The sequence below is a fragment of the Camelus ferus genome, chromosome 11 (assembly GCF_009834535.1).
Source record: "Camelus ferus isolate YT-003-E chromosome 11, BCGSAC_Cfer_1.0, whole genome shotgun sequence".
NCBI lineage: Eukaryota > Metazoa > Chordata > Mammalia > Artiodactyla > Camelidae > Camelus > Camelus ferus.
Genome location: NC_045706.1, coordinates 41072755 through 41133702, shown reverse-complemented (window position 1 = coordinate 41133702; position 60948 = coordinate 41072755). Strand labels below are relative to the sequence as shown.

At 35.3% G+C, this 60948-nt stretch overlaps 2 protein-coding genes across 5 annotated transcripts; one reads left to right on the top strand and one right to left on the bottom strand.

Moving 5' to 3' along the window:
• Positions 1-1466: 1466 nt before the first annotated feature.
• On the bottom strand, positions 1467-18108 carry CISD1 (CDGSH iron sulfur domain 1). 2 transcript variants are annotated; one of them, XM_006190997.3, is made up of 3 exons: positions 17937-18108; positions 11003-11208; positions 1467-4475 (listed from the first exon to the last, which is right to left on the bottom strand). In XM_006190997.3, exons 1-3 carry the CDS (start codon positions 17959-17961, stop codon positions 4386-4388), a joined length of 321 nt encoding a protein of 106 aa, XP_006191059.1. In that variant the 5' UTR covers positions 17962-18108; the 3' UTR covers positions 1467-4385. The 2 variants fall into 2 exon arrangements, with proteins under 2 accessions (XP_006191059.1, XP_032347326.1); XM_032491435.1 differs by lacking the exon at positions 17937-18108 and adding an exon at positions 11683-11706.
• Positions 18109-18740: 632 nt separating this feature from the next.
• Positions 18741-56260, top strand: IPMK (inositol polyphosphate multikinase). Of its 3 annotated transcripts, none has more exons than XM_032491434.1 (6): positions 18741-19765; positions 31583-31677; positions 35987-36083; positions 40886-41004; positions 49251-49332; positions 50985-56260. In XM_032491434.1, the coding sequence occupies exons 1-6, from the start codon at positions 19576-19578 to the stop codon at positions 51605-51607; spliced, it is 1206 nt and encodes a 401-aa protein (XP_032347325.1). In that variant the 5' UTR covers positions 18741-19575; the 3' UTR covers positions 51608-56260. The 3 variants fall into 3 exon arrangements, with proteins under 3 accessions (XP_032347325.1, XP_032347323.1, XP_032347324.1); XM_032491432.1 differs by having other exon boundaries at positions 18747-19765; positions 40886-41058; XM_032491433.1 differs by having other exon boundaries at positions 18752-19765; positions 31583-31668; positions 40886-41058.
• The last annotated feature ends 4688 nt before the right edge of the window (positions 56261-60948 follow it).

Below are 60948 nucleotides of genomic sequence, written 5' to 3'. Positions count from 1 at the left end.
TAAATTAAGAGACGCAATTTATGATTTAATATTTTCATTACCGGAGACTCTACACTAGGTGGCGTAGCACTAGAAGCAGTAACCAGCAGTGGAAAGCCAATGTTGCAACTTCTGTGCTAAAAGCAGTTTCCCAGTGGATCCTAAGAGAAATAGTATTAATTGAGAAAGGGATGAGGTTCTTTTAAGTGATCGTTAGAATGCTCCTTGCTGGAAGGGCTGTGGAGGTGGAGAGATAAAAATGTTCATGTGATGGCTGCAGGGCAGACTGCGAGTTGGAAAGATGAAGGCTGATCAATTCTACACGTACAAAATCATCATGGTATTAAGGTGATACACAGCCTTACTGTGTAGGAGGGGCAGAGCCTGGATCAAGAAAGTTTAGGATTGTTGTGCAGACATGAAGTACATAAATGGAACTCTAGCTTTCATCGTTGGGAGATTTTGAAATTAATTTAACAGATTTAGTTAAGTTTAATGGTTGACAGAGCCATAAGCAACACCACCTCTCATGTCTATCCTGTATACGGAGTGAGACGAGCCACTGCCTAACCTAAAAACGAAAATGGTGGCAGGCAGATATTAGCAGCAGAAAAACAATTTATCTTACACTAATGAGCATGTGCCTGATGGGCAATGTTCAAAATTATTTTAAGTGCAAAATAGAGCTGGGAATCTATAAAACTCTGTATACTTACAGATGAAGACAACTTTTGAAATAGCACTTGAAAGAACCAGGTCTTGACTTCTGCTGGTCTGTAAGGGACAGCCTGGAAGAACTAGAAACAGACTCAGGGGCAAGGTGTTACCGCAAGTGAAGAACAGCCAGTGTACACAATGCCTCACTGACAACATTCTCAGCTTGGCACGCTTCTGTTCCAGGTTTGAGGTTGAACTTTTGTTGTTCAGAGACCTTTGGGCTAATACTGTACTAATACCCCTGATTTATAATCTGAAAGATATTCATTCATTTACTGATTAAAATTTTATTTAGTCTTTCCCCTTGGGCATGATTCCTGGCAACTTCAGCTCATACATGCAATTCTTTTGTTTATCAAATACTTCTTAAGTCCATAAAAAAAAAAAAGACTTTTCTCAGGAAGGCAGATGTGCAGTTAACAATCATCCTCTGCAAATCTCAATGTTGTGTATTTTATTTTATTCTCCTTTAAAGTCATAGGTTGTGAAGGGGTTGGAATGGATTGGCATTATTCTTAGTTTGGATTCATGATGATAAATTGAATGGAAGTGAAAACAACTTTTTACATTAATAACTGCTTGAAACCTCAATGCATTGTGCTAAAAGTCATATATGAAAAATTTCAAATATATAAACAAAATCAATAAACCTATATTATCTTAATACCTTTATAAAATTGTCTCAGAACTTTGGATAAAAACCTTCGCTTAATTGTTCCCAGATTTTTAGATTTCATGAAGCAGTTAAAAAAAAAAAGTAGGGGCCGATACAGGGCTGCCAACTTTTTATTCTGTCAGGTAAGAATATTTAAAGCAACTAACACCACTATCGACATTTCACAAAAGGATACTTCAATATCACAGAAGTTGGAATAACCATGTAATAAAAATTAAATTCGATTTGATGATCTTCTATCAACCCTTTTTTTTCCCCATGTGGATGCAGACATTTTTTTAATCTTGGTCTAGAATCTGCAAACAAATGCTTAAAATGCCATTGGTCGAACCATTTCAATTAAAAGGCTAAAAGGCGAGTGGCTCTGCCTGAAATCAGTGTTAAAATCAGGGAGGAAAAGCAGTTTCTGACAACTAGTAGAGTAAAACACCCTCATAGATCCCCAAGCACTAAACATTTTGCTAATTAGGAATCTTGATCCATGTTTATCTTAAAACAAAATCCTTCATAACTAATATAAAATCAAATAAATCCAGCTACTTTGAAGAAAGACTGGTATACATGACTGTATCTGTTATAATCTGTCAAGGAAAATAACCCCAAATCATAGATTATCATAATTATATAACCTGTCATAAATGATATAATCTAAACTGCAAGCTTTTAATACTCCAAAATCTTTTGTGTTCAATTATATGGTCTATAATAAACACTTTAAGAATTGTCTGCAGGAATAGGTGAATGTCGCTATAAATTACTGCAAAACAAGTTTCTTCCTAATGTTAGATTTCTCAGCCTGGCACAAAGTCTTATTGCAATCACTGAAACATAAATGATAGAAAAAAAAGTGGTGATAGTGTAGGGGAGCCCACTTGCCTGATCTCTCAATTAAATGAAAAAGCAATTAGAAGCTTTAGGGTGCTTACATGAGAACAGTAATTGTACACAAAGATTTTTGTGTAAAAATACCTCCCATTAGCTTAACTACACCTACTTTACTTTTTAGGTTAAGTAAATAGCATGAAAAAGTTTTAACTATCCTAAAGGAATTCTAGTTCAAAAAGCATGCAATAGAATTTTAACATGATCTTGGGATGACTTTTATCTATCATATTGGATTATCAAAATGCTACAGTAGATGTGCATTTCACAGTTAGGTGATCACTTCCAATTTCACTATAAACATACCCACCTACACCACTGAAAAACAGTTTTGAGCACTTGTGTTGGTTTCTTTTTATACTTCCACTAGCTATAAAAATGCATGACTCGTACTATTTCAAATTCAAAATTAAGAATACAGCTTAGTCTGTTCAAAGGATATCCTTTCATTGGTAACTTTGGGAGTTCACAGATATATTTTTCTTTTAAACAATACCCTTTAAAAGCAAGATGCTCTCTTTTGTTGACCCAATCATACTTACTTAAAAAGGAGGGGAAGAGGCTTGGGAAAAGCTCAATCAAGTATTTTGTAGGTAGAATCAAGGTTTGTAGTACTTTAGATTTTGTGCTGAAGATGTGCCTTCAAGGTAAGTTCAACTAAATCATGTACTTAAAAACCAGTACACAGAATTTTGGGATCAACTTTACCTAACCATAATACACAAAACCATACATTTAAAAAACATCAGGGATCACACGAAATGCAGGAATGCTAATGTTTGGTTTCACTGATTCCTGTGACTTCCAAGGTAATTCTGGATTCTATAAAGTAGAAAATTGTAATTGACTACTACTGAGAATTCAAGTGTATGCAAAAAAATGGTAAGAATATTTACCTGTTAACCTGTGTTAATTTCAAACTACGTTTGCCTACATTACATATATATTTTGCCATGTTTTTTCCTTCTCACTCTTAAAACCCAAAACCTAATTAATACATATTAACTACTCCTGTCTTAATTCTTCTATTGCTCTTAATTATTCTCTGTTTTCATATTCTCTTTTTTCTGACTTAGCAATGAAATGCCATGTTTCTGGTCTAAGTCTTTGAAGAACATTACATAAACAAACACTTGTCTTCAAAATTTTGCTTTTAAAAAAAAGATTATACAATTTGAGAGAGGATGTAATTTTTCCCCCCGAAATAGTTCCTTTACTAGAATCAGTTGTGTGCCTGATGATCAAGAATGAGGAAATAAAAATCTTCCCATGCCTTTAATCTGGCCTCACGACCACTGTTTCTTTTACGGATGTGTCTTTGCAGTCAAGAGACCTGACATCATGTGCTCCAATTCCTTCGGTGTCCCTAGTTCAAGTGCTTGCCACTTCTTGGCTAGAATTCTGGAACATTACATTTTAAGACATCCCTTCATAACTACTTTAAATCTAAAATCACTTTGATCTAAATTTCCACTATTCATTTCTTTAATGGACCAATTAAATATCCATGGAGATGAATACAGAGAAGTTCCTGCCCCTTTATTATTGACCTGGCTCACTTAGAATTAAGCAGAATTAACATTCAAAGTTCATTTTGATTAAAAACACAGAGGCCGTATTTTCTGTGTCATTACCACTGTCAAGAAGAAAGCCAAGGTCGTAACAGATTTTTCCCAGACTGTTATTAAGAGATTAATGTAGCCTAACCACACCCGATTTACTTTCTAGTTTCCTAAGTAATATTAAAGTGTTAATTTTTCTTTGAAAGTTACAAGTATGATCTGCACATACATGATTTTGAGAATAATTTAATATGTTAACTTCAACATCCAACATCTTATATGCTAATGTCATTATTTTTAAATGTAAAGAAATGGATCCTTACAAAACCAAAATAACCCACAGGCCATGAGGTTGGTTTTTCCTTTTTCTTTTTTTTTGGTTTAAACAAATGTGCACCACGATGGTTCAACAAGTAAGGCAAGTGCCGTGAATATGAAAGCTGTAGTTTGCAATATACCACATCTAGAACCCAGGGGAGGTGAAGTAGACAGAAGTGGTAGTCATTCTAAATTAAACAGTCGGGTGATAACATCACGACAAGTTGGTTTGCAGCATCAAAAGTGTCTGTTTAAGTGTCTTTTTTCTTAATGATCAGGGGTCCCACGTTGTCACCAGTTTCTTCATTGTGTTTTGTGTGAGCTCCATCACAGAATGGGAACTAGGAAGAGAGAGATTGTGAAATGTCTAACTGCAAAATCAGTATCATGTGCTTATCTTCTATTTCCAGGTATAAATTCTATCTTGGGGCAGCAATATAAATGTACACAAAATTTACATTACTTCTATCAAAAGATGTGGTACAGAATATTCATATTAAAAACAAGTCCTTGCAGCGAAAACATGAACCCAAGCTTTCAGTGTTTTATTGGCATGGATGAGGAAAAGAGGTTATTAAAAAAAAAACAAAAAAAAAAACTAAAATGTATCCCACAGCAAAGAACAGCATTTCAAAGTGACATATGTTTAATAAACAAACAGATGATTTTACAGTGAGAATAAAAGTTTACATTGTAAAAAGCTCAATTTGTATAAACAGCACACACAAAACATGTCACTGTAGGGTTTTATGCACATAGGTTATAAAACGAATTCTGAAAAGTGAAATATTTGTGAAAAGTCTCAAATAACTTACTGAAATAGCATGTTTAAATTTTATTTCTTTTTAAATCTCACATTGATAATACTAGAAAACTAATACATTTTCTCAAATTACTTTTCTCCATATATCGAATAAAGAACAGAGAGAAATCTAAGGAGAAATATACAAAAGATAAAAGCCGTACATCTAAAATAGGAATAATAATCTGGTTCTGCCTAAAAATTGAAATTCACATGTTTCATCATGATCTTAAAATAAGTAAAGAAATAAATATTTCTTTAAAAAAATAGTAAGTAGATCCTGGCTATTTGTTAATAAACTTTCATGCTTCTTTAAAGTATATAAAGTTTTGTATGCCTTTAAATGTAAACTTAGTATTCAAAATCACTTTGTTTAGGGGCACAGATATCTTTTAATAGTACTTTCTATATCACTTAACCCCAGGAATTAGTGACTTAAGTCAGAATCATCTCTCAAACTTCATGTGAAGATTAGGCATTCTTATGTTTACTCATTAGAGATTTCTCATTTTAAGTTAATAAAAAGATTAAACATTTTTTTTCCAACCAAGAGCCAAAATGAGTTATTTCAACACAGAATTAGCAATTTCTTAAGAAAACATTGTATATGTTAATGGAATATATTTATTGAAGTCAATTCATAATTCTTAATATAGTATAAATGTATGAATGGCAGTTACTTGGCATTAAAATTCAAATGGTAAATTACATAAAAATATTTTGTGTTTTTTCCAGAAAGTATCTTGTTTTATTTTTGACCTTTCTATGCAGGACAAAGAAAACACGTTTGTGGATATATACTTTCAAACGTAATCTAGGAAGTATAGCAGTTTTTGTATTAAATAATAATGTGATGAAAACATGTGAATTTTAATAATCCTCTTTCATTTAAAATTCTGAAATGTGTTAAAAATGTCAAGCGAAGAGCTTAAATTACAAAAAGCACAAAGGGTATATTTAATTCAATTTGTGTAATATCAGTACTTAAAATTAAAAATATAAAGGTCAGAAAACTGATGAGGAAAAAAGTATAGCTCACAGATGCTTCTAACATTTGTTCTAAGATGTGAGCATTTCCTTACTAACAAATCCTGGAGAAAAGTTTGTGAATTAAACTGGCTGAATGTCCTATATGTCCAGAAAATACCCTATTCATATTTGTTAACCCAATTACAAAACTACAAATCTCAAATATCTTTAAAACTAAGAGAAAAGAAGGTAGCAGAAGAGGTTGGAATAAATGTTTAGGAGAAAAAAAAAACCCATTGGAGATCCTTGCTCTCCACTTGGAAAGCTAGCTACGTTATCAGGGTCTTCATAAAAAAATACAAGATTTCTTTCTTTTTAACAAGTCTCACATCTCAAGTTACGATGTTTCTATTTTTAGGGTGATTCAAGATGGAACTAAATATATATTTTTCCTTAACTTAACTCTTCTACTTGCAAAAACAAAAATTTAAAAAAAATCTTTCTCCAACCTTTGTATTTTTAGAGTTTGATTTACATTTTCCAAAGGAGTTGTCTGGGGCCATTTGGCTCATTACCATAAATTGCTCAGAGAAACAAGCTTGCTTTGGTTGAGAAAGAAAACAAAAGCAATGAGATCTTTGAGACTACCTGAGAGAATATGACATTTTATAGCATTTTTCCGTACTTACTTTAGTAAGATGTAAGATAGTAGATATAATAGGAAAATGTGTAAGAAAAATTAAGATTTTATAAGGCTGTCCTTATGTGGACTGGGCAAGCAATGTAAGCAATTTTCAGAATATTGCTTCTATGAAGAAATAAAGTTAGTGCAACTCACTTACAAACCATTAATAGGATGCAAATGATCTCTTTCACACAGACACAAAGACACACAGACACACACAGGACAAAACCAAAAAAAACCTACTACTAACCAAAAAACCCAACTCAAATCCTGAAGTTGTTAAGGAAAGAAAATGATTCTACAGTTACATTTCATTTTCATTTCAGCTGCATTCCTGATGTGAACTGGCTCACCTATCTTCTCTTTCTTGATGATTTCTTAGTCTGCATTCTTCTTCTGTCCTTGTTCAAACTCTCCCCTGCCTCCGAAACGGCCCTCACACAACTCAGCAGATGAGGTAACCTACCTGAGGTGAGTGGGGTGTGGGAATCTAGTCAGACTCCGCTGCATGCTCTTCCCTCTTACAACACCGTTCCCTCACCTTGTTTTGAAACTAAGACTATTTTCCTTTTTAAGGCTGAGTTTCCAGTCTGTGTGTGCACTTTCATCTCCTTCCACCCTCTTTCAACATACCGCTGTCTCAAACAGAGTCTTTCCCTGCAGTCGCTTTAATCATTTCCATTCTATTGGCTCCTTTCCCTCCCATTTCACTTGTGGGTAGCCTTTTTGTGAAATACTATGAAACAGGCTGGCTTCTGAAACAGCAGAGGACATGCCAATTCGGGGGAAGAGGAGAGGAGTGAGGTGTTAATAAGAGGTAATTTCTGCATATGACTAAGAGATCTGATTCATTAGGTCTGAGAAAACTGCTCAAAATGTTAGACACACACAATAGGTTACCAGTGATGATACCCTAAGAATGAATTAGAAGCGGGGGAAAAAAATGGACAAATTAAGAGAATGAGGTTAACAGATACAAACTACTACACATAACATAGATAAGCAACAAATATTTACTGTACAACACAGAGAATTAGATCCAATATATTGTAATAACCTATAGTGGAATATAATCTGCACAAAACATGGTACACCTGAAGCTAGTGCAATACTGTCAATTAACTATAATTTAAGCAAAGAATGAATTAGAACTGAATTAGTCTATATCACATGTAACTTTTTTTAGATAGGAGTTTAAATTTTGTTTTATTTCAAACACAATTGGTTATATGAAGGGGGAAAAAAAACCACCGAATATCGCCATCTAATCAAAGGTATTAGTTACAAGTTTTCTGTGCAGACATGTAAGTTTGTGACTTGGCACCTGTGTGATAACCTTAGGAACTTCAGGAATGTGAGGGAGTTTCCAAAGATGTCTGGAGAATAAGAACATCCATTAACTTGAATAACATTCAAAGTGAACTCTTAATTGATTCATGTGGGAATAAAAAGTACCCAAGATTCAGTGAAAATTCAGAATTGACAAATCATAGATGCAAAAAGGATTAATAATAGCATAAAAGGTAAGCTTAAAAAGAAAGACAACACAGAAAATAGAAAATAAATGACTGGGCTGGCATTCCTTTCCTTGAAGTCTACCTATGGGAAACGGCCATCTCCAGTTTAATCATCTGGAAAATCTAAATTGTATGATGAAAGAATAATCCTGGAATGTTTTGTTGACTTATAAAGTCAAGAATAAACATTTAAACCACTAGCTTGTGTCCATTTGTGATTCTTCCTGAAACACTTGAGATCTTATTCTATAAAAGTCCGTATTTGCTTTATTGACCCTTTACCCTCTGGAAACACCCAACCAAAGCAAGCACCCTTTACTTGACAGCAGAGCTAAGCCTCAGAATTCACTCAAGCAGTCCTTGTATTTCTTTTTCTTTCCATTCACTGTCACATTTACCAAAATTTTGACATATATTCAGCCTTTTAGCATTTCTTTAGTAGTAATTCATCCTGTAACCCATTTGAACATAACTATTCTAATTATTCTGTTGAAATTACACCAAAAGGTCAATTGCCTAATTGTTTAATCCAACTGTGATAGTTTATTCACCTCGTGGGCTTCTGCACTGGCTGATGTTCACAACTGAACCTTCTTTGAAACGTCTCCTTTTTCCACTGTGAGGCCACAATAGTCTTAGTTTTCTTGTAACTCTGGCCTAATTCATCTCCTTTTTTGGCTCTTGTTCATCTTTACAAAATGCAGAAAATTCTCCAAGATCTCATACTCAGCCCTTGATTTTTATCTCTATCAAGGATCTGCTGCATTCCTGCGCTTGACTCATCCGTTCTGCTGATCTCTATCTCCAACCTTGATGTCTCAACTTTAGTCCCACATTTCAGTCTGTCTGCTGGACATTGCCATTCAAATGTCATGTCAAAGTCACTCTTTGAAACTGAACTCCTCTTCACCGTCCTGGAAAATTGGCTTTTCACCCTGAATTTCTTATTGCTGTTGATGGCACTACCTCTTCCAATCCTACAGGCTTCCACGAGCTTTAGTTTTCCTTCCCCAATCTTCCATGCAAATCAGTCATTGCACTTGGCTGATCCTTCCCTCCAAATGTTTCATGTATCTGTTCATTTTTCTCCATTCCCATATATATTATATATATATATAATATAATGTAAGTATAATTTTAGGTCTGAAACCCCTGACAAGGAGCTCCCCCATGTCAGGAGGCACAAACTCCTCACACTGGTACTCAAGACACTCCTCAGATTGGACTTATTCCTTGGGGGACGGAGGTGCAAGGACCAGACTAGATTCCTCGTTGATCCATCTTTGTTCACATGAGTCTTTTCTAGCAGATTCTGAGAAAGAGTCCCCAATAATTGCTAGTGTATTCCAATGCCACAGGTCTTTCCAGGGGCAGTTTAACTTCCATGTCTATCACTACTCCTTCCCAGAAGATTCTAGCCCAGAGTGTAAGCTCTTCCTTTTATTTAAAGCACTCGTACTCCATCTACTATACACATCTACAATACTTGCTGTTTTACTATTCAACTGTTCTCATGCATGTAAGCATAACAGATGCTAAATGAACGATTTAAGATCACTGACTAAAGAACTATTACAACTCTGACTTAGAGATTCCGTGATTTCTAAAGGTATTTTTTATATTTTGGTGAGCAACAACAGAATGAAACCTATTACAGGTGTTAATTTTTTAAAAACACACCAGATCTAGTCTATAGAATATTACTGAGGATTATTTTCTAGCAACACACTAGTGCTTACAAACAATCACATTCCAAATGAATAGTGCTCTTCTTAAGGTATAATTTGTTGTAATGGGACTATTAACTTTTGGTTCATATTCTACATGTTCATCAAGTAGTTTTCAGACATGATAACATGATCTAAGCACTGTATCACCAATGGATTATACAAGATCAGTTGTATCTGGAGAAGCAGGTTAGTGGAATATGCTTTCTAGTACTATTGTGTGACTTCTTTGTTATTCGTGATATGTGATTTGTGATAATGGCTTTCCACTGTGGGAAGAGGTCCCTGACATAACATGCTTTCAGAAATAGATATATCACTCTTATTGTCCATTTTCTTAGGACTTACAGTGTCATCTTTAGTGAAATCCAATCTATTTAAATGCTAATAGTGGCAGTACACATAGTATTTCACCAGATTTCTCAAAATATACCAGAAATTTTGAAGTCATTCAATGTCTGAAGTGTTCGCTTCGTGACCTTAGGAAAGCATTTTACCATCTTTAGATCACTAGCTATCATCACTGTCTAAAAGCTGCACATATCACAGATGACATTTCTAGATGGAACTTGATAAAATGCAATTCTCACAAAAGGAAATTTTCAAGATAGAAAAAAAATCCTGTGTTAGATATTTACATTTAGGAGGTGCAGCTTATAGAAAGCTTAGGATACAGGGTCAATATATTTACCAGGTAAGAAATTTCAGGGGTGATTTTCCACAAGTTTCTCCTGACATTTCTAAAACTTGTCCTAGAATTCAGGAGCTTGAAACCTCAAGGAAAAAAAAAAATCACCTCTTCTATTTCTTCATTTTTAGGCTGTACACTTCTTTTCCTGAGATTGGGGAGGCTAAGAGCCACCTGGGGAGAAAATTCTAAGAGTAAATAAAAGGGATTTTTTTTTCTCTTCTTTGGTCAAGAATATGGTTACATTCACCTGAACTCAATGAGGGTACGATGTAATTTTACTGCATGGAGGTTATACATTTTAGTGAATATATTCCTGAAGAGTACATGGAAAACAGAGAAAACCAGAATCTATTAAAGAAAGGAAGAAAAGAAAAAGGCATATCTTAACAATATCCGATGACACCAGTTTGACGGAATAGTTCAAAAGGAAATGTTATATTAAAGGTGGCACTGACATAGAGGACTTATTTCTCTTACCTTTTTGGACCTCCAACAACGGCAGTACACAGCTTTATCTCCCAAATCCTCCATGTCAAATGCATGTACTACCTTGGGGTTGTCTTTTTGGATGTGAGGATTTACCATGGACTTGTTGCGATGATCTTTAACATAAAATCTTTTGTAAGCTAGATAGCCAATGGCAGCTGTCCCAGCAGCAATGGTAACTGCGGCGATCCATTCAACTAGAGCAGGGAAGGAAAACAGGTTTGAGCAAAGCCAAAACAGACACTAATAACCTAACATGAACATTTAGGGAATCCCGTTTGGGGATATTAAGCATCCCAATAGTCAAAGGGTCTTAATGTTAACGAAATGATCAGAACACACTGGTGTAACAGTCCTTGGTTAAGATTTTCCTCAGCCCTTACTGAGGCAATTGTGTATTTTCTATTGAGTGATGTTAGTTAAATTAAGATAGAAGAGGGAAACTTAAAAATTATTTTATAGATGGAGAAGGAAAAACAAAGCTTAATAATTGTTAAGTGCTCATAAATAGATTTAAAATAACATGAGAGCTTGCAGATATCTTTAGCTTAAAAAAATTAACATGAAAAAATTCAGATTAGAAATAAGGCCATAAAAATTCAGATTACAAATAAGACCCTCTCACCTCCCCCCAAAAATCAGGAGGTGATAATGTTAACAAAATGACTCACCAGAATTCATTTATATAGTAGGTCCTTTAGTCATTTAAAAATGCATAACCACAAACAGAATTGGTATCCAAAGAAAAAATAAGAAAGGATAATTAAAACAAAACCAACCCTTAATATTAAACACTCAAGGGAATATATCCAGCAGGATTCTGGGCTTCAAAGTCATTCAAAAGTTGTTGTTTTTTTTTTTAATTTCAAAGTAACTTATCAAAATAAAAATTGGAATGTACTAATTTCATAGAAAATATAATTACAGTTAGATTCTCATTTAATAAATTCTAAAATTTTACTCTTCACCAGTGGATGATCTGAATTCCCTACACACTTCATTTTAAATTTCATGACATTTTTCTGCTCAACTACTTGCTTGACCAATAAGCCATCTATGGATTCTTTTCACACAGATTTTCAAAGACCCCTTAGAAACCCAAGCACTTAACAGCTACCCCAGTTCCAGAGAATTTTGGAGAGAAGAGAGTTCTGCATAGTCTGGTTAGCCTCAGCCTCAGAGGAGAGTGGTCTATTCCCAGCATGGAGTGGACTGCAGGAAGAAGTTGAACAGGGGTCAGGACAAACACACTGGACTGCGTCCCAGCACTTCCTGAGTCAGATCTTCACAGTATTTGAAATAAGTTCCCAGACTATCAAATAAAGCCCTAGAGAGATAAGTACAAAAAACACATTCCAAGGCCAAACAAAAACATATAATGAATAATTAACTGTAAGAATTATTTGCACTATTGAGTCAAATTTCTAATTGTACTAATGTGATTAATTACTCAACCTAATAGTACTTTCCATAAAATTGGAGCTCATTCTTGCAAAACTCTAACGGAAAGGAACAACCACTCTCACACTTAGTCCCTTTTATCTTGGTAGCTTATTTAATAATTTAGTTTTAATCAAATGTTTCTAATTAGCATGTTCCTTCGATTCTATTTGCAACCACAGTATTTTTCTCTACAAAGAAATTTCGTTTGTTTCCCTGCCCATACATTTCTATTCCTCCCTGCCAAAATCCCCTAAAATAAACATTAATTTTATGTCCTTCCCAAGTGCTACTTGACTGAGAAAAGTTAACAAGTCATATGACAGCTTCAAACTTTTGAGAAGAGATATTTTTAACTACACACCCTGTGTCAATTTCCCAAATTTTAGTGCTGCTTCATGGTATCACTCTGTGGCAACTTTAAGCAGAGCTGAAACTTCACTCTGATTTCTAGCTTGATTCATGATCTTTTCATTTGCCATGGAACTCCCTTAAGAAAATGTCAGCAGCTATGGCAATCCACACTTAGCTAATGGAAAGCCACTCTGAATAGCTAATGTACCCATCACAAAATGGGCTAAAACACTGCCTTGTATAGTATGTGCTCAATAATGTTTGGTAAATGTTAAATCTTCAGTATAAATTTACAAAGGGGTAAATATCCCAAAGGACTAAAATAACACAATTCCCTAAATGGCTGTTGATCTTAGTTATACTTCACTTTCGAGGTGAATTTTGAAGTAATCTCTAACAGATTTGTTTTAATGATGCCTGTATTATTATATAAAGGCTGAGATCCAAAGAATAACTACAATTTGCTAGGATTAATCTGTTTCATGATATAAAAAGAGAATCCTACAGGAATTTCTACCCAACACTCACGATAGGTCAAAAGAATCTTTCTTAGCTATGAAAACATTCTTCTATTTGCTTTTCTTATATTACCAACTGAATCCACTGGGTGGCTTTTTTTCTTTTTTTTTAAAATCTTTACCTCCTCTGGAGTTTTTGATGGTGAAAGAAATGACAGAATAACTGACGAGGGAACTGACTGTAGGTATCACCCAAGAGTGGCTGTCCCATGGGGAATCAAAACATGCACTCTGTGATCCCACTCCCTAAGAAGGGTCACTCAGGACCCTATACAAATGTCACAAAGCCATATATGTGCTAGGAAAATGGCTTTGTATTTGTTCCAATAAATTTTTTAGAACCACAGGGTTAGATAAGGTCTTAAAAAAAGTACTTCCATCCTTCTCCCCTTTCCAAATTCTAACTCTCTAATCTCATTAGAGACAACTGTAAAAGTTTCCAGAATAAGAAAAATGCTGCTGTTTTATTGTTTCATTACTGCAGCCTGAATCAGTCTTTTCTGGCAAAAAGCTATGGATGCCACTGGCAACTCTAGGGAAAAGAAGGAAAAGGAAACTATACAGAGACAGACAAGAATGAGGATAGATTCAAAAGTCAACAATTAGAGAAACAATTGAAAACCCAGGACAGTAAACAAATAAAAACAAAACCCAAGTAACATTTAGGTCTTGATAGCGTACATGTCTATTAAGAATAGACACCATCTCTGATTGAACAAGGTACTTCACCAAGACCCAGTTTCTAAAGATGTTTCAGATGGCACCTTTCAGACATTCTTTCAGAACTGGAGTCCAGAAAAAAATCCTGAGCATTATCTCTACCTCTTCTAGTTTATCCTTACTTTTCTTCTCTGTAGACCCCTAGCAAGGTACAGTATTCCTATAGTCAGATCAAACCCCACCTTACCCAAACTTGCTTAACAGTGCTTTCTACCTATACAAATACCATGAATAGAAAGAACAAAATACAAAAAATACATTTCTAAATAATCCCTCCCTTTCCTACTCTTCCCTTGGCCTCCTATTGTATAATCTTTGGTTTTCTCTCTGAATTATTCAGAGATAGAAAAAACATCAACTTATTTCCAAATCTCACACCCATGTTTACAACCTATTTCTTGGCTTTTCTCTACCAAGAGAATCATTTTGCTTGAACCTAAGACAGAAGTCTCACCCTGTTTCTTTTCCTTTAGACCCTTTTCTGTCCCAAACTGTCCTCTCCTGCCCAGCATCAACTGCCATAGAATCAGAATGCTCCTTTCATCTCAGGAAAGGGGGAGGGGAGCTGTGTTTAAATCTTTGCCTGCTTGAGGGCTCCCCCAGATTAGTAGGCTGTGCCTGGTAATGTTTTTCTCCCAAGGCCTGCTGTACAGGTGGTCTTCAATGTTAGTTAAGTAAAAAGAAGTAACAGATAACTAATTTGAACTTGTGGCTCCCTCTGTCCGTCCTACTATCACATTGCTCTTACACCAAATGACTTCTCTTAGACCTCATCTTAATCTATTGTATCAAAGCGTGGAATTTAAATACTTCCTGAGATTAAAAATAAAACTGTATTATGGAACATTTCAGACACACACAGGAAGTACTATAATGAACTCCCAGTTACCCTCACTCAGCTCCAATAAGGCTTAACTCACCACCCATCTTGTTTCATCTATAGCTCAAATCACTCCATTATTTATTGTTTACAACCTATAGGTGCTCTCTCCTTTATCTGCAGTATGGTCTGCACATTCCTTCTCAGATAAAAAAAAAAGCCCTTGAAGAGTTACCTTAAATGACTTGATGAATTTATTGGATTCAAACAGTATTTTTGTGTGGTTAAATGTATTGGAAAATTATGAATTAGTTTCAGCAAAAGAAATAATAATGTAACAGCCAGAGAATAAGAATTTATGAAATTCAGTTTTGGTTACATGCATTGTAGTGTTTGGGGTTTGGGACATATAATAAGTGCAAGGCAGATAGACTAATGCCTATCTTGTAACTTGAGGGTAAAGCAAAATATGAAAACAAAAGTGATTTGAGGGGACAGCAGAAGTAAGGAAGGCCTTTAAAAATATTTGGATTACTCAGCTCTTTTTTTTTAAGATAAGGGTGAATTATGACTGACTATGGGTTGAAGATAAGAAAATCCCTGTGGGAGGACTGAAGAATTAAGAGCAATAGGTATTATTACTGAGGCAAGAGCTTACGGGAGCAGGAGAAAATGGCATCTGGAGGATATGGAGAGAACAGCCTCAGATAATCTCTTCTTTGCAAATAGAAGGGAAGGGATTAAGGATGAGAGCAGATTTAATGAGTTTTTGAGGCAATAAGGAGCATGAAGTTTAGCAAACTTCCCAAAAGTCATCTATTGGTTGTCGTTATAGACCTGTGACGCAACAGCAGTGAAAGCCACTTAATGTTTCTGATCATTTTTGAACAATAATAAATATCTGGTATCAAGTGAAAAATAAGTTTGGTATCATCAACCAAACAGGTTTCAAGAGCCATCTCACTGACTCGGATCTTTGGATTTCAAATTCCAATCACTTATCCTCATTGCCTCTCCCAGATTGTGTCCTGACTTGATCTCCATTAATTTTATTTCTCATTCAACCACCCACCCTTTTTTTTCTTCTTAATATAAACAAGTATTCTGCACGCATACACACACCCTTTTTAAATTTAACATATACAATGCTTACCACTGCCAAATACCACTCTAAGTCTTTTATGATTATTCACTTATTTAACTGAGAAGAGACATGGTCCTTTCTTCCCCCAAATCAAAAGATCTAAATTGATTTTCAATCTATAGGAATTAACAGGTTTGGCTGAAAAACTGAGAGTAGAACAAGTTGAGATCTAAACTTTACAGAATGGATATTCTGTCCCTACCTTGCTCCACCACTATATTTGAGGAAGAAGGTACCAGTAGAAGTGATTTACAAAGGCTTTGGGCCTCTCTACCCACGGTCCTCACAACAATCTTTATGCTTTTAGGTGTGATAAAAAGTAGTTACTTCTCATAAAAAAAGTTGAGTACTTAAAAATTTAGGCTAATGACCCACTTCACCAAGCAATTTCCTATCCCTTAGAAAATGGCAAATGGGAAAATTACCTTTGGAATCCCCTAGAGGATTCCCCTAAATTAAGAAAACAACAAACTTGTCTTGATTGCAAGAAAGATTAGCTTGCAGATAGTCTTAAGAAGTCCTAGGGTTCACCTACTTCACATTTAATATTATGCTACCTAAACTTTAGTGCCCATCTACAGAAAATGACTCCACATTTAAAAAATACATTTTGGAACCTTTTGGCCCATATCACAGAAGTGTAAACTGTCTTCCTATAAACTTATCAGTAGCTCAAGTCATATGAATATCTTATTTTACACAATAGTCTTATTCCTGAAAAAAAATTTTTTTTTTACAACAAAACAGAAACAAAAATCACTCCCTATTTTAAATGCACCAAGATGCCTCTATTTAAAGGAGCCTAAAGATGAGTATCCTTTGAAATATTTTTTGCAAATAACCACCTCCTAAACACTGCCATTAGTACCTTAAAAATGTCATGGGTTTTCACCCTCACCCTGCCAGGTAACTTTTGGCAACAAGTGGAATTCTCCAGTTCATAGAATCTATTACAAGATTAGGGCTCAACTCAGTAGAGATCTTTCACATAACCTTGCACTCCAGGGGCTCAATATTTACCAAATGAATCAAGGAGGCTATTTTTATTTAACTTCTGGACAATCTCTTTACCTTTACTTAACTACTGTTACATGTAACTAAACCTTGAGGTATGGCGTTTTATACCTGGGCAAAGATCACATGTATCACGTAGCTGGCACACAGTATTTTATTAACAATTAACACCCCACCAAGAATTGTTATTAAGTGAAGCTCCACATTAACTGACTTCTAGAAAGTCTCTTACTTTTAACGGGACTTTCTGCGAAGTAATGTTTCCAAACGCTGGGTACCAGTATAAGGGAAGCAAGGCTGAGAAACATGAAGCCCCAGGAGCTCGATTTTCAATCCTCTCTTTTGGACTACTGCCACCGAGCGCCAGATGCCAGAGGCATAATAAAAAACTGGGAAACTGAAGACCTCGGATTGGGTTTCTTCTCTTTTAAAAAATGTGCAAAACTAAGATGTTATTAGTCATGCATCGCTTGAGGGTTGCAGGAAACCGACATTCTCACTCCGTAGTGATTTAAACACGAGAAGGAGTAGCGGTTTTTCTTTCTTTCTGTTTTCACCTTTCCTTTTATCCAGGCCCATTGACGTAACACAGAGGGGTCCCAGGGGAGAACAAGAAAAGCTAGCAGCGCAGCGGGATCATTACGATATACGGTCTGGCTAGTGAGGAGAAACGTGGTCTAGACCTGGATAGATGCCTGCATGGCCCCCACGCCCGGGGATCATACCCGGATCTCTCCCCTTTCCCCCCGTGCGGCCTAGGGAGCCCGCAGGCCGGCAGAGCGCTTGCCCTTCTGCATCTCAAGGTTACAGGACAGGCGGGCGCGCAGGGCAGTGGGAACAACCCAGAGAGGCGCTGACGAAGCTGCAACCGGTGCGCAGGCCTCCAGCCTCACCCGCTCCCAGGCCCCACTTCACCTCGTACGCTGGAAGTCATACTCATGGCGCCGTCGCTTGCAAGGGTGTGCACAGGGAACTGAGCACAAACCGGCTCGCGCGGGCAGCTGGAGTCAAGGTGTGACAGGCGTCCGTCCTAAGGGCACCGGCTCCAGGTTGCTACCGCGCAGGCGCAGTGACGGGGCCGTAAGCACGTGTGTACTATTCAACCCGGCTGATGCTGAGCATGCGCAGAGCTGCCTAAGGAAGTCTCGAGCCTGGATTTTGACAGCCGCAGGAGGGGGAGGAGGAAGAGACCTGGAGAGGTAGTAACTGAGTTTGCGCAATCACGAGGGGCCGGGCCTTTGGAATCGGGAGTCCGGGCCAGGTTTTTCGTCTCTTCCAGGTGTGCGGATTTCTCGGGGCAGAGGGCATGTGCTGATACAATACCATAATCAGATTATCTGAGCTTTTACCCCAAATTTTCTTGCTTAGTCTGGTATCTTCAGGTCCAGTTTTCATATGAAATTGCCAGTGGCAGACACAGGGAACCAACTGTGTGTCCCATTCCAGAATCTTCCCTCGCTCTCAGTGTGCACCCCTTTCTTCTGCCTTCGACCCAATTCTCCGTCTGTTGAGGATTTTGGAACCTGCACTAAGGGTCGAGGGGGAGAGAGGAAGAAAACGTGGCTCATTTCTCTTTAAGAATGTGCACACTTAAAAAAGAACTAAGATTATTCTGTTACTGTCTGAAATCAGTGTCGGCTTCAATTTTTTTAAATAAAAGCTGTTTAGGGGCACCAATTTGGGGAAGATTAGGATTACTCCAAGGGTGTCTTAAAGGCTCGTCTTCTAAGCTGCCTGTTATTACTCCTACTGTATCTGTGCGGGGAAGGAGAGGGAGGTGAATGCAGATAAAGGGTGATCTCTCAAGGCACCGTTGGCATAGCTACTGCCTCCCAAGCCTCCTAACGCGTGACTGACCGCTCCACACAGCTGGAGCCCCTGGCGTCTTTGAGGTGGACCTCAGAAAGCGCTGAAACGCCCACTGAATGACTGAAGGCGCAAGAGCCCTGGCGGCACTGTAATGCCAGTTGAAGTGGGGATGAGAAAGGCCAAGCATGTTCGTGGCATCCAGGTCGCCTTTCGCTCGTCCGGGCAGCACCCAGCGCGCGCCCCGCCGCGGGGGTCCCGTCGGGCGGCCTCTGGGCATGCTCAGTAGCGGCGGCAGCCGCGGGTCGCGCAGTCGGAAGCTCTCGGCGGCGGCGGCTGGGCAGGCGGCGCTGACGCGCGCGCGGCAGTAAAAGGGACTGGAGGACGGCGGGAGGGGGAGGGGCAGGGGCGCGGGAGGTGGGGCCGCCGTCGCCGTCAAGGCCCCAGGGAGCGCGGGGCGCCGCCGCCGGCGCTCATCGGCTGGGATCCGTCTCCGAGGCTGCTGCGGGGCCGGCGGCCGCCGCGGCACAGCAGCAGGAGCCGCGGTCCGCGGAGAGTTGGGCAGGGGAGCGCCCGCGCCTCCGCGGCGTCATGGGCCCCCTCGCCGGCCCACAGCGGGCACCAGCCGCAGGAACCCCCAGGCCTCCTCGCGGCCGAGCCTGAGTGACCCCCGGGTTCTCCGGCGCCCCCTCCCTCCGCCCTATTTTTTTCCCTGCTCTCGCCGCCGCAGCCGCTTCAGCTCTCCGTTATGGCAACGGAGCCGCCATCCCCCCTCCGGCTCGAGGCGCCCGGCCCCCCAGAAATGCGGACTTCACCGGCGAGCGAGGCCGCCCCCGAGGGCAGCCCGAAGTCGGCGGGCGGCAGGCTCCGCTTCCTCAACGGCTGCGTGCCCCTCTCGCATCAGGTGGCCGGGCACATGTACGGGAAGGACAAAGTAGGTAAGTGGGGGTGGCGCGGGGCTCGCCGCACCCCTTCCGCCTTCGCGAGCCCCCGACCGGCCGAGGCAGCCTGGCGCTCACCGCCGGGCTGGACGCCCCTCCGGGTCTTCACGCCGCACCCCGGGTCTCTTTCGCTTTCCTCCAGAGCCTCGCGACCCGTGCAGCAGGGGCTCGAAAAGTGGGTGATTTCTGGGGTGTGGGGCGTCAAGCCGGCAGCAGGAGGTGGCGGGGAGAGGAGTGTCTGGTCTCCCCAGGGAGGGTGGGTATTGATTGGAGACGGCGTTCGTTGTTAGTGAAAATAAGGAACTTCATTTTTTTTTTTGCTGGACGGGGAAGTGAATTCTCCCCTGAGCACAAGGTCTGTTTATTATAGGCGGGTGACTAGTATTGCAAAAGAAAAGGAATGAAATGCAGATGATGCTGATCTAGTGCTTCTCTTCTGGGTGCAGCTGCATAGCTGGAGGGGAAGGAAAAAACAGGGTTTTGTTTGTTTGGGGTTTTTTTATTTTTTTTATTTTTGGAAAGCTTGTCTCGGCTTATCCGGGATATCTCTACCCACCCCCTTAAAAGGTTTTTCTGGTATTTTTGGATTTCTTCGGGAGGCGTGGTTCCAGTAATGGTGAAACTCGGATTCATGGTAGGAAATACACCCTGCTGTTGTACTAGAGTGGTACACAGATGATACATTCAGATACTCGTGATCGTCTTTATAAGACTATCATGACCTGTGTGATAGATTTTTTTCGAGCTCACTGCGTTTAAAGCACAGTGCCTATCTCGGTTAATTCTCTTGATGATGTAAAAGTTCAGTTTAGGAACTGTAATTCACCTAGTTTACTCACACTGGTTCCCTAGGCCATGATGGATTACTTGGGGAATCTGATGGATGACTATGTGAGTAATGCGGACCTTGGACCTGGAAGCCACTAGGGACAATTTGGTTTGTGCTGGTAAGATGATTCAGGTTTAGACTGGTAAGATAATACTGACATTTTTAGGCGAGATAACTGAGGCCAAGGCTGGTTAAGTGACAAGCCTAAAGTCGCACAGCTACCGTGTAGAATCAGGAAACCAAGGGTTCTGCCTCAGAGCATTTTTTTTCCACCGTGTATTGTGCTTGCAGATAACTCAAACAAGGATTTTTGAAAATGGATGAATTTGGATATATGTATGTTATTTCTTAAAGAACAACGTTTTCTACTACCTTTATCCTTACCTACTTCTTTTCTCCTTTAAAAATATAGACGTTAGTGATGTGTAGATGTGTGTGTCTTTCTCCCCATTAAATTGTTAGTTCTTTGAGGTTAGAGACCAAATCTGTTTATCTCCATGCCATGGACTTGTGCACAAATTGGGGCTCAGACTCCGAAAATGTTGAGTGAAAATTGACAGTGTTTTTGGTACACACAGGTAAGGAAACAAACATGTAATGTTCTCAAGGTCCTTAGCATAGAGACATTCTGGTGTGTGTAACTTCTGGTAGTGAAAGTTTGCAAGTATTTATGGAATACCGTTAATAGATTTATATGGCATCCTATTGATTTATATTAATCAATTGTAAGAATAATATTCCTAATATTATTGAGTATTCATTCAGTCTAGAGGCCTGAAGAAATAATTGTTTCCCTAAGGGTCCCTAAAAACAACTTATGTACAAAAGGGGAAAAAACAAAATATCCCAACATAAACACAAGCAGTTGAGTGTAACCATTGGTTATCAAAACATGTAATAGTGATCCTGTTCAGAGAGTTATCTCTGACTAATACAAATGTACCCCGAATGTGACTTCAAACTACTTTGCAAACAGTGGCTGAAAGAGTTAATTTGTCACCCAAATTAAAGGAGTAACTTAGATTCTAGAGTCTGGAGTCCTTTATTTTATTTTTTATTATATTTAATTTAAAGTAAACATATTTCTTTCAGTTTTGTAAAGTTCTCTTGACTAGGAACTGTCTTTGTATCACCAGTGCACAATACCTCAAACATTTTGCTAGCAACCTAATAAATATTTGTTGAACTTAATTATCAATTATTTACACAGTCTTGCATATATTGTTAGTGAAAGGACACCTGAATGATGATAATCTTCCTTATTTATAAAATGAGTAACAAATGGTCAGTAAATTCAAAGTTCAGGAATTTATTGTATCTTTCCTGTCATAAATCACTTGTAAAGTACATTGTGTAGATCATACTTTGCTTTGGCTGTCAGCTGAAATTCTCAGAATAAGCTATCTTAAAGACATTGTGGATGTTTGTTTTTGTTTTGCTTTGTTTTTAATTTTTATTACTTTAGTTAACCAGGGTTTTCAATTTAGGATTGATATTTTGCCTGTTTCCAAAAAGGAGTTGTTGGCTTTATTAGATTAAAAATTAAAAACATGGAACCAATAGCACAAAGGTACTTGAACAGAAAAATAGATCTTATTATATCATTATAGCTAAGTAATAAAAAAGAGTATGTGATAGCCCTGATATCACAGTTGTATTTCATGTTCTTCAATGAAATCATTTCATCAAAGTATATTTGAATCTTACCTTTAAGAATACAAAGTAATTTGCTTTTTAAAACTATAAAAGCAGTACATGATCTTTTAGGGAAAAAATTCAAAGAATATAGTAGAACCTTTTCCCCTGTTCTTCTCCCAGGGCAATCTCTAACACTGCTAACTTTCAGACCATTGTTTCTGGACATGTACATTACGCATTAATGCAATTCTGATTTTTTTGTACAAATGTGCATGTATATCAATCAGCAACTTTTTGCTTTCATTCTGTATCATGTGGCATATGTGGTATGTGCTTGTGATATCTACTTTGTTCCTTTAAAAAACTTGCATTCTACAGTGGATGTATCAATTTAACTATTCCTCTGGTAATAGAATTTTAGATTTTCACCATTTTTTTGCTATTATAAATAACATTAAACTTTCTTGTACATTATAGTATACTTTGCACCTTATACAACTTTTTCTATAGAAATGTTTCACAAAAAGTGTAATTGCTTTCAATTTAAATTCCCAAAGTTCACCAAAGCATAAAATCCTTTTTCTGTTTTAATATTTAACATGTACCATTAATTTCTTTCAAAAGTTCTTGAAGTGTTAAACAAATGGTTGAAATCTGGTATTTGTTTCCTGGTCCAACTTAGAATATAGAAATGAGATAGTCTACAGGGAAAAGAAGAATTTTAATGGACAATGTTTTGGGGAGAAACCGACAACTATTTTGGCTTACTCTAGTCTATTATATATCCTCTGAAATTGCCTTAAAATAAGTTAAACTTAACAGAAAAGTTGCAATGAACAATACAAAGAATTTGACATTTTGCCAAACTTATCTCTATATATGTATTATGTATTTCTTCTGAACTATTTGAAAGCAGGGTTACATATATCATGCCCCTTTTACACAGTAATACTTTAGTGTGTATTTCCTAAGAATATACTTTAGTGTATATTTCTGTAACCACAGCATGTTTATTAAGTACGGAAAATTTAACAGTGATTTAGTGCTTTAATCTGTTCTCCATATCCTAATTTTGTCAACTGTTCTAGTAATGCCTTTTATCGTATTTATTTTTTGGCATAGGATCTAGTCCAGTGTCATTTATTGCATTTAATTGTCATGTCTCTCAAAATTCTTTAATTTGTAACTGTTTCTCAGCCTTTTTTTATATATATATAATATCATTGTTAAGAGTACAGGCTAGTTATTTTATAAAATATTGTTTAATTTGGATTTCTGATGGATTTTTATAATGAGATGCAGGTGATACATTTCTGGCTTGAACATTTACAGTTATGTTCTTAAGGTATCACATCTGGAGGTCCACAATATCTGTCTGTCCACTGTTAGTGCTATTAATTTGATCATCTGGTCCAAGTGTGGTCTGGATTCTCCAGTAAATAGTTAGTATTTTCCACCTTGCAACTAATGAGCCGTCTGTGGAGAGATACTTTAAAACCATCCAGATATCAGGGTACTAATCATACTTCACTCCTAGATTTGGCATCTTTTCATGTTTCTTGCCTGAAGCGGTCTTTACTCTGATAGTTGAAAAATTGTGATTTTTCCAATTCTACCACTTCCTCTATAACTTTGCATGGAGTATAATACAAATATAATAAAGTAATAATAAAAGTATTGAATTACTCTGTTGTATACCTAAAACTAATATTTTAATATTGTGAGTCAACTATACATCAGTAAAAAGGAAAAAAAGAAATAGTCCTCTTACTACTTCCTATGTATGTATGTTCTTTTTATGATCAGATTGGAGTCATGGATTCTTATTTTATAAAGTGTCATAACCCATTATAGAACTTGTTTACTTTGCTATTCAAATTGTCCCAGATTTGGCCAGTGGGAGTACTTCCTTCCTTTCTGTCACAAGTTGTTTTTGACTTATCTCATGCCTTCCCTTCCTAGCTCTAGAACCAGCCATTTCTCCAAGGAGCCCTGGTTCATTTTTAGAAGAAATGGTATTTAGAAACCAAGATCTGGGTTCAGGTTTGTTCATTGCCACTGGGGTGTCATTGCTTCAAGGCCTTTACAGTGGACATAACTAAAACGTATATGTAAATAGTTTGGAAATCATAATTGCATACTGATACTTCCAATTTTATTTCAGCTTCACAGAGTTCTTTTCCTTTCCTGATTCTAAATTTGTGTTTCCCATCTACCTCAGTGAGAACCTGGCTCCCAGTAATATTTTTTTTTTCTTAATCCTATGATTTTCAGAGTTTCTATACCCATACTACTGTAGAAAACAAACCTAGGATAAAGAATTCAAGATGAGATTCCCTTATACTGAGGGCGTGTGTGGTTGGAAACTCTTCAGAAGTTATTTGGATTAGGTTTTTGGTTTGGTTTGGTTTGGTTTGGTTATTTTTACTCCCCTTTTGTCGATGGTAGTATTATTCATTTGAACTGCAGATGGATTTATTTGTTTTGGGTTTAAATTAGGTTCCCTTCTTTCAATGATATACTTTTGAATGCCTATAAAATTAAAATACATCCAAAAGTCAAAACTTTCAGAAAGGTACATTATCACTGCCTCATTCCTCAGCATCCCTTGTAGGTAAACCAATTTTGTTGTTTTCAGATTTATCCTTTCTGAGTTTCTTGTTGCAGAAATAAGCAGATCTAAGTAAGTTTTTCTTAATTCCCTTTCTTTTGACTCAGAAAGTATTATGCTGTATATATACTGTTTTGCACTTTGCTTTTTAAATTTAAGAGTATATCCTAGAAGTAGTATTGTCAGTTCGTAGAGAGCCTCCACATTCTTTTCTACATCTCATTTGTACTTTGTTGTGCATATATTTCCCAGTTCTTTCAATCAATTTCCTGAATTTGCTTTTGGACTCTTATTTTCACTGATTTATTTGTTTATCCTAGCAATAATACCTTACTATCTTAATCTAAGCTGCTTTGTAAGTCTTGTACTGTAGACCAAGCATCCCACGTTCTTTTCCAAGATTGTTTTTGACTATTTCTGACTCTTTGCATTTCCATCTAGATTTTAAATCAGCTTGTCATTTTTCCCAAGGAACCTGATAAGATTTTGTGTCTGCTTTAAATGTGTAGATAGCTTTGGTGACATTTGATTTCTTCATAATCCTGAGTCTTCCAGTATTTGAACATGGTGTATCTTTCCATTTATTTAGGCCTTTGATAGTTTTCAGTGTAGAGGTCTTAGACTAGATTTTCCCTAAGTATTTGATGCTACTGTAAATGGTACTGCCCTTTTTAAAGAATTTTTGTGTGTGTGGAAAAATTTCAAACTCAGAGAAAAGTTGCACATATAATACAATGAACATTACCATTCATTTGGATTTACCTATTATTAATATTTTGCCACACTTACTTTATCATTCTCTGTGTATGGTAGCTATTTTGCAGAACCATTTAAGATAAAATTGCAGACATTGTGACTCCTTTCCTCTAAATAATTGTGTATCCCTTAAAAATAAAAACATTTTCTTACCAAACCGTGGTACAATTAGCAAATCCAGAATATTTAATGTTTGGCTTTTGCCATTATTTCTGTAATATCCTTTATAGCAAATTTTCCCCATCTAAGACTACACATTTCATTTTTAGATGACCCTTTAGTTGCCTGTCATTTAGAGCCATTTTTTACTTTTTCTTTATCTTTCATAACTGAAATATTTGAAGAGTAAGGCATATGGCTTTTCAGAATATCCTTTAAGTTTGTCTGGTTATTTCCTCATGATTAGATTCAGATGAATGCATTTTTTCATAAGAATACTAGTTGAATTATGTTTTATTGAAGCATCATATCATAAAGTGCAGGATCTCAGGTGCATTATTGATGATATAACTTTGATCACCTGGTTAAATGAAGTCTGCCTGATTTTTCCACCGTAAAGTTTTCATTTTTACTATTGTAAGTAAATAATTTGAGAGGAATATTTTGAGACATCAAAGTTTTCACCAAATGTTACAAGCATCCATTTACAATATTTGAACAACTCACTTATTACTATATTGGAAAATGCTAATATTCTACTCTCTGATTCCTGTTACACTTGTTAGTTGGCATTCTTCTTTAAGGAATATAGGTTTTGCTTCTCACTTTCTTTCTTTAATTGGTAGGATGGACTAATAGATTTTTTCAAACTTCAGTGGATGGATCTTACTCCTTTTTGTTGCTGCTTATTTTGATGCTCGAATTGCCCCAGATTTGGGAAGTGGGAGGTTTGATAATTCTAATATCAGTGTCATCTCTAAAATTGTTGTGTGTTGTATTATCTCTTGATAGTGATTTTCCCCTTGCTTTTTCGTATGACTTCTAATTTTTTATTAAAATCTGGACATTATATGTAGGCCTGAAGCAACTGAGGCAAACAGTATTTATGCCTGAAATGAATATGCTTCTTCTGCTAGGCTGTTAATGTTGGGGATTGAACCAGTCTAGTCAGGAGTGGAGCCAAGTTTGAATTTTGTTGTTGTTGCAGTTACCTTCTGTTATGAACTGAATGTTGTGTCCTCCAAAATACTATACATTGAAACACCAACCCACAATATGATTGTATTTGGAAATAGGGCCTTTATGGAGGTAATTAAGATTAATGAGACCATAAGGGTATGGCCTGGTCCAATAGGATTATTGTCTTTACAGAAATAGACCTGAGAGAGCATGCTTTATCTCTCTCCCTGATGCAGGAAAACAGATGTGGGGCGTGAGGAGGGCCAGATGTGGGGCGTGAGGAGGGCCGTGTCCCAGGTCTCGATTGAGCCCCTGGAACTTGCCCCGCCAAGTGTGGGTCCTTGGCTTTGTGCAGGAAAGAACTCAAGTGTGAGCCACCATTGAGTAAAGGTAGATTTATTTAGAGAGATGCATACTGCATAGAGTGTAAGGCAAGAGAAAGGCAAAGAAAGAGGTGTGGGAATTGGGTGCTCAGGTTAAAGTAGAAGTAGGTACATGCTCCATAGACAGAGTGTGAGCCGACTCCAAAGAGGAGGGAGCGAAAAGGGCTGCTAGGCGTGGTATTGCTACTTTTTCTGGGCTCAGTAGCTTCACGAGCCTACAGGTAAGAACATTCCAACTGCCCTGCGGAAGGGGCTGAGATCCCCAGGAATTGGGCCACTGCCCATTCTTTGGCCTTTTGTGGTTAGCCTTGGGGCTGTCATGGCGCCTGCGGGCATGTTATTTGATCTTGCTGTTACAGTGAGCATATAATGAAGCTCAAGGTCTACTAGGAGTTAAACCTCTTAATCCTTAAGGCCAACTAGGAGGTGAATGTTCCACCATTTTGGTGTTAAATTGCTGTCATTACTTGAGTGGTTGTGCCCTGTCCCCTTCCCTCCTGTCTCATCTCCACTGTTGGAGGACAAAGTGAAAAGGTGGCTGTCTACAAGTCAGGAAGACAGCTCTCACCGAGGTGGCTGGTGCCTTAATCTGGGACTTTTATTTCTAGGACTGTGAGAAAATAGGTTTTTGTTGTTTTGAGCCATCTAGTCTATGGTATTTTATTTCAAAAGTCTGAGCAGACCAATATACCTTCAGCATACCATGGGCTTGAAATTCCTCTTTTGTAATCTTATGTTTAGAGTAGGGCTGATTTGCCAGAGGATTTTTCTCAATATTCCTGTCTAACCTTCTGTTTTAGGCCTTCTTATGTACCCATGCCTCAGAGATGGTTTTTCTCCATGTCCATGCCCCTCCTCCAAGTGTAGACTGCTGTGCTTATTATTTGGTGATTAGTAGGCTGATGCTAGGTATAGTGGTATTGTCTGTTGTTCTGGTCCAGCTTCAACATTAGGTAGACCCTCTGACCCTGAGTCATGGCATGTGACTTTTTCAGTGATCCTGCCCCTTTTTAATGTGGTTATCAAACTCTTTAGCAAGTACTTTACATAAATTTCTTTTCCCCTCCTCCAGTAATAGGAGACCTGTGATTTTCTGTTCTCTTCTTGTCCCCACCCAGCATTAGAGGATATTTTTTTTAACCATTTCCTCATCTACAGTGGATTACCTGTGCCTTGGGGGGCAACATGATTTACAGTCCTTACCCCAGAAATTTAAGAATTTTGTTCACAGAGGAAAAGGTTCTGGGAGGATCTTTTTTTCCTGTAGTAATGGTACCTGAAAAACTGGGCTTGCCTCTTGGTGGGTGTCAATCCAAAAGATACAGCCAAGCCAAAGATCCGGAGAAGGATGGGTTTATTACTTGCAGCGGGTAGGGAGAACACCAGGGGTCTTTCCCAAAGCAGTGTCTCCCAGGACAGCAAAACTGGAAAAGTTTTAAGCTAAGCTACATGCATGTTCATGAAGAGGCTTGGGCAGAAGAGAATTCGGTATAGAATTGGGTAAAGACCCAGAGACCAAGCTTTGATGATTGATTGAAGTCACAAGGGTCAGCAAAGGTCAACATCATCTTTCCATCCTTCATGGGGGCTTCAGTTCCTGAAGAATTCAAAGATGAGTGTCAGATTGTTATGTATATTCCTTGAGGAGGAACTAGGACTCTTTTTTTTTATAATTTATTGCTGAACTATTGTTTCTTGACTACTTTTCCTTTGTTCCTACATTCCCTCCCTTTCCTTAAGATCTTTAATTGTTCAAGGACAAGGATTGTGGCCAGGCTTACATCTCAAAACGACTTAGGCCAAAAATAACTTATGTCAAGAAAGGCGTGGGTTCTCTTCCTCTGGTGACCCCCTATGCTACTGCTTACAGTAGTGATCTCTGCAGCTTCAAGGTCTGTACCTTTAAGAGTTGCTTTTTCTGTTTTTATTTTCTGTTTGTTTTTGTTTTGTTTTGTTTTGTTTTTGTTTTGCCTTGATGTAGAAGGGGAGGGGGTTGCTGGAAAAGATGCTGCAAGTGTTTGCACTTCTCAGAGTTTTGTACCATCTCTCTAACCTACATTTGGCCTTTAGCTATCTGTTAAAAAATATTAGCTAAATTATTCTTACTGCCTTGTAAGGTGGCCCCATCTTCTTGCCATGCTCTGTCACAAGCAAGAATGTTCTCTCACCCTGCCTTTAATAGTGGTGTGTGTCTTTCCTTAGGTTACATGTTTGTTGTTTACAATCTCAGCTCTGATGGTTTCAAGAAAAGTTATGATTTTGTAGATTATCTAGCTTTTTCTTGTTTTTACATGGAAATGATACTCTTCCAGCTTTCTGTATCCTACATAGAAGTGGAATCCAGAATTTTTTTCTGACCCATTGTATTGTCTCCTTACCATACTTCAACTATGAATTTGTTAGAATGTGTGATATTATCCTACAGGTTTCTAATGCTTTTATCTTTTTAGATATTTTTTCTCTCATTACATTAATTTAGATGTTTAGTATTGATCTTCCTTTACGTTCATTCTTAATCCATCAATTGAAATTTTTATTTCAGATGCTGTGTGTTTTCAGCTCTAGAATTTATTTTGGTTCTTTTTTAGACGTTCCATTTCTTTCCTGAAATACCTCATCTATTCAACATTTATATCCATTTTTCTTATAATTTCTTATGCATACTTAGAATTGTTTTAACATCTTTCTTTGTTAATACTTGGTCATTTGTGTGTCAGCTTCTATTGGACTATGTTTGATTATCACATTTTCCTGTTTTTGTTGTTGTTATGTCTCATAATTTTTTAAATTGGATTTTAGACATCTTAAAGAACAGTAGGGAGTGAAATGTACTATTATTCCACATAAAGAGTATGAACCCTTTCCTCTGTGTAGGGCTGATAAATCATATTCCCCCTAGAATTTAGTTAAACTGGTGCTGGACTACAGTCTTAGATTCAATTCATCTGGTTTGGCTCAGCCTTCCAAGACGCTTCCTTTTTTATCTTGACAGTTTTTTAGCTGCGAGGGATTTGGCTGAAGTATAAGATACTATTGGTTTACTTTTAGATCCTGGAATTCACTAACTGGGAGAATGCCTGGGATTACCATCTTCTTCTCCATGGCTACTTGCTCTAAAAACTTAGAGGGGGTGTTTTGCAGAGTGAGTAGTGTGGGAAAATTGCTGGACCAAGCAATCTGTTTCTGTGTTAGGATTGTTGTCAGTAATCCATCCTGCCACTCCGCACTGTTGTCTACAGTCTAGCTGATCTCTGCTTGCCTGCTAAAATGTATTTGTCTGATGGCATGTTCACCTATATCTAGACTCGGTGCCTGTCCCAAGGTAGGGAAGCTTCATGGTTCTCTTGTCACTTATGAATGCTCCACAACCCTCCCACCCACAAGGTTTCTTTGCATCTACCATTCTTCATCTTCATAGAAAATGTTTATTACCATAAGAGTAAAGGCCTTTCTTGTTCTCCACCCCAACCTTTACTAACAATTTTTCTTCAGGAATTTTTAACTGTGTAATAGACTACTTCTTGAAGTCCCCGAATCTTTTGACTGCTCACCAACCAGTCTTATCCATATAGATTAATGTTTACCTTCCTTTTATAACAGGGTCTTAAATAACTTGATGACTCTATCTCTTGATAGATACTTTCTGCCTCTGTTGATTAAATTCGGCATTTTTGTTATGATTAAAAATTCCTGACACTTGCCAAAAGAAATAGAAACTTAAGTGGCATATATTATCAAAATTGTAAATAGATTTATTTGTGCTCTTTTGGGTTCTAACTTGCATGATTTTGTGAAATCTCAATATATGAAAATTAATGATTTTAATATTACAAACTTAGGAATGAGTCTTCATGGCATAGGAACAGAGCCAGTGCTAGTCCATGTATGATGACTTTAGAAAAAGGTTTTCCCTTTGAGTGGGTAGATTATAAAAAGGTGCCCCTTCCTGCTCCAGGCTAGTGTGTGATTTCAGCCCCCACTTTTCCTGTTGGCTAGGTGCCCTCATACTATCTGTACAGCTGTACACAGTGCATCTGAATAGGGAAGAATTTTTAGAAGTAGGAAATTCATGTAGGACCATTGTTAACAGGATTTTTTTCCTTTCTGTTTATAAAAGTGGGATCAATTTATGCTACTTACTTTTAACTTGCTTCTTAACTATAAATTAACATCCCCTGGAAAGTCTACTACTAAAGAATTTCTATAAAAATTTATAGATATGTTCTATTTATTAGAATATCTCAGGTTATTGGAGATAATAAAATCAAGCTGTTTAGAATTTATGTTCTGGTGCTGTGCAATACATAGAACAAGCACTGAAATGTGTTGGTTGAATGTTAAAATTTCTGAAATAAGTAAAAGGAAACTGTTGATTTTATGAAAGTGGTTTATCTGTAACTTTAGGAACAAATTTATCCTGTGATGCAAGAGACACCATTATTAAAGCATTTTAAAATACCCATTTTTATGTTCTATAGGTATACTACAACATCCAGATGGCACAGTTTTAAAACAGTTGCAGCCACCTCCAAGGGGTCCAAGAGAGCTGGAATTCTATAATATGGTAAGTGAGGTAAGATTTGTTTTGTTGTATTCAAGGTGTTTTTCATAGTCTTCTCATGGTGACTTAGTAAGAAAATAGCATGTCCTAGTATACTGTGTATGTGACCAAAACAAAAGCTTTAAGAAAGACAGTGCTTATCTTTACTGATGTAGTCTAGTATTTTCCATTCTACTTCATTTTTTAAAGATCCTTATTCTGATCTACTAAATTGATTTCAGTTAATAGGTTGTGACCTACATTTTGAAAAACACTTAGCTGAGAGACTACCTCTATTTCTCAGAAATGCTGAGTTTAAATAAGTGGTTTTTGTTTTTTAACTAAAGGATTTCTTAGAGCCTTAAATGTGCTAATGTGTACTGTGGGACTCCAGAGGGGAGGGTAGGAGGAAAGGGAGAAACTTGACGTCTAATGGACCATGTTACTAGGAATACTTGTTAGAACATTCAGTATTTTGCAACCACCACCTCTATCTAGTTACAAAACATTTTCATCTCACAAAAGAAAACCCTGTCCCATTTGAGCCATGATGCCTTATTCCTTCCTCTCCTCAATCCCTGCCAACCACCAATCTGCTTTCTATGGACTTACCTATTCAGGGTATTTCATATAAATGGAGTTTTACAATATGTGACTTTTTGTGTTTAGCCTCTTTTGTTGTTTTAAGGTTCATGTTATGCATTAGTACTTCATTCCTTTTTATGGCTAAGTAATAGTCCATTATGCATACATTCCACATTTTATTTATCCATTCACCCATTAATAGACATTTGTGTTATTTCCATCTTTTGGCTTTTGTAGATAGTGCTGTTATGAACATTCATCTATAAATGTTTGAGTACCTGTTTCCAATCCTTTGGGTATTTACCTAGGATTGTAATTGCTGGGTCATAATAATTCTACATTCTACTTATTGAGAAACTGTCAAAGTGTTTTCCAAAGTTGCTGCCCCATTTTACATTTTCATCACTAATGTATGAGGATTCCACATCTTCACCAGCACTTATTAGTTTATTTATTTATTTATTTTTTAGGGACATTCAAGTGAATGAAGTGTTAATCTCATTGTTTTGATTTTCTTTTCTCTAATGGCTAATGATGTTGTGCATCTTTTCATGTATGTATTGTGTATATTTTCTCTGGAATAATGTCTGTTCAGATCTTTTGCTCTTTTTTTTATTGGCTTGTCTTTATTTAATGGTGGGAGTTTTTTCCATACTTTAGGTACAAATCCCTAATCAGATACGTGGCTTGTAAATATTTTCTCCCATTCTTTGGGTTATCTTTTCACTGTATTGTTAGTGTCCTTTGAAGTGCGGACTTTAAATTCTGAAGTCTAGTTTGTGTTCTTTCGTCACTTGTGCTTTTGGTGTCATATTTAAAATCATGAAGGTTTATGCTTGTTTTCCTCTAAGAATTTTATAACTTTAGCGCTTAAATGTAGGTGCAAGTGAAAAAAAAAAGTACAAGCTAAATAGTTTGACCAAAATCATTCAAATAGTTAATTATGGCCCCCGGATTTGAACATACATAGTCTGGCTCTAGAATTTGCTCTTAGAATATACTTACACTGCCTCTTTATTGAGGAAAGTATTTTATATCTACTCTATAAAAGTCTCACACATAATTTGTTGGATTTATACTAGGTGCCTTATTTTTTGTTTCTATTATAAACTTTTAAATTTAGTTTTGCAATGGTTGCTAATATATAAGAATGAAATAGATGTTTGTATAGTGTTCTTATATATAGTAATCTCTCGGAACTCTTATTAACTCATTTATCTGCTATTCTCTAACAATTCTAATTTTTTTCTCTATAGACAGGTATATCTTCTGTGATTGGAAGTCTTGTTTGTTCCTTTGGAATCCATTTACTTCTGTCAGGGACTTCCAGTTCATTGCTGAATTGTAGCAATGATGGGGGCATCTTCCTCTCATTTAGCAGAAGTGCTTCTAACATTTCCCCATTAAAGTATGACTTTAAAGGTTTTTGAGAAGTACTTCTTCCCAGGTTAAGGAAATTATCTTCTGTGTGAGTCAAGATTCTGTCAAGGAGCAAATGGTACACTCTGTCAGTTTAATAAGAAGACTGTTTACAAAGGTGTGGTCAGAGTTTAAGGCCACCTGCAAGCGATAATGCTATACCATCCCTGGGCCTGAACAGGCAAGGAGAGGGAGTGGTTTCTGGAACTCAGGGAGGCTAACTTTATGAGTAGACATGAACTGATAAGGCTAGAGAAGTACATAACTTGACCTCAACTCTTCTACCCTCCAGTGTCTCTTGGACCAGTGAGAGACAATGGCAAGAGGACAAGGAACCCCCATTGATGTAGTTGGTTCAGATCAGCTTCTTGGGGAAGGGGAAGATATATAATGTTTATTTTTATTTCAAGGAACAATTCAAATACAAATGAGTATTGAATATTTTTCAGTTACCTTTTCTGTATCTATTGAAATGGTCATATGAGTTTCCTCTTCTAATTCCTTAATGTGGTAAATGCTATAATAGATTTCTAATATTACATTACCTTTCATTTTTGCAGTAAAACCTACTTAGACATGTCTTTTTAAATTTGGTTTTTAATAATATGCATTACTGGATTTTGTTTGCTGGTGTTTTATTTAAGATTTTTTCCAGCTTTGCTTATAAATGAGATTGAACTATTTTCTTCACATACTGTCCTTGTCTGGTTTTGACACCAAATTTCTTTTAGCTTCATAAAATAAGTTGAGAGGCATTTCTTTTTTTATTTTGTAGAAGAACTTTTATCAGATCAGGATTTTTTTTCTTAAAGGCTTGCTAGAACTTACCTATAAATTGATCAGAGCCACCTATTGTCTTGTCTCTATCTCTTTTTTTCTTTCTTCCTTTCCTGATTTCCATCCTTTTTTCCTAGGAAGGGATATATTTTTTATCTAGTGATTCAGTTTCTTAAACATCTTGATTTTTCCTTTGTTAATGTGATAGTAAAAAATAGATTATATTTTTACATTATTACCTTCATAGTATTTTGTAAAATGCTGTGTGTTTAGAAAACATTTATTATATTTTATCCTGCATTTCTGGATAGAAAATTTTTAGGTTATCTTGTTTGGCATGTTGGAGTAAATACCAGTCTTACTACTTTAAAAAAATATTTGAAGAAGAGAAAGTTTACCTTTCTACTCTTCCAGTTCTTTTACCTTTTCATTTAGAAATACATCGTGGACTTCTTCACGTAAGTAGATGGAGATATACTTCGTTCCTCCATCTTGTTGTTCAGTCATTATGAACACTCTGCATCCTCGCTGTCATTGTGCCAGGAACAGAGAGATGATAAAGTGCACCCTGCTCTCAGTTACCTTGGCCCAGAAGTGATTGATTTCACTTCTGCTCATATTTCAGTAGGGGAAGCTGGGAAACACAGTGTATCCCATGGATATTTGGTGAGTTTCTGTCATACTTGAGTTTATTCTGTAGAATTATGTTGTATATAACTACTTGACATGAATATGGTTTGACATATATAATTAGAATTCTAGTACTGAGATTTCACAACTATTTTCACTAGTAAACTTAAATGATTTTGGATAATTAGGTAGATCATATTTGGCAAGAGTTAATGGGATAAGATGTCTTGCAAGTTTTTTTAAAACAAAAAATATTTTCTTTCTCTCCTGGGAAAAAAAATTAAGAATCTAGTTCCAGGATATCTGGACATTTCTAGTATTTTCTAGAATTATTACTGTTTACAAATCAAAGAATTAAATGAGCAATAATTAGACTCACATTGAGTTAAAGGATACTTTTAAGGTAAAATTAGTTTCCTTACAGGTATAAAATAAATATGTGGTAAAGATTTTGTTAAACTCATTTAATGAGGGAACTAGGCAAATGTTAAAACTGGTTCAAAAGAGAAGTCAAAAGAAGCACAAATTTATATGGCTTAAAGGGAAGTTGAAATGAGTGTACCTAAGAACACTAAAATCTCCCCTTCTTTGGGATTGAAGGGAAATCAGTTGAACCTCCTCTGGCCAGAATTTATTTACATGTTTATAGACAAGAATATTTTTGCTTTTGCTAAGAGTTATCTACTACTTTGTTGTAAAACAGTTCAAGGACAGTGAAAGGCTAGAATTAGATAACCAAGAAGAATGCACTCTAAACAATACATAGTTTTTCATTGGAGACACACAGTAATCTTTTTTTTTTCTTATCCCAAGTTTACTTCCAATTAAAACTTATGCCAGACTCAACAGTTTTTTTTTGAGAAATGTGTAGGGTAATGATAAAGAATTATGAGAAATTAACATGCATATGTTGTATTTCTCTTTGCTTCAGGTTTATGCTGCTGATTGTACCGATGGTGTCCTTCTAGAGCTACGAAAATATTTGCCAAAATACTATGGCACCTGGTCACCTCCCACTGCTCCAAATGGTAATCTTTTCCTTAAAATCCATCCTTTAGTCTTAATTCATGAGAGGGGCTTTTTAGAAGGCTTTATATAAAGTTAGGCCTAGTATTATAAAAACAGAATATATGTGTCTTTCTACCGTTTCTCTTCATTAAAGAAAAGTTAATACTTTTGACATCTTTAGCACATGGGATCATGAAAACAATTATTTTCTTAAATGTTAGTAGAATACTGTGGTTTGCATTCATGTACTTTACATAGTAATAAATTAATGACAATTTATTATTTCTTGACCTTTTTTCTCTCTCTCTCTTTTTATTTGGACATCTTTTCTTATGTGCTCAGGGTAGAGTTTTACATAGCTTTGTCTATTTCTTATAATCCAGAATAATAAGTATAGAAAGTACAGCCAGTTTGCTCAGCAAGTTATTATAACTTGAGAGAAACATAAGAATGTGCTGACCAGTGGGAATTTTTTCTTTTAAATCTTAATGACAGTTTTATTGAGATATAATTTATGTATCGTAAAACTCACCCTTTTAAAGTATACAATTCAGTAGTTTTTGGTGTATTCATAGAGTTGTGCAATCACCATTAGCAAAACTTAGAACATGAATGAACAGTGGGGTTTTTTTTCTTTTCTTTTTAAGATAAAACATTTGTTGTAATTATTTTAAGATTTGGGGCTAGTTGTATAGATTTTAAATCTCATTTTATTTGTTTATAAGCATGTAAATGCCTAGAACGTGTACCATCAGAAGCCTTTTATTGGTATTTACTTGGAGGAATAAAAAAGTGTATCTTCAAGTAGGTTTGAGCAAATTGAGAGCTCTCAAATGTAATCTCCAGCCTAATTTATTGGTAGGTTTCTGAATCTAGTTACTAGTCAAATTTCAGGAAGCATGGACTGAAATAAGCTGTTCCCTTCCTCCCCCTTTACTTTACATTTGAAGGCTCAGTGTCTCTATTTGTAATTCCTTCTACTTTCAGCTTCTGTTGCTTTCAGAAATGGCTGATGATTGATGTGAAACACAGAAGCAAGGCCTCCTGTTTTTCCATTTGGTTTTTAAGATGAGCAGGATTCACCACCAGGCCTTTTCTCCCTTTTGGGAGGTTCAGAAATGAAGATGGTGGCCATTACCTAGATACAGTGGGAAAGAGGTTGATGACACTTGGGGCCTGTGTTCTAATGATTTATGTAATCAGTAATATTCATTAAGGGGTCGGAGTAAATCTTCCTTCAGATACCTAGATATCCTCTCCCTTGTCTTTCCTTTCCTTGTCTCATTTTTACTGTTTAGCTACTTGTAGGTCTTTCAATTTTTCCACAGTATTTCAAATAATTTTATTCTTTCTCCTTTGATACTGGGAAATTTTCTGCCTCAGAGTATCAGGACTATATTCTAGCAGTAGAATTTTTTATGCTTAATGTATTAGAAAGCAACATTAGTATTTAATTTAATTTATATTTAAGTTAATTATATTTAATTATATATATTTAAATAGAAAATAAATTTAAAATAAAAAAGCTTTTCATTCATAATAACCTTGTATAATCTTAGATATACTATCATCAACAGCATGGAGTATATAAATATTTTGAGCATGCTAACCATGTCATTGGTATAGCCACTGAGAAATGTTACTTAATAGTCTACTTATAACAGCATGAAGTGGTGTATTTTGGAATACCTGGTAGTTATTTTCATGATTCTTACCTCAAAAAATTAAGAAACTATAGAAATTCAATATATACATTCCATAATTAATAAGTAAATAATAGATTTGTCTCTTATGGCCATAGCCCTTTAAATTAAACTATATTTCTAGTCAGTGTGACCTTTTATAAAGAGATCCATGTATTTCTGAAAAATAGATACCCTCTTTATTTACTATACAAATACCAAGACTAAGTTTTACAGAATAGCTTTCTTAGGTCTGAGGTTCACAAATGCCAGTCCTTGGATCTCTGGCAGACCAGCTTCATCAGAATCTGTTGTCCTAAATAGAGCTTTTTCAGAATTAGAAGAAAGTAAATCTAGTTATTTAGTTTTAATATTCAGAAATCTATCTTTACTTGCACATTACATTATATCAAATAGTCATATCATAATTATTTTCCAAACATCATATTAATATAGTTTGATTTGTTTCCTTGGCCTTGGTCAAAATGACCCTAAACTATCCAGACAGAACATTATCTTGTTCTTAGTCTGTCAGATTTTTTGGATGAATTTTAAAACATATTTTCTGTTTACCTAAAAATTGAAAAATACAGCCCCACTCTATACCCAGAGGGGCTTAGCTGAAAAAGTGTCCTTTATTGTCCAGTCTGGCATTGCCTTATAAGTGAGGCTCCCCTGTAGTAAAATGCTTTGATCATTTAAGTTACTAAATCTCAAGATTGACCTACTTTGAATTAAGCTCTCTTCTGCTGAAATAATTTGCTAGTAGCATTTTACAGAGAGAATTAGTATTCAGATTTATTTCTAGTGATAATAAACTATAAAATAAAGTAAAGATCTCAGTGCTCAGATCATGCCTCATTTTCCTATTTATCTCCTTTATTCGAAGTAATTGTGGCAGGCTGCTAGCTAGGTAATACAGTATTCTTTCTGTAAAACTTAAAACTCTGCATCTGTAGAGTAAGTTTTGATGTTTTCTTAAAATAAGTTAGAGAGAAAGAGAAATGAGAATCTCAAATTTTTACTTTTAAAAAAGTTTAAGGCCAGAGAACGAAAACACTGAATCAACTGTCAGTAGGCCTTAATTTAAGGCCTGTTAACTGAAGACTAATAATCAAAAGTTTAGCAGTTACTTGGTAACTCCAGTCATATAAAACATATTGAGAATCTAAAAGTAAGGCAAAGAAAAACACATTTGGCTAGTCAAAGTAAATGTCAAATAAAACTAATGATACTCAAGGCCTGTTTACTGAAGAAATGACTCAATTTATTACAGGGTGAGGAAGGCCAAACCAAAGTCCCTCTGGGCAGTACGAAGGGCAAACATTCATTAATTCAGCAAACATTTATTGTATTCCTACTACTGTAAGGAGAGTTTGCATTTGGATTTTTCCCCTTCCCGAGAGAAGGAGGAAGTAGGGATTTTATATTCAGATTTGCAGAATCTCTACTCTGACTCCTGTCATCTAAACCTTATTACAAAAGACAGTTTATTGTTTGTTTTTAATTACTACCAAACTGGCAAGTAGAAAATAATAACCCTACAGTGAGCTATAGATGGTGTGATAGCTAGGTTTACTCACTGTCTTTATACTCCTATACATAGCCTCACCTCAGTAAGACTTTTAGGGTTTCTTGAATTATGGAAATTAATGATGATAAATTTGTGAATGCTAATGAGTTACTATAATAGGATCTAATTAGTCTTTTCTGATATTTGAAATAGAAGCCTTGTTACTGAAATTTTTTTTACAGCTATGAGGAGGGGACAGGTCTGTTTCCATCCCTCTTGCTCCCAGTATTTGGAAGTGGCAGGAGAGAATCTGAGGGGACTGTCCTGTGCTGCTTCCTGCCCCATCTTCCCATCCCTCCTGTGGTTATCTTTTGCAGCACAGAAGAGGGTGGGTTCCAATTTCTGGATCAAGATATTCCTACTTGTCTCATTACCTTTCAGTGTCAGCAGTTTCATGTCTGTGTCCAGACCGTTTATTTTCTGTTACCCTGTTGAAGATAAGTCTGTTTGTGAGAACCATTAAAAGGTGGCATGCTCCTTCATGTTTGCCGAAGCTGCGGTTCGGCTGCGGTTCCTTTTTTGTCACTTGACTACACCTAGTTCTACACAAGTATAGTCCTGCCCCCACCCTACACACCCGCTTCCTTTGACTGAGGAATGAGGTTTATTTAAGTAAATGTATTTATTTAAATTTTATTTATTTATTTAAAAGACTAAAACTTTATTACTGTGATAAAAAGGAGGTACAATCTCTTATGTCTTTGAGGAAATTTTTTTAGGAGAAATGCTTTTTATTACATTCATAACTGAAAATTACAATCTCATTCAGAACTTTGGGGAGGTTCATTCACCCTGGAAGAGAGGGTAGGGGAGAATTTCTTTTCTTACTTGTTCCCTTCAGTGCACCTGGATCCTTATTTTCAAGCTAAAACCAAGTGTATGATAACATTACACTACAGTGTGTGGTAACTAGCGTGTTTATAATTTTTCTTGAATCTCCATTTCTTACCGTTTTCTGAGGGAAGATGTAAACAGGATGCCACAGATGTTTATGAATAAGCTTTTAAAGAATTTTTTTGTGTTCTTAAAAGCAGGATACTTGTTTTTCCTTTAGGGCTTGGAAGACTAGAATGTCTGTTTGTCAGTCACAGTTTAGGTTGATTTATGTTTCTTAGCCTATACCTGTTGTGTCCTTTGTGGGAAGGATTTACTCCTAGCAGTAATTTTAAATGAACATTTTTAAGAATTATTAAAATACTAGGGTATCTATTGAGACATAGATGACATAAATTATATTCAAAGGGGTATTGTATTCTGGAACAGCTTTTAAAATAATCTCATTGCCTTTTTAATGTCCTTGGAAACCTTGTATTTTATATCTTTTGCTTATGGTTGAGTGTTATTTATTCCACCTGCTGCAAGGGTTTCTCTATATTTACACCTGTTAGAAATTTGTTGGTCAGTCTTTTTTTTTTTCCTTCAGATACAGTAGTAATAATTGTTGACTCTGGATTTGTTTTAACTTTTTTCTCAGTTTTAAGATTTCCTCTTTTTTGTTTTCCCTTCACAGTCACTTGAGTAGTAATATATTTTCCTATTACTAATTAAGAATTTTCTTTAATAACAGATTTATATCTAAAACTGGAAGATGTGACCCATAAATTTAATAAGCCCTGTATAATGGATGTAAAGATAGGGCGAAAAAGCTATGATCCTTTTGCTTCATCTGAGAAGATTCAGCAACAGGTCAGCAAGTATCCATTAATGGAAGAGATTGGGTTCTTGGTGCTTGGCATGAGGGTAAGAGTGATTATTAGTATAATACACACATTCCACTTTTTTTTAATTTTATTTTTTTTCACATCTCACTTTGTATGTTCTTCCCTTGAAAATTATAGATGTCACATATATTTTTGAATTAGATTATCCATAACTCTCCATTGTAGGCAGAGATTTTTAGCTCTTCTGTTCACTAGCATAGGGTCAGTGGCTGCAATTATTCGACACTTAGTACTTGATGAACAAATAATTAATGAATGTCTGAACCTCAAGACTCTGACTCTGGTAATTTTGTTTTAAAGAAGTTTTAAGTTTACGTGCATAAGTGAATGTGATATTATTTATGAATTTCCAATGAGAAAAGTGCTAAGTTTATATATTCAGTAACTTTTCTATGTATTTAAAACAGAAAAGAGAAATTAAAAATTAGGCCGTTGTTCCAGACTGATTTAAAACCGTTTTTTGTTTCTGTGGATTGGCAGTTTGAGTTGGGCTCAGGTGGACAGTTCTGCTGATGTCATTTAGGGCCCCTCCTGTGGCTGCACCATTCTGATGGCTCAGTGGGGGCTTGATGGTCTAAATGCCCTCACTCCTGTCTGGGAGTTGATACTGACTATCGGCTGGGCCTTTTTCCATGTGGTCTCTCATCTTCCAGGAGGCTAGGTGGAGTTTCTTTTTGTGCTATATTCCAGGAACATAAGAGTGAGAGCTACACAGACTCTTGAAATCTAGGTTAGAAGGTCGCTTTATGTCACTTCTATGGAATTTTGTAGGACAAAATATATCACAGGGCCAGCCCATATTGATAGGGATGAGAAATAGACTCCACTTCTGATGGTGGGAATAGGGAAGTCAGAATACAAAGGGCAGTGTGCAGAGGGTGTTGAGGCTATCTTCGCAAACAATATGCCACAGTTATTGGCGTGTTAAATGTGGAATAAAATCCTCTAAACGTTATATAGGTGTGTGGAGGTAAAAATTTGTATGTATAATAAATTATCGTTTATATATAAGCATATGGATAGTTTTGAGATTGATCATGTAAGATGATAGACAGTCTTCCTTTTGAGTTTTAAACAAGAGAATTAATAGAAGCATTATAGATGAATTGTTAATGTGATAATTATAATAGCACAGTTAATTTGGTATTCTGATTGTAAATAAAACCAGAGAAATTGTTGATACAGTTATTTCACTTCAGATAACTCGATTAAATGTGGGTTTATAGTAAAGGGGGAAAGGATAGTGGAATAATAATTAAATAATAATAATTAAATAATAATTAAAACAAACAAGGAATAAGTATCCCACAGGAATCTGACCATGCAACTATTTAAACCTTCACTATTTTCAAATCTCTCACCCTCCCACTTTCCTTCTCCCTCTTAGCAGATAACTTTGCCTTCTGCTTCAGAAAAAAATAAGCCATATTACAGGATTTCCTTTAATTTCCTGCTAACAGATATGTACATAGCTAACCTACAAGTACTTTCATTTCCTCTTTATTTCTTCCTGTCACGTTGAGGAATTTTCCATCCTCCTGTCTAAGGGCAGCCCTTCTGTATGTCCTCTGGATGTCATTCCCTCCCACCTCTTCAGGAGCCATATTCTCTTGTCATCAACTTCTGTCTCTCTTTACTCTTTTCCTTTTTGTTTTAAATGTGTTCACATCACTCTCAATTAAAAAAAAAAAAATCAAAACCGAACTTTATCCTGCTCTGCTCTCCAGCAGTGGATTTAACTTGCTTCCCCTTTGCAACCAAACTAGTTATGTGTATTTCTCTTGCCTTACTTCCTACTCAGTATACTTCAGCTCTTTCCTGTCTGGCTTTGGCTCCATCATGCCACCAGATTGGCTCCTCACTAAGGTCCCTAATGACATCTCCATGTCACAAATCCAAATGGCATTTTCATTACTTGTCTTACCTCACTTTGAAAAGCAGCCTTTCACCCTGACTAGGTCCTCCTTGAAACATTTCTTTCTGTGTCCACAACACTATACCCTCTCCTGTTTTTTTCCTGCGAGCACTTTGCAGTCTTCTCTGCCAGCTCATTTCTGTTTATTCTTTAAATATTGAGGTATTCCGCTTAGTTCTGTTCTGCTGCTTCCCTCTCTGCTCTGTTTCTTCCTATGCAGTTTCCTTTGTTCTCATTGGTTCAGTTCCACTTACACTGATAGATCTTCAGCCTCTGGTATTTCTTTATCTCCTAATCTGTATAGCTAACAGCTGATTAGACATTTTACTTGGATAACTTAAAGGCATCTTAGACTAATATATAAAAAACTGATATGCATCCCTCTTGCAAAGTAACAACCACAATAATAGCAGCAAGTCTCTTTTATTCCCTCTCTCAGTAATTGGCATCATCATACCTCCAGTTTTATGAGGGAGAAACCTTATAGTACCATCTCACTGTGAAGTGCAGTAAAATGAGGTATGCCTGTAAGCACCACATCATCTTGATTCACTCAGTCATTGAGTGCACTTAGGTTGTTTCCATATCTTGATAATAGCCATTCTAACAGATGCTAAGTGATATCTCATTGTGGTTTTAATTTGCATTTTCCTGATGATTAGTGATGCTGAGCACCTTTTGAAGTTTCTGTTGGCCATTAGGATGTCATCTTTAGAAAAATGTTTATTAAGTTCCTCTGCCCATTTTTGAATCAAAAATTTTTCCTATTAAATTGTATGAGTTCTTTATGTATTTTCAGTATTAACCACTTACCAGATACATGATTTGCAGATATGTTCTCAGAACCACATTGTCTTAATTAATGTAGCTTTGGAATAAGTTTTGAAACCAGGAATTGTTGGACTTTCAACTTTGTTCTTCTTTTCCAAGATTGTTTTGACTATTCTGGGTCCCTTAATTTGTTTATTTTTAGGGTTTTTTTTTTCGGTGAGGCAGGGAGGTAATTAGCTTTATTTACTTTTTTTTTTTTAAAGGAGATGCTGGGGATTGAACCCAGGATCTTTTGCATGCTAAGCATGTGCTCTACTGCTTTGAGTTACACCCTCCCCTCACTTTGAGCTGTGCTCTCCCCTCTGGGTCCCTTAAGCTCCCACATAAATTTTAGGATGAGCCTGTCATTTTCTACAAAGTGTCAGGATTTAATTTTACAATTCTAGAATACTAAAATTGGGAGATATATCTTAAATTTTAATAGCAGTTATGTTACAATTAATGTTTTTTCAAATAGTTACTTCTTTAGTAGTTGGTAAATTCATTGTACTTTTTAATCACAGTGGATTTATAAACTAATAATAAAGATAAACTTGAATAATTTTAGAATCGATGTTCCAAATTAAAAAAATTTTCCTCCAAGGCAGTCATGCCTTTAAAATTAAAGACATAAGCAAACAAACAAAAAACCCCTTGATAACACTGAATAGACTAAAGTTTACCAAATACATCAGTTTTAAAATTTTTTGTTATGTTTAACCAGTAGTAAAAGAGGTTTGGTGGGTTAGAAGAACTTGCTAATTGAGGAATTCTTTTAATTTTAAATGAGTGTTAGCAATTATACTGTTATTTCCTTGATCACAAGATGGTGTAGATGATAGGACTCACTTCGGTTTAATGACAAAATTCATTGAGATAATGTATTACAAAAGAGATAGAAGTAGAATAGGACTTATAAGAGCAAGGGAGTCAAGAGAGAGAGGGGTATAAGAGTGACTTTAGAAAAGTTGGTATTTTGAACTGGCAACAGGGAAAATAATAGGTAGAAAACCAAGAAGAGGCACAGCATATTGTGAAATAGGAGTTTATGTAAGGTGATATTGTGTACTATATATAGGTAGGTGGGGTGTACATTAGCTTAAACTATTAGCCTTGAGAGAAGTTAGTTATCACCAGCTTACTTTGGGAATGACTGCCTTTTGGAAGTGGCATCCTTATGAGTTAACTGTTGTGTACATGGCTGTTTAATTTTCCAGTTTCCTATTGATTCTGAAAACATGTCCTGTGAAACTATAGAGATTTATTACATTTATTAACCACAAGTAATTGAAATACATTTTGTAGAAATTTACCTGAATTTTTTTTAGAATATGTAGTTCAAGATTTAGATGTTCCAGTATATTTTTGGCAAAAACTTAAATTTTTGACAAAGAAATACTTACCCTTAGGAAAGAACTGATGTTTCTTAATCACTGATTCATAATTACTGGGGGGAAAGATTCTTCTTTTTTGGTCTTTATTGATCAAATTGTCTAAAAATGAGACTCTTTCTTTGTATGTCTTTTTCTCTTTATAATAGTGGGTAACAGTAACCTTTCAGATTTCTCTTCCCCATTAATAGGAGTTGATTTAGTAGGAAATGTGTTTTGCTAAAGATACGTGAATTAGTTTGCTCCTGACGTGAGTTCATGTAAAATAAGAAACTCATATGGTGAAATATGATCCAGAAAGTGCTAGGAGCTTTTTTTTTGCTTGTCATTGTCCTCCTACTTATATCTCCCAGCTTTCCTCTCCATTAAAAGAAAAAAAAAATTAAGTACCTTCTTTTGCTACCTATTTAGATATTTTCAAGGTGGTACTCTAACTTTTGATTTACAATTATCTTTTCAACTGACCATGACTGGGCATTGGATAGAGATGAAAGAAATCCCCAGATGTCTTTCTAGTCCAGCTTTAACTAGTAAAGTTAAGTAGAGGAAGAGGGAATATCAATAGAGTCCCACTGAAATTACTCAGCTTTAGTCTATATGTGAAATTTAGATTTTTCATATGTGGAATTTAATTTAGCTCAGATAATACACACCTGAATAATAGAATGGTGACAATTTTGAGAATCTTATTTTTCTGGTACATTTTCTAGTTAGTGATTTACATGACTAGGTATTTGACAATTCTTCTAATTTATTTTTTGTATTTAATTTATTGATTATTCATTTTTTCAATTTCATCCTTTTATATTGTAACATAAATGACATATCACATTGTGGAAATTTTAGTTGTAAATGTTGATTTGATACATTCATACATTGCAATATGATTGCCACATAGCGTTAGTTTATACCTCTATCCCTTTAAAGTCCTCTTTCAAACATATTCCTTCTGTGTATAGAGAACATGGCTTTTTTTTTTAAAACACATTTTGGATAGGCTTAACTGTTCTTACAAAATAGTTTTTCCTGTAGTCAGATGTAATTTTGGTATTTATAAAATGCTTTCTTCCATTCATACTAATACTTTGTTCAAGATAAATTGTCTTAAATAGGCTGTGTGTAAGAACTTGGTTGTATTTGAACTTTATTTAAAAAGTGAAGCATTTGAGGTAGATGGTAATAGTGATATCAGACTACAAGTTATAAACTATTAGTTTCTAAAGCAATTTGTTCTTAATACTTCTTAAAAATACTGGATTAAAATTTGAAGAGATACGTAGTTGTATGGTTCAAATTCCAAAAAATAGAGAAACATAGAGTGAGAAGTCACCTTCCATACATAGTATATCATATTATAGTTATTTTTTCCCCAATATTATCCTTCCAGAAATATTTTAAACATATACAAGTAAATACTGCATATATGTGTTTTTACTGCAAAGCCTACTTTGTTGAACAGTTTTGTATCTTGCTTTTTTTTTTCCTCTCTCTATTTAATGTGTCGTGGAGATTTTTCCATAGTGGCACAGTATTATAATTTAACCAGCTCACTTTGATGGAGCCTTTGATTGATTCCAGTCTTCTGCTATTACAAATAATGTTAAAAATGAGTTATTCAAGACCTACCTCATTCTACCAGTGTGCTAGTAGACTTAAGGGAAGTTCCTAGAGGGGACTTGCTGAGCTTACATGCATTTATAACTGTGGTAGATTTTGGCAGTCTGCCTGATACAGAGCAGTGATTTTGAACCAGGGACAGTTTTGTTCCCTGGGGAGACATTTGGCAATGTCTGGACACATTTTTGGTTTCCACAGTTTAGGGGAAAGCTTTGTTCCTGGTATGTTTGAGAGCTGTTTGATTTCTGTGAACTCTTCAGATACATTGTTCATTTTCCCAGAAGAGTAAACATGCACTTTGTTCATCATATAAATTTCAGACACCTTTTCTTTGTTTGTCTTTTGATTTCTGCATGGCAGAAACACTGAACATTTTAAAAAACATTGTGTGTGATGAAAATTTCTGAGTTGGAAATACCTTCCCTATTTATTAGTTATTCAAGGATTCTTCCATCTTTTGTGGGGAGGCACTTTTATAATTTCGTTTTGTTCCTTTTGATCTGTGATATATTTGGAATTTAGCCTGGTAATAAGTTATAAATAAAACTTATTTGTTTTCCAGATTGTTACTTAATCATACTAATACCATTTAATAGTAATCCATCTTTTTCTACCATTATCACATACAAACTTCTCATATGTGTTTGATTCTAAAGTATATTTTAATGGAATCACTATCTTTTAGAGGTATCTGCATTTCTATGTTCATTGAAGAATTATTCTCAATAGCTAAGATATGGAAACAACCTAAGTGTTTGTCTATAGATGCATGGATAAAGATGTAGCTCTTTAGCCACATGATGGAATATTATTCAGGCTCGAAAAAGAAGGAAATCCTGCCCTTTGCAAAAACATGGATGAAACCAGAGGGCATTTTGCTAAATGCAATAAGCCAGACAAAGGAAAATACTGTGTGGTATCACTTATATGTGGAATCAAAAAAATAAAACAAAAAACAAAGCTAATTTCATAGAAACAGAATAGAATGGGGGTTTCCATGGACTTTGGGGAGGGAGAAGTGGAGAGATGTAGGTTAGCGGGTACAAACTTCTAGTTATAAGATGAATAAGTTCTAAGGAGCTAATGTACAGCATGGTGACTATAGTTAATAATACAATATTGTATACTTCAAATTGGCTGAGAGTAGATTTTAAGCATTCTTACCATACACACATACAAACACACACACCAAAAATTAAATTGAGTGTGTGAGGTGATGCATGTGTTTATTATCTCGATCTTAGTAATTATTCTATAATGTGTATGTATACCAAGTAAGCACATTGTATACTTTAAATATATACAGTTATACTTGTCATTTATTCCTCAATAAAGTTGGAAGAAAATAAAATACATTTTGATATTTGGTAGGATGGCAAGGTTTGTCCCTTCTTGCTAATCTTATTTGGATTTTTCCTAGCTATTTTTCTATATGAACTTTAGAATTAGCTTATATGATTAAAATAATTGTTGGAGTTATTATAATCTCATTTTACTTCTAGATTAATTAAATTATCTTTCATGATGTTGAATCTTCCTCTCTGAGAATATGGGTATGTGTTTGTGTATGTCTTAAGAATGCTTTAAAGATATCTTTTTATAGATCTTAGACTTTTTAAGTTTATTCCTGTGTTTTCTTTTTTTGTTGGATTTGTAAATGGGGTCTTACTTTTTTAGCTAATTATTATATATGTGAAAGCTTATTTTCTGTTTACTAACTTGTACTCAGTCTCCATATGTTCGTGTTTAAGTTGATTATCCAGTATACAACTGTTATCTACAAAGTAGTACTTTTTGTTATTGTTCGTTCGTTCGTCCTTCCTTCCTTCCTTCCTTCCTTCCTTCCTTCCTTCCTTCCTTCCTTCCTTCCTTCCTTCCTTCCTTCTTTCTTTCTTTCTTTCTTTCTTTCTTTCTTTCTTTCTTTCTTTCTTTCTTTCTTTCTTTCTTTCTTTCTTTCTTTTGATTTACAGTGTTGTATTAGTTTCTGGTGTACAGCATAGTAATTCAGTTCAGAGTAATAATTTTTATCTCTTCCTTTCCAAATTATTATACCTCTTATTTCTTTCTTTTGTCTATTTCCATTTGCTAGGAACTCCAGAACAGTGTTAGATAATAATGATAAAAAAAGACATTGTGGTAGAATACTTTTTGTGGAAATTTCTTGTATTTTAGGACACATGCTTCTTTATTTCTACTTTAAACTTGAGGCTCACTTTTGGTGGATTGAGATAGATAATTTTTATGTGTTGGAAATACTTATCTATCCTTTTAAAGAGTTTTCATCAATAGTGAATGTAAATTTCCTAAATACCTTTTCAGCATCCGTTAATACGACAATACAATTTTTTTTCATCTGAAATCCATTAGAATAAATTATATGAGTAGATCTTCCCATCTTTAACCATCTTTGTATTGCTGGAATAAACCCCACATGGTCAAGGAGTGTTAGTTTTTAATATTCAGTGCTTTTTCTAACAGGTTTATCATGTTCATTCTGATAGCTATGAGACACAAAACCAGCACTATGGAAGAAGCTTAACGAAAGAAACTCTAAAGGATGGTAAGGATTGAAAAACCATATTTCAATGCTTTTATTACTACGTAGTTATCAAAATCTATAGTGATTTCAGTTTTAATTCTCCTTTGGTATAATGATTCAATTGACAATATATAAACTTGTTTTAAAAATGAACCTTAAGTGGGGGAGGGTATAGCTTAGTGGTAGAGCACATGCTTAGCATCCATGAGTTCTTGGGTTCAATCCCCAGCCCCTCCATTAAAATGAATAAATAAATAAGCCTAATTACCTCCCCCCACCAAATTTTTAAAATTAAAATAAAACAAACAAACAAATCTTAGATTCACAGAATTGGAGTAATCATAATCCCTGGTTCATAATATACCAAAGTTGGGTCCATGAATGACCCTCTTTCATATTTAAGTTAATTTCTTATTTATTAGTATACTTAAAAATAATGACTGTCTGTGAACCAACCATCTAGTCCAAGTCCTGGAACTAGAGGTTATGTTTCAAATCATAGTATTTTGAAACTGCTTGTTACATAAGAGACTTTAAAATGTGTGTTGTAGCATGTAATGTACTTTTACTAAGATTTTCCATGTATAGTTGAGCTGTATTATAAGTTGAGCTTATAAGCTTCTAGGACTACATAAAGAGTAAATAAACTGGCATTAAAGGTAGTTTAAGTAAAGTCTGTTAACATATATGCTTTTAAAATATATATGGCCAAGATATTATAAAAGCAGTGATATCGTGAATTATCAGAAATAATATTAAAGTTTATTTTTATCTCTATCCAAAATGGGAAAGAGCTTATTAGTAGTGTAATTAGTTTGAAGAATTTTTATTTTATGTATACAAAATAAGCATCCACAGTGTGCTCTTGACCATTAATATTTGCCTTTGTATAGTTAACTACTAGCAAGATAATATTCAGATTGGCTTTTTAGTAAAATATTTCACAAACTAATCTGAATATATCTTTTGCAGTTTCTGATCCAAAGTAGAACAGCAAAAATCAAATTATATATACCCATCAATTCCCAGATATGAGAAAATATGCATAATTTTAAAGGATGCCTATTCTGATAGGTTAAAACATGTAAAGTCTCAATTTTGAATAACATACTCAACTTGGAGTAGTGCTAATATCCAAAGCGAGCTGAATGTTTGCCAAAAGACTGATTTAATCATCAATGTTATCAAGAACAGAAAAAATAAAGTACAATTATGGTTTGGTATTTTGGTAAATGAGCTGTTGACATTATTAAAAATGGTTATGATTTGACTCTAGGTTCTAGATTAGTTCTTGAATGTGATTCTAACAAACCAAGTACTCTTACTATAAACTTCCCCACAATAGCAAATGAAGCAAATATTGGAATCCTATTCTTTAAGAGAATATATAGAGAGAAAACTAAACTAGCAGTCTCCCTGTGACAAATTTTTTGTCTAAGTAAGGTATTTTACTTTACATATGTGTCATTTACATGTTTTCTAGTAAGGCTGTCTTCACCAAAAATTAAGTTGATCTCTGAGATTCTGTGTCTGATTAGAATTCTTACCTGTTCCCTTAATTACAAGGGCTGATGGAGAAAACTGAAGAATTGTATTGTCTAAGATGAGATTACTTCCCAAGTAATAGCTATTTTTAAATTTCATTATAATCATAATTATTTTCCTTTTTATAGGAGTCTCCCGTTTTTTTCATAATGGATTCGGCTTAAGAAAAGATGCTATTGCTGCCAGTATTCAGAAGATTGAGAATATTTTACAGTGGTTTGAAAGCCAGAAGCAGCTTAACTTTTATGCAAGTTCATTACTGTTTGTTTATGAAGGTTCATCTCCGCCAACTATTACAAAATCGAATGACAGAACTTTGGCAGAAAAGTTTTTGTCCAAAAGACAACTCTCAGACACAGATGTACTGGAGTACAATAATAACTTTCACGTGTTAAGTTCCACAGCAAATGGAAAAATAGAGGCTTCAGTGGGCAAAAGCTTGTCCAAAATGTATGCTCGTCACAGAAAAATGTATTCAAAAAAGCATCACAGTCAGTCTTCGCTGAAAGTTGAAAATATAGAGCAAGACAATGGGTGGAAAAGCATGTCACAGGAACATTTAAACGGAAATGTACTTTCCCAACTGGAAAAAGTTTTCTACCATCTTCCCACTGGTTGCCAAGAGATTGCAGAAGTAGAAGTGCGAATGATAGACTTTGCTCACGTGTTCCCTAGCAACACAGTAGATGAGGGATATGTTTATGGGCTGAAGCACTTAATTACTGTGCTGCAAAGTATTTTAGATAATTGAGTCCTTTGATGCTGTCTTTTTAAGGGGTGGGGCAATCACAATGAAGAGCAGCGGTTAATATCTCTGCACTTATAATGCTATGTAAAAAATTTGTATTTTGAGTCTACATTTTATTTGTCTTTATACTTCTGGTAGAGGGATTAACTTTTTTATACTCTTACTCAGGAAAACTAATTATTTGTTCATTAGAAGACTATGAAGAATGAAAAAACTTAGGAATGTTAAGCAGGGAATGTGGTGGTACGTGGCTTAAAAAATGGCTCCAGCAAAATGCAAACCATTATTCAGTCATTACGAGTTTAGTTAAGCTTTCTGTAGCCAGTTCATCATGAAATCTCTGTCCACCCAACCTTGACAATGAGCCATATCTAAACTCATTACATTATTAGAACATTTTCAAAAATCTGGAAAGCACAGGTTGATATCCTTAGTATTGCTGTGTATGAAGTTAGTAAAACTGGAGAAAATTCTACAGAAATAAGTACTGTTTAAGTTTTGTAGTTCAGACCAGTGTATCAAAAGGTGCTTTTTAGTAAAATGATTTAGAATTACTGCATTCCAAAAGCAGATTTTGTCTTTAATTTCCATTTATATACAAATTTCAAATTATCACATGCTATGAAAAAGATAATTGAAATGGACAACAACAACAAAAGTCTTGAAATTAAGCGCACTAATAATCATTCTTGTCAGAGTCAGGAAAAGAGAGAAGCTATTTGCAAGGGACAAGATGTTTTTCTTTTAAAATTTCATTTATGGGAAAATTGAAATATATAAACTTGAAATATACATTGTGACAAGTATAAACCATGTAATACTTTTTACTCTAATTTGCAGCTTCAAAAAGGTGGATGGTTTTCCCTTTAAATAACTTTATTTTCCCTTTAAATAACTCTTAAGAATTTTTTCTTCTACAATTCATGTATTTATACTTCCCAGTTTAGTTAAACAGGGGTATGAATATATGTTGCTAAAAACTGTTTCTCAAAATTCTAATAAGTAGTGAAGGACGACACCCAGTATTGTGTTCCCAAAATTACTGTATGTAAATTAGTGCAATGTGTAGAGTTTGGTGATACCTAAATTTATGCTTCTGTTTCATTCTTGCTCAAAACAGTTTTATATCATATTCAAGACAGAAATTATAATTTAATTTCACAGAGTTGGGATGGGCAGTGCTATTTTTCTTGGAAATACAAGATTTGTATTATCTCTGTTTTGCATCCACCACCTTTTAAAAATTAACTACTTACATGTTATTGAAAACATTTAAAACTTTGAAATTAAATGTGCAAATATGTTAAATGTTTATATTTTCATTACTTGTACTTTGATTCACTAATGAAAGGTCTAATAAGTAGTTAACATTTTTGCCATATTCCTGGAAAATGTTTTAGAGCTGTGAACTATTAGACTTTCCCCCCTAGAATTACAAAGTAAACTTTTTAATTCAAGCACCGTTTTTTTTTTTATATGAAGGAAAATATCACAATTTTATGGTTATCTCACCTTCCCAGCCCTCTCTGAGTGTACTTTGCAAATAGCTGAGCGCAAAGAAGTACCAAGTACTCTATGAATTCCATGCTTAGTAAATTTATTAAACCTGAATACATTTAAAATTCATATGCATTTGTTATGGCAAAATTTGATTATTTTTCATTTTTAATTTAGACTCAGTGCAGGTATCTTTCATAGGGACTTTATATTTTCTGTACTGCCTAAATGGGTATTGGCTGTAGCTTTTTTTTGTGGGGATGAATTTCAAGTCACAGTTAATAGTGAGAAATTTTTTAGTTTTACTTTTTTTCTCCTCCAATGTAGACTTTTGTTGTTGTTGTTATTTGGATAGTGCTTAAATAGATCTTAAGCTCAGATAATTAAATACTATTTTGAATCATAACAAAACAAGGCTTTTTTGGTGTGGGATGGTATCAGCCTATATAATATATACAATGAATTTAACAAATTTAAGTATTGTCAAATTTTTTTGCACATTGTAGCTCAATAAAGGGTGAATCAATTGTTCCAGATTTTCTTTATCCATATTTGGAAGTACAGCTTTGTAAAATCAGTGTCTTACTTTTTTGATACAATAGATGATGTTTTTTAATAAAACAAGAAGCGATTTTATCTTTTGTTTTTCAGGGAAGGGATTAACATTTAATTCTATTTGTTTACATTTTATCACTCTTATCCAGTGCCCACTTTATGTTGCTTTGTAAGTAAGCTTACATGTAACAGAGCAGGTGTCCATGTTGTTCACATGTGACCATTCTACTGTCTAGTCCAGTTATTTAACATTATGCTGAAATTTACCACTGTGGGGACAAATGATCACTATTCACCAAGCATATGTAAGCATGTAAATGGTTAAGAAATAATAAGGATATTGTTTGGGTTAATAGGATTATCATAATTCCCCCCACCTCCGGCCCCAGCAAACATAAATAATGATTTTAGTGTGTTTCTCACGGAATGCACTCATGAAAAGGACTAAGAAACTGTGGATAGTGAATAATACATTTCTCTAATAAAAATTTAAATTGTGTAACAGTTTTATAGTAAAGTATTTACATTAATTGATATTTTAATATGGATGGAAGTTGCGTAGATTCAAATAAATTAAAAATTGATGATAAATGCTAAATATTTTATCTAAATAGTTTTTCAAGAAACAATTGTGAAAGTGTGTATATTAAATGACTAACATGGAGTGTGCGGTGTTTTCAGCTCAGTATTCGTTATTCTTTGTTAACGTATCTGGAAAGATTGTGCTCACTACACTTCTTTACACTACAGTTTGCTATTGTGGGGCTTTAGACTGTGTTCACCTGAATGAGAAGTTTTCCCCTTATTTTGGTTGAGTACAATTTACTATTTTATGATTTCCAAGATGATGTTCTTCATATCTCTATGCTGTCTATATGTCAAATTTATAATGTAACTTAAGAACATAGAACTAATTTTCAGAGATATTTCAGTTGCAGCTTTCTTGTTTCATGCAACTGAAAATGTGTTTGTTTTCTACGATTTGGAATATTTTTTAAAATGTAGGATAAGAGAAAATGATGAAACAGTGAAAGAATTTTTTTTTGTGAAATTACAGAAATTTTGTTCACTATTTTAAAGCATTGTCATCATTTTAGTGCCATTTGTTCTTAGTAGTTTGGCATTTGTTACGTTAAAACTTGATTTGCTTTAAGAATTGTTTACAGTGCTTTGTAATAATCTTCCTTATCCAGTGCCTTTAACCTTTATTTGATACATTTGTAGCCTTGGTTATCCTTCCATTACATCCTGTAATGTTTTCATAGTCTAGACTTCAATTTAAAAAAAAAGAAAAAAAGGTCATTCTGTCATGTGAAGAGGTAGTAATTGTCTATTAATGCTTTAGGAAACAAGTAATGTTGCCTCTGGAGGCCAGGCTTCTTAATTCATTCAAAAATATAAATATGCAAAGCATTTTTAGTCCCTGAATATATAGTTGTGAACCTATCAGACAAAGGCCCAAACATTTCCAGCATTCTCTCTAGATGGAGTGGGTTGGGGGCTTAATTAAAATATGGAGAAATGTTCATTGAAAGATAAAGTTAATGAGCATTCAAGTTTGTGTAAAGATAAAGTAATAATTGAGTTGAGGTGAAGCAACTAACAATGTGTTTAAGAGGTTAAAATAGTACTTTGCAGCATTGTAACCTCTGTTTGAAATTTGAGTTCAGGTAGTAGTTACAGATAGCATTAAAAGGCCTTAATTTTTCACTTTTCTTGCTGGTAAAGGTACGTTTACTTAGACCGTTCATTTAGAGTAGTGTTTTAACATAACATTACTGTGAAAAACATTCCATTACATGTTCATCAGCAAATTACTGCACATTTAAAAATTGTACTTTGCAATTTAGTAGAACTATTTTAGGCCTGAAACTTACTTTCAAATCACTGGTATTTTAAATTTGGCAATGAATATGAAATTACTTTTTGATTTACAGAATGATTGTATTGTTACTTAAAATGCTTGTTAATATTTTAGGAAGGTTGGAGTCTCCATTCCTTCGAAGTTAATATTTAAATTCTTACTACTTATTTTGATAGTGTCTAGTAAGAGGAAATAATATTCATGCAATTAGACAAATTAGAATATACTTTAAAGTATTTTAACTGTTAAAATTTGTCATCATCGGGGTTAAATTTTGGCTTGGTGTTCACTTACAATATATATTAACACGTTTGATTATGAAGTGAAATAGTCTTAAGTATGACGTATGATGCACCTGCATATAAATGAAAACGGCGTGTGCACAAAGACACTTTACTATGGGAGCTGAACTGGAAGATAAATGAAAGCATGTGAAATTGCACCTAATTGTGTTGTTAGTGACTATGCTAAATTTATTGTACTTGATGAATGAATGTATTTAGTCAATGTTCCTTTGGTTTAAATGTCTAAACAATGTCTTTTTTTTTTTTCAATGTATTTGTAATTTGTACTATTGATGGGGGGGGTGTTGTAGGACTGCAGGGGTTGTTGTCAATGTGTGATTTGTGTTCTTATTTTATAGAATCATCCAATGTGATATACCAATTTTTATATAAGTGATATTTAGATAATTCTAATAACTGTATATTTGACAACCCATTAAAATGTTTTGCATTGGAGCTTTTTTCATTAATTGTAATATGCTAACAAACTCATGGTAGCTTAAAAATAACTTACTCATTCAAATATTTGACTACCTGTTATGTACCAGAAACTATAGGAATCAGAGATTCAAAGATGATTAAGACAGGATATTAATAGAAAGAAACATGCATTGGAAATGAGAAAGTATGTAAACTTTTGTATGAATATTAATTTTTCTGTCATATGGACTAAAATCTTTGGAATCAGCCTACTAGGAGAAGTAGACTATAGAAGAAACAAATTCTCTTGGCTCTGAAAATGTGTACTATAATTAAAAACTTCAGAAGTAGGTAAGATATTCTTGCATGTATTGGAGATTTCATGAATCAGTTACTCATTTTAGTGACCAAGGTTTTGTTTTGTTTTTTCATTCTTTAATTAAAAGAGAGGGCACTGTCCAATACCTACCCCTTATCAGGCACTGTATTTAGCTTTGGAGATTCTGAAAAGTTGAATAAGAGATCTAGTACCTGTCTCTGAGATATGTAATGTCTGGTAGAAGAAAAAATAGGTAAATGTGTGGAAAATGTTATTGGGACTATGACTGATGTTTATCAATATCCAGCAGGGCTGGAGAGGGAATCAGTTCTGATAATATGCAAGTGGGTGAATGATTCAGAGCTTCATAGTAATTGTGAGTCAAGGCTCCTGATGGTCATATTTCCTCTTTTTTGCCTGCTGTGTGCACTGGGAGAAGGAGCAATACTCATGAAGTACACTCCTCCCTCGGTATCTATGGAGGATTGGTTCCAGGAGACCCCACTTACACCAAAATCCATTGATGCTCAAGTCCCTCATTTAAAGTGGCTAGTACAGTCAACCCTTCATATCCACGAGTTTCAAATCTGTGGATACAGAAGGCCTTCTGTATATTTATCAAAAAACAACACTGGGTATAAGTGGACCCACTGAATGCAAACCTATGTTGGTCAACGGTCAAGGGTCAACTTAGTTTCTTCTCTTTTTAAGACTGGCTGCCTTAGAAAAAAAAAAAGATTGCCTAACTGCTGGAAATAACAGGGAAGCCCACTGCCATAGTCCACAAGTTATGGTTAATTAAATAAAAGTTAATAGTAACTAAATAAAAACAGATAATAAAAAGTGAAAATAATAGTAGTGTAATTAAGCGAAAGTAATCACTTGGGGTTTTTGTTTAAAATGCAGATTCTGATTCAGCAGGCTTAACAGAGATCTGTGGTGCTCCTGGTCCATGGACTACACTTTAATTAGATTTTCAAAATGATTTTGGGGGAATAGAGTGTGTAGTGGAACTTGGATTACTTTGATCCAAGGAATGGAGCTGTTTGAAAGTCAGGAAAGAGTGCTGAGAAAGAACTTTCTTCAAAGAAAGAAATGGGTTTAGAATGTGAGAAAATTCAGCCAGCAATGGTTCAAGGTAATACTCAATCTCAGTTGGAAGAAAAGTTCGTTAGCTATGTTAGACCACTAAACATTCCTTTTGCAACAGGTCTTGAAAATCTTGTAATGATAGACTTACCATTTCCTATTCTTTGTGAGGAAATGTTGACTACTTTACCAATTGAAGGAAACATTCTGCATGTACTTGTTAATTACATTGTACTTGCTGTCTAACATTCTAGAGATACGTTAGGCATAAATGACATGATACAATTGGTTTGGATAATCTGAAGTATTTTATGTCAAATCTGTGTGTCTCTTTTTTTTAATTCAAGTATAGTTGATTTACAATGTGTTAATTTCTTGGATACAGCATAGTGATTCAGTTATACATATATTCTTTTTCATTATGGGTTATTACAAGTTATTGAATATAGTTCCCTGTGCTGTACAGTAAGATCTTGTTATTTATGTCATATATTATTTATATCATATATAGTTTGTGTCTGCTAAGCCCAAACTCATGATTTATCCCTCCCCCACCCCCTTCTCCTTCAGTAACCGTAAGTTTTCTCTTTTTTTTTTTGTAATTTTGTTTTCTATGTCTGTAAGTCTATTTCTGTTTTGTAAATAAGTTCATTTGTACCTTTTTTTGGTTTCATATATAAGTGATATCATACAATATTTCTCTAACTTCACTTAGTGTGATAATCCTTTGGTCCATCTACATTGCTGTAAATGGCATTCCATTCTTTTTTATGGCTGAGTAATATTCCATTGTACATATATACCACAACTTCTTTATCTAATCACATGTCAATGAACATTTGATCTCATCAGTTGCTTCCATGTCTTGGCTATTGTAAATTGTGCTGCTAAGAACATTGGGGTACATGTATCTTTTCAAATTAGAGTTTCCTCTAGATACATGCCCAGGAGTGGGATTGCTGGATCCCACTCTACTGGGTAGAGTGGTACTCTAAATGGTAATTCTGCTTAGTTTTTTAGGGAAACCCCATACTGTTTTCCATAGTGGCTATACCAAATTACATTCCCATCAACAGTGGAGAAGGGTTCCCTTTTCTCCACACCCTCTCCAGCATGTATCATTTGTGGACTTTTTAATGATGGCCATTCTGACATGTGAGGTGATACCTCATCGTAGTTTGCTTTTCTCATAATTAGCAATGCTGAGCATCTTTTCATGTGCCTTTTGCCCATCTGTATGTCTTTATATGTTTAGGTCTTCTGCCCATTTTTTGGATTGGGTTGTTTTTATTATTGAGTTGTATGAGCTGTTTATATATTCTGGAAATTACGTCCTTGTCATTTGCATCATTTGCAAGTATTTTCTCCCAGTCCATATGTTGTCTTTTCATTTGGTTTATGGTTTCCTTTGCTATGCAAAAGACTATTGTTTGATTAGTTCCCATTTGTTTATTTTTGCTTTTATTTTTCTATTGCCTTGGGAAACTGATCTAGGAAAACAATGCTATGATTTATGTCAGAGAATGTTTTGTCTATGTTCTCTTCTAGGAGATTTATGGTGTCCTGTCTTATGTTTAAATCTTTAGGCCATTTTGAGTTTATTTTTGTGTATGGTGTGAAAGAGTGTTCTAATTTTATTGATTTACATGCAGCTGTCCAGGTTTCCCAACACCACTTGTTGGAGAGACTATATCTTCTCCATTGTATATTCTTGGTAGATTGGTATAAGTTCTATGTATGTTTGGCAGAATTCTCCAGTGAAGTCATCCAGTCCTGGACTTTTGTTTGCAGGGAGTTGTTTTTCTTTTTTAATTAGATTTGATTTCACTTCTAGTGATCCATCTGTTCAAATGATCTATTTCTTTTTGGTGGACATATATTTCTAGAAACTTGTCGTTTTCTTCTAGGTTATTCAATTTGTTGGCATTTACTTGTTCATAGTGTTTTCATTTTTTTTGTATTTTTGTGATATCAGTTGTTATCCCTCCTCTTTCATTTCTTATTTTGTTTATTTGGGTCCCCTCTTCTTGGTGAGCCTGGCCAGAAGTTTGTTGATAAACTTTGTGTGTTTCTAAGAGAAGTTAGGAAGGTCTTTAAAATTATTACTAAGTTAATATAATTTGACAAACTGCCTTGGGATGGGCACAGAGAAGGTGATGGATGTTGAAGTACCATGTGGACACTTGTTAGTCTAGGGAAGAATAAATAGTATTCACCTCATACATGTTGAAGAATATAAACTTAAGGTGAATTTATAAGCTTAACTTACAGCTTATAGGGCTTAGATACAGTTCAAAGCATATCCTTATTTTTGTAAATTGTAAAGAAGCCATAATATCATAACTAAGTTTTCATCAGTCTTAACTTCCACTCCCTATTATGGTTGACCCTAAACCATCAAGTGATGCCAGAGGCAGAGGGAACAATCTCTGTTATGGCTTTCCTGACCACTCTGTCAGTAAGTATTCCTGAATAACACCCCAAAATGTAAGTGGCTTAAACAAGTGCCCTTTATTATTTATATGGAATTTTATCAAATGCTTGATATAGTTCTGCTGATCTTGGCTGGATTTAAGTTTCTGTAGTCAGCTGGCAGGTCAGCTGAGTGGGAAATGGGTTTTGAGCTAGTCAAGGATGAGTAGGATGACGTCTTTCACATCTTTTCGTCAGGCTAGCCTACGCATTTTTTCTTAAAGGTAGTAGGGGTCCAAAACAAGATGCTGAAACATGCAAACATGTTTCAAGCTTATTTGAGTCAAGGTTGCTTCTACTGACAAATACAGAGTCGGTGTGGGAGGACACTACAGAAGGGCCTTCTGCAGGGAGGCCACAGTACAATCAACAACATGCTCCCATCTCAGACCAAATCACACGGAGCACCAGGGAACTGTCTTGGCATGTCATGGCCCGTGGTCTCATCAGGAAGCAGTATCAGATCAAGTTAGAAAACGGATACTTAATTCTGCTGTGAAAACAGAAGCAGTAGAGCAAGGAGCATATGCATATTGTAAAATCTCTTTTTCATGTTACTTTATTTTTTGATTTCACTGAGGCTTTCACCCATGACCTCCACTAGGTAGAACCCACTGGGCAGTCTCAAGAGTGTTGCCATCTTCCATTTATATTATTGTGTTATAATTTGGGGAGTGGTTTGGTATCCTAAGAAATCTTGTCTTATTCCTGAGTTTCCTTAATGATAGCTTTAATGTCAGTGTGTACAATCTCTTATGTTTCTATGCAAGAATTATGCAAAACTTTTACTTCCTATTACATATTATTAACACCAGTTCACTGATTAGTGTTAAGACTACCTTTT

Coding starts and splice junctions, on each gene's coding strand:
- CISD1 (XM_006190997.3), bottom strand. CDS start 17,961: ATGAGTATGACTTCCAGCGTACGAG. Junction 11,209..17,936: donor TATGACTTCCAGCGTACGAG/GTGAAGTGGGGC, acceptor TCCCTGCTCTAG/TTGAATGGATCGCCGCAGTT. Junction 4,476..11,002: donor GTTGTTGGAGGTCCAAAAAG/GTAAGAGAAATA, acceptor CTCTCTTCCTAG/TTCCCATTCTGTGATGGAGC.
- IPMK (XM_032491432.1), top strand. CDS start 19,576: ATGGCAACGGAGCCGCCATCCCCCCTCCGGCTCGAGGCGCCCGGCCCC. Junction 19,766..31,582: donor GTACGGGAAGGACAAAGTAG/GTAAGTGGGGGT, acceptor TATGTTCTATAG/GTATACTACAACATCCAGAT. Junction 41,059..49,250: donor TCTTGGTGCTTGGCATGAGG/GTAAGAGTGATT, acceptor TTTTTCTAACAG/GTTTATCATGTTCATTCTGA.